General features: G+C 46.1%; 3 protein-coding genes across 6 annotated transcripts in view; 1 reads left to right on the forward strand and 2 right to left on the reverse strand.

The window, feature by feature from the left end:
- Window positions 1-1,165: 1,165 nt before the first annotated feature.
- Window positions 1,166-35,443, reverse strand: LRRC74A (leucine rich repeat containing 74A). The gene is made up of 14 exons (XM_074997516.1): window positions 35,433-35,443; window positions 35,121-35,272; window positions 33,687-33,862; window positions 30,444-30,551; window positions 29,371-29,467; window positions 28,887-28,936; window positions 26,836-26,917; window positions 22,882-22,967; window positions 21,545-21,739; window positions 21,089-21,184; window positions 15,912-16,055; window positions 8,070-8,177; window positions 6,796-6,881; window positions 1,166-1,778 (listed from the first exon to the last, which is right to left on the reverse strand). The coding sequence occupies exons 1-14, from the start codon at window positions 35,441-35,443 to the stop codon at window positions 1,166-1,168; spliced, it is 2,004 nt and encodes a 667-aa protein (XP_074853617.1).
- Window positions 35,444-42,607: 7,164 nt separating this feature from the next.
- ANGEL1 (angel homolog 1) lies at window positions 42,608-57,566 on the forward strand. Of its 4 annotated transcripts, none has more exons than XM_074996732.1 (10): window positions 42,608-42,839; window positions 45,456-46,055; window positions 46,890-47,116; window positions 47,412-47,481; window positions 48,053-48,486; window positions 49,268-49,394; window positions 50,174-50,284; window positions 51,294-51,363; window positions 51,885-52,048; window positions 53,370-57,566. In XM_074996732.1, exons 1-10 carry the CDS (start codon window positions 42,776-42,778, stop codon window positions 53,528-53,530), a joined length of 2,028 nt encoding a protein of 675 aa, XP_074852833.1. In that variant the 5' UTR covers window positions 42,608-42,775; the 3' UTR covers window positions 53,531-57,566. The 4 variants fall into 4 exon arrangements, with proteins under 4 accessions (XP_074852833.1, XP_074852834.1, XP_074852832.1 ...); XM_074996733.1 differs by having other exon boundaries at window positions 42,645-42,839; window positions 45,456-45,599; XM_074996734.1 differs by lacking the exon at window positions 42,608-42,839 and having other exon boundaries at window positions 46,040-46,156.
- A 4,149-nt stretch (window positions 57,567-61,715) lies between these two features.
- The window catches only part of VASH1 (vasohibin 1), a 21,179-nt gene continuing 12,188 nt past the window's right edge, over window positions 61,716-70,706 (reverse strand). The window contains exons 6-7 of the mRNA XM_074996735.1: window positions 70,286-70,398; window positions 61,716-69,655 (exon numbers count right to left, since the gene is read on the reverse strand). Coding sequence (XP_074852836.1) covers window positions 69,583-69,655; window positions 70,286-70,398 — 186 coding nt within the window. The 3' untranslated portion in view covers window positions 61,716-69,582. The remainder of the gene's footprint in view (window positions 69,656-70,285; window positions 70,399-70,706) is intronic.

Genomic DNA, 70,706 nt, shown 5'->3' on the forward strand with positions numbered 1-70,706 from the left:
CTCTCTGAAGCATCTGGCAAAAGCTGCCGCTTAAAGACAGGATACTGGGCTTGATGGACCATTGGTCTGACTCAGCATAGCCTTTCTTATGGTCTTTGCAACTGCAAAGGCTACAGAACAGTTTTCTAACGCCAGTTTATATTTTGCTGACAGTTTTGTGACTCCCTGTACAATGAAAGCACTTTTGGGCACCAGCTTTAGGTCTCAGTCCCAGTGCTGAGAACCACTAGTAGATTTGACTGTCAGGAAGTTTGTCTTATTATGTAACTTACATTTTCTTTTTCAGGACTGCATGCCATTACTCATTGTTACATCCAGTAGGAGTGATTTGAAAAATCCCTTCTCCTAATCAGGGAGCACATCCCAGGTACCCTCATTTGCACCAAATGAGCACATGCAGGGTAACCACATCCCTATCAACAATCATATCCACTTGACATACCCCAGATCACCTAGTATTTGAGGGGAGCACACCCAAGACACTCCTACCTGTCTATCACTCTGACTCACCTGATTCACCTTTGTTTTGTTATCACTGAAGCTTCCAAGTGAGTGCGACCAAGAATGTGGAGTCCCACTGTCCCTTATGGTGGTAGGTATTATTTGCCCTAACCAGAGCATGTGAATGGTGTACATTTTAGTGGCTTGCATTAGGCCAGGTAGGGCATTTCCATAGTGCAGACCAATTGTAGTGAGAAGGGACAGAAGACAGGGAGTGGGTTTGTTACTGGAAATAAACCACACACATCGCTGTCAAAACAAAAAGGCAGTCCAGTAGCACTTTAAAGACTAACCAAATAATTTATTAGGTGAGCTTTTGTGGGACAGACCCACTTCTTCAGACCATAGCCAGACCAGAACAGACTCAATATTTAAGGCACAAAGAACCAAAAATTGTTATCAAGGTTGCCTTAAATATTGAGTCTGTTCTGGTATGGCTATGGTGTGAAGAAGTGGGTCTGTCCCATGAAAGCTCACCACCTAATTATTTTGTTAGTCTTCAAGGTATTACTGGACTGCTTTTTTCTTTTGATAGAATATAGACTAACATGGCTATCTCTCTGGTACTACACACACATCTCTATCTACTATAACCCTCTGAGAACCCCATCAACACTTCTTTGACCCCGTTTTGGGCTGGTCATTTCCCACGTCCTCAGTCATGTCATTTGGGTGACTTAGCTCTGTGTCCATACTTCTGTGGTGATGAGGCAGCAGGGCAATTCCTGGCTAAGTAGTGGGACTTTTGAGCAGAACTTCTGGTCCTCAATGGCATCACCTTGTAAGAAGTGGCTGTGTCAAAAGACTGGGCCTTGGAGTACATTTCCAGGTCAGAGGTTGCCATGCTGTGCTGGTAGTGGGTTTGAGCTTCTGAGATGCTGAGGTTGGGCTGGGAGTAGTATTTCACTTCCAGATCAGAGACTGATATGCCCTGTGAGGCTGAATGTGGTTCACTCTGGGACAGCTGATTGTTGGAGGGGTTCTTTTGCTTACTGAATGATGGCTCAGCAGAATTCTGACTGCTTGTGGTGGCTGGCTGGCACCAAGAGTTGAGTGAAGTGGTTGAGAAGTGGGCAGGTTTAGACTTGGGCAGGACCAGTGGCTTTTGGCCAGAGGACATCACCAGGGAACTGCGTGGTCTGACCATTTCCACAGCATTCTTGAAAGTCTGCAGCGCTCGTTCACTCTTGTATTTTTCCTTCTTCTGCCGTGACTCTTCCCTCCTCAGCTGCCACCGTTGGTCTCGCACCATCTGCTTCTGTGTGTCCACCAGGCCCCTATGAAGCAAGACATAATGAAGAAGGCAGGGGATAGAGAAAAGGAGACATAAATTGAAGGCTACTCTGGTTGTAGGCTCTCTGAGGAACCTGGCTCCCTCAGGAAGCAGCACTCTACAATTAATCACGGCCCCTTGCTGCTCCCTATTGCCTGGGTCCCTTGTCTTTGCTGGCCACTGGCAGGAGGTTCTAGATACTGATGAGACCAAAACACTTCCCTGGATTCTTCTCACACTTTGGCTGCCTTTGATTTATGCCCTGTCAAGATCTTGAGGAAGACCTACTACCTCCACACTTGGAGAGGGTCAGTATACTGCAGCATCTGCTCTCACAGTGCGATGGAGAGGTTCAGGTGACAGCTGCGAGATTCTGTCTGGACTAAAGGTGGGTGAAACTTTCTATATGAAACTTTTTTCACCAAACACAGGCAGGCTCTGAGTTAACAAAACATTTTGTGAATTTGTGTTGAACTGTTTTGTTTCAGTTAAAAATCCCCAAAAAGTCAAAAAATGGTACTTTTTGTTTTGAATCAATGTTTTGTTTATCAAAGATGTGTAAAAAGTCAAAATACCTTGAAAATAAAGCCTTTTATTTTGGATCTAATTGAACATTCCTTTCAACCCCCAAAAAGTCTTTTTTTTTGTTTTAGGTCAATTAAAAGTGATTTTTTTTCTGGTTTACTCACCAAAATGACAAATCAGTTATTCACACAGGTCTACTATGGATGTTCTCTGCTGCTGTAAGTGAATTTACACACAAGCAGTGTGATGATACTAGAGCAGTGATGTCAGTCCACTCCAACTACACATACTTCACACTCAGACATTTTCTGGGGAAGTTTTTGTACCTTGGAGAAAATTGTAATGTGGAGCTCAATATTTAGTTTAATACTGCAAAGCCAGAAGAAAATGAAAGTGGTAAAACTGTTCTAAAGACTCGGTCCCCGAAGTGGGCAGGGGAAGGCCACAAAGGCAAGAAATTAACAGGGATTGTGGCAAATGCCCTTCCCACTTCCTGTGTTTCATTCTGCCCACAAATATTGCCTCATCACAGTCCTGAGGATCATCTTTTCTGAAAGAAGTTAGAGATGAAAATGATATATTGTGTTCCATCTAGCCTGTCCAGGTAGGAGCAGAGTCAGATTCTTCTCCCAAGACTATTCTGTTATAGATCTTAATTCAGATCTTATTTCTAAATAACCTTCGTCTTCCCTTGGCAAGGAGACTGCCATAATATGAAATCTTACTCTTAGGAAAGGTTTCTTACTAATGATCATGTACTTTCCTTTTCAGAAGAAACATCATTATTTTTAAAAATAGAAATAAAAGCCTTACTTTTTCTCTGAAACAGTTGTACCTAGTTTTATTACAAGCAGGCCTGTGGTCCTCATGCTAGCTTGCACTAGGCCTGGCAGGAAGTGCTTGGAGGATCTGCTTCTTAGTTTGTCAGTTTGCCTTATCATTTGTGTGGATCTTTCACCCAGCAACAGAGGAGAGAAAAACATTTTCCAAAAGAGAGAAAAAGTATTATAAAACTACAAACAAGAGGAGGAGGTCCCAGGGGCTGATGTAGTTTCAGGTACTACATCTAAGTCTGGTTTTTTTTTTGTTTTTTTTTTTAATTACTAGGTGGCAAGGTGGTTGATGTAAAAACTAGGCTACCATGGTTGGGATGAACGTGAGACTATTTTTCGTTTATAAAACTGCTCATTATATGCCCCGTGTTGCCTTCTCTGAATGGAAGTTATAGCCTTTGACATCTAAAAATATTATGCTGTTTCTTTATCTTTATCTCAAAATTCCAAGTTATGCCCCTGCAGAGCACCCTACATAATTCTTTTCTTTCGATGTTTGTACTCTGCAATTAACTTTTACACTGTCATTGTATCTACCTTAGTCAGATCTCAGCCTAGCTACCCATTTAGCTTTTAAACTTTCTCCTCCATCAATTTCTCCAGCACCTAATCATAATTATTTCTGATTTCCCTCAAGTTTCTCATTATTATTACTATTATTATTATTATTATTATTACTATTATGATTTAGTTTGTAAGTATCCACCATGTGGCTTTCCACATACAGAGGAAGTCTCTGTCCCTGTCCTGAAAAATATGTGGTCTTGCCAATCAAAGACGAAGGTTGGGAGCATAGGATACCAAATATCAGGAGAGACGTCTGGTCAGAAGAGGCTTTCAATTCATTAGCTACAAGCTTCTTGGTGTAACACAAGAACCAGGGGTCATCCAATGAAATTAACAGGCAGCAGGTTAAAAACAAACAAGGGGAAGTATTTCTTCATACAACACACAGTCAGCTTGTGGAACTCATTGTCAGAGGATGTTGTGAGGGTCAAAACTGTAACCAGATTGAAAAAAGAGAGTTAATGGAATCCACTAATGGGTATTAGCCAAGATGATCGTGGATGCAACACTCTGGGTATCCCGTACCTCTGAGTGCAGGAAGCTGGGAGTGGACAAGAGGATATGGATAACTCGATAATTGCCCTGCTATGTTCATTCCCTCTGAAGCACCTGGCATTGGCCACTGTAAGAAAGCACAGTGCTAGGCAGATGGACCATTGGTCTGATCCAATATGGCCATTCTTATTTTATTTTAAATTAAACATTGATTTCCTTCCTCTCCCTCTCATCATCCTTCCACTGTTCTACCTACTCAGTGTCTACAAAGAGACATCCCTAGTTTCAATTCCAGTGTCCCTACTTCTCACTTTCCCAGCATTTAAACAATTACCTCCACATAACAAGATTTGAGAGGATTGTTTAAACTTGGATGTAGGGGAGACAAAGGCCTCTGCTGGGGATAAAGGTACCAGTAAGAGGAAGGACAAAACTCACTGGAGGAAAAAGAGATTGAGAACACAGAGGTAAAATCTGGAAAAGTAATCCAGGTACGAAGATAATGATCTAATAGTTGGAGATTGGTCTTGTGTTGAGTGTAACTGTTGCCACAGTTTCTGGCTTCTTTGCTTGTAAGAGTTTGGATTATTGTGAGGAAATACACTTGAACAATCTTAACTTTAAGTCAGTGGATTTTTGGGATGGGAATTTTGCTAGGGGCAAAAGTTAAGACTTACCAGATAGTAACTGCCATGATTTTCTTTCTTTCTTTCTTTTTGGAGGGGGGGCATGTGATTCCCCCCCCAACAGTTGTCCAACATTTGTTAGCAGCACAGTTATTTTTAGCAATTCAACAAACATCCTAATGTTCATTTAATCTGATCTGCTAATTTATACATATTAATATTTTATCATATTTACAAGGTCTCCATTATTTCTTAGTAATTGTCAACCCTTTATTTTTCTTATTAAAGACAGAGTTTTAAAAGCAGTTCAGTATCTCTGTAATTTTAGGTCCATCCTGGATTTCATCCCACTCCTGCCTTTCTAGTATCCCTTTCCCCTGGATATTTGTTAAAATCTTTATTACTCTTAATCCCTTTGGCAGAACTGAGTGTGGCTGCTTCCCTCTTTAATTCTCCTTTTTCTTTCAGGGTCCTTATATTAAGGCTGCTTAGATCTGTCTGGCGGTAGTGCCTAAAAAGGACTTCATTTAGACCTTGATCACAGTGTTCCAGAAAGAGGGCATTAGTAGCATAAAACTCCATGCAACTCATCCATCACAGCCCTCCTTCTCCTTCTCTCTCTTTCTAAAAATAAGTGCAACACTTACAGATTGTGCAGCAAGGTGCACTGGTACCTGGCCTCTCATTTAGCCTTCTGCTGTCCCTCTAGCCAACAGGACTATACTACAACCTTCACAGACCTATCCCAGACATGTAGGGGAATGCAAGCTTTATTTTCTGGATTCAATAGCCTTGTCTATCCCCCACTCTTCTACTTTCCCAATCCATAGATCACTTTCTTTAGCTTCTTTCCAGCACTTATCCTTCCAACTTTCACCAGCTGACCTCCCTCTTGGCTTCTCTCCTAAGGTTCCTTCTCCTTCTCTTCCTCTTCTTTAGGCTTCTCTGTTGGCTGCTTCTCTTTTAAGTGACTAATTTAAAACGTGAAAGAAGAGAAATCAGGATTTAAATTTAATGACTCTCATCCATCCTCCCAAATTTCATGGGGAGAAGGCCATGAAAAAATTGCCTGAGGTATGAGCGACCTGGACATCAGTTAGACCTGTCCCATCACTTTGATAAATGTGTGACAGTAACACTGTGGCACATGCGATAGCATTAAAATAGACCCAGTTGGATAGAGATAGATTAACATTGCAAAAGTACCCCAACCGCTTCAGACCTTAAATCTAGGCTACGGTATGAAATATTAAAGACCCAGGGAGGTGTTTGAATAGTGAGGATAGATAATCAAAATGATCAGAACTTTGAGATCATCAGTTGCATGTAAGACCTGACTGAGTATCTAGGGACAATTTCCATTCCTAGGTCAAGTAGCTTGGCCTGCAGCTCTCAACCACTCTGATCCTCAGAACTTTCGTACTGCTGCTCCTATAGACTAACCGTTACTCCAAATTATGGAAGTTCTCTGTGATTGGAAATTCTCAGTGATTGGAAAGCAGGTTTGTGCAGAAGACCAGGACCCCTAAGAAGAAGGCTCATAGAAGGAAGGAAAGAAATGGAGGCCTCAGGATGGGATCAAGGGATTTGGAATCTCCTCGTGGGTACCAGAGTGACGGTGATACTGAAATGATACCTGCAGAATTCATAACTGTCACACTACAGCATGTGCCACTCAGCCATGTGATTCATGCCATCTCACAACAGGCTCAGGAAACATGAGGAATTTTGTTGCAGAAAAATATAGACCTTCTGGACTGAATCAAAAGGGTTGCTGTTCATACAGCTGGTAAGCTTACCTCTAGGCTACCAAAAAGGCATTCTGTAAGCATGTCACAAAGTGAGGTGGATACCTGTATGACCAATGCCATGTGCCTCAGCTCTGTCCTCTCCTCTGGAGTGAACTAGGTTCATTTAATGTCAATCAGAATGGAGAGAAATGAAGAAAAGAAAGTGAGAGAGATGCTTTGCTCACCTGTAATCCACCACTCCTGTCTGGTGCCGGTCCAATTTGTGCACCAGTTCTGCAATCTGAGCTCGATCCAGTGGGATTCTTGATTGCTGGTGGGTGAAGGGACATGGGAGACTTGTGACTATTTACCCTCTTGTGGCTCCCAGGGGCTGAAGTAAAAGTGGTATCATACAGGCTGGCTTCTTTGCACAAAGAACTCTTTTTACTAACATGGGAAGCACTTATTATTTAATCACTAGGGCTATGTCTACGCTACAGTAATCTTTTGAAATAAGTCTTTTTGGAACATCTCCTCCAAACATTTTTTTTTTCAAAAAAGTGCATCCACACACAAAAAAGCGGATCAAAAAATTGATCTGCTCTTTTGAAAAAGACCATCCACACAGCCCCTGCTCTTTTGAAAGAACGGGCCAGGGATAGAAAAATCAGGTGCCATGAGAACTGTTCTTTTGAAAAAAGAGCCCCTGAGGCATCTACATGTTTTTTTCTGAAAGACTCTTTTGGAAAAAGGTGCTCTTTCTCATCTGGGAGAGGAAGAGGGCTGCCAGGAAAGTGCTGTGTTCTTTTGATTTCAGATTGAAAGAGTGCATTTTTTGTGTGGACGTTCCACAGGTTCTTTCGGAAAAGGCCCATTTTTTTCAAAAGAACTTGCTAGTGTAGACACAGCCTAGATGAGTAGCCTGAAGCAGTTAAAAAGGGATGGGAGAATTTTACCAGATGTCCGAATCAATTTTACTGAGGATTCAAGAAAAAATATAACCCCGTTGTTTGTCAGATGTAAAGGGGATTAAACATTGAACTGTGAAGGCTTTCTCATTGGCACAGAGTTGAACCAGTCACCAGAGTTAGGGCCAGGGAGGAATATTTTTTTGTCCTTAGGATGTGTTGGCATGAACTAAAGTGGCTTTCCTTTTTCCTACAGCACTGAGCAGAGATCATCCATAAAGATCCAATAGACATATTTCACACAGTCAGGCCAGGTCTACATTAGCAAATAAATTCAAATTATGTTACATAACTCAGGCTAAATTAATTGTGTACCTGGAGTCAATGTACCTTGATTTGAACTTTGGCACTGTCCCCATAGCAGGAAGTTGATGCAAGAAACACTACACACACACTAAATCAAACCCCAGAAGATCAACCTCTGGAGTTTGAAAACTCCATGGGTAAGTACGGACAGTACCACAGTCTCCTTTTATCATCCATGTAGCATGAGCTTTCTCATAACAATACCTGCCCTGAAAAAATTAGAGGACGCTGTGCCTGAATCATACCTGCATCATAGCTTTCCGGAACTCTGCCACAGGGATTTTCATACTTCCATCTTTGTCCATGTTCCTAAAGAAATCCCAAAGTCTCAACTTGCGCTCATTCAAGTAGTTCTAGGAGATGCAGAGAAACAAAGATAAAACAGAATTAATGTTCAGTAACTGCCTCCATCACTTTCCTGGGAAGCCTATTCCACAGTCTAGTATCTTTCTCAGTATTTATACTGTGGCAATTATTGTGATATTGCTGTAGAAAAACCCCATTTTAGGTTATGTGTGTGTTACAATAAAGAATAATGTTGTATTAGTTTAAGTATTAAATGTATTAATGTGACTTATGATTATAATAATGTTTCATACCCTGTTTTCAATGAGAAACCATTAGGTAAAGATGCATCAGGCAAACTGCTCGTAACATTTTTCTGATGTCAAGACAGGAACAGATCATTATGGTCACCATTCTGTTTTACAAACAATTATGAAATAAGTAAAATAATGTAATTGTTATTTTTCTTGAAATTGTAACTTAATATTCTTATTCAAATGTGCAGTTGCTTTTGTATACAAAGAAATCAGCCCTGTTTGCTGTGAATGAGGAATGTCTGTGTTTTAGGAAGTAAGTGTGAAGGCCATCACCAGATGTTCTAAGGGAGGGACCAGGACAGAGGAGCAGGTGCAAGGTTGGTTGTATATACTCATCAAAACATGAGAAGGGGCATATTGATGACTCTGGAGAAGGAAGGCAGGTGGTTATCAGTCAGGACAATATAGCAGTGATTGAAACCAGCATGATGGAACAATAGATAAGGGATGAGGAGAACAACTTAAGAAAACATGTGCTTGTTAAACTGCGATTGTTTACAGCATGATGGTGGGAAATGCACAGATCCCAATGCAAGAAAAATGACTTGATTTCTCCTCTCTTGATTTTTACAACTTCACATTAACTGCCTATAATGGGCCACATCCAGCCTGACTGAATAGATCTTGTCAGCTCTGGCCCTTCCCTTTTACTGAGACCCCCTGCTTTAAATACTCCGCTGAACTCACCTGTCCCCCACTCATGCATCTGATGAAGCGGGTCTTTGCTCACGAAAGTTTATGCTCCAAAATATGTTAGTCTATAAGGTGCCACAGGATTTCTTGTTGTTTTAGTTCTTTGGACCTATCCTCCTAGTCAGTCCCTTCCTCCAGGTACCTGATCATTTTTGTTGCCCTTCTCTGCACTCCCACCAATCTGACAATGTGACAATCTGACCAGTCCCAGTGGGTATGGACATGAATGCTCTATTTCAGGAGAAGTGAGCTAGAGTGCCACTGAGAAGTGAAATCAGGAAAGTAACTGAAATACTTCTCTGATAGATTGTATTTACTGAGGGACACCCTATCCTATATTCTCAGTTACTAAGGGACATTCAAATATTTGAGTACATCACTCATGAAAACATACTAAAAGCAGCTTGTGGAGAGTAAATATAGTAAAGAATGTAGCTTGTCCCTTGCTCACATAGGCTATGTCTACACGTGAACGCTACATCGAAATAGCTTATTTCGATGTAGCGACATTGAAATAAGCTATTTCGATGAATAACATCTATACGTCCTCCAGGGCTGGTGCCGTTGACGTTCAACGTCGACGTTGGGCAGCACCACATCGAAATAGGCCCTGCGAGGGAACGTCTATACGCCAAAGTAGCACACATCGAAATAAGGGTTCCAGGAACAGCTGCAGACAGGGTCACAGGGCAGACTAGCGCTTCCGGGGCAACAGCTAGCCGCTCCCTTAAAGGGCCCCTCCCAGACACACGCAGCCTGCACAGCACGCGGTCTGCCCAGCCATAGGCATGCACACCTCGGGCGACGCAGTCATGGACCCCCAGCAGCAGCAGCAGCAGCAGCAGCAGCAGCCAGAGGTCCACCCAGCCGCCCCTGTAGGAGCAGTGCTCGCCCTGCTCCATGCCATGCAGGAGGCAGCTGAGCACCTCCTTGCCACAGAGGAGGAGCTGCCCACAGGGGAGGAGGATGCAGCCCCCAACCCTGCAGCACTCTGCGCCCCCCACCGCCTCATACGCCGCAGGCTGTGGAGCTACCCCACCAGCACCGACTGGTGGAAGCGGCTGGTGCTCGGAGAGTGGGACGATGACCGCTGGCTCCAGAACTTTCGCATGAGCCGGCAGACATTTCTGGAGCTATGCCAGTGGCTCACCCCCACACTGAGGCACCAGGACACTGCCATGTGGCGTGCCCTCAGTGTGGAGATGTGATGGGGTTCAGGGGTCCCCCTGCACTGCACCCCGCCCGCTGGCAGGAGAGACTCTCACTCAGCAGGCACAACAGCAGGTTTATTAGGCAACAGATGTCCAGTTTCTCACAGAAGCAACAGCATAGCCGCCAGAGACAGTCCTTCCAACCTGTCCTGGGGGAAAGACCCCGAGGGGTGCCCCTCTGGGGTGTAGCTTTCCCCCTCCTCAGGCTGGCTGCCTTCCAGCTCTCCCTTTTCCTCACCTCTAACTGCCGCCCCCGATTCAAAACCCCAGCTCAGCTCCTCCCTGCTCTTTGTTTAGGCAGAGGTGTTATCTGCCAGTTGTAGCCCCAGGGTCATCCTTAGCCACTGGGAGCTGCTGCTTGCCTCGGACATCCAGCCTGACTCACACATGCACCCCCCCCACTCCATCACAGGAGAAACGGGTCAGCATCGCTGTCTGGAAGCTGGCCACTCCAGACAGCTACCGATCCGTGGGCCAGCAGTTTGGCGTCGGCAAGGCCACCGTCGGGGCTGTCCTCATGGAGGTAAGAGGACCCACGGGGGGAGGGGGAGGCAGCCCTGGCAGGGTAGGGGAGGGGAGGGGAGGGGGGCCCTGGCAGGGGAGGGCCACACACACCCTGCACACCCCTCATTGGTGCTCTCCCATGTGCTTCCCCTGCAGGTCGTCCGCGCCATCAACGCCCTGCTCCTCCACAGGCTCATGAGGCTTGGGGACCCAGATGCCGCCATCACGGGGTTTGCCAGCCTGGGCTTCCCCATTTGCTTCGGGGCTCTGGATGGGACCCACATCCCCATCCGTGCCCCGGAGCACAGTGGACGACGCTACCTAAACAGGAAGGGCTACCATTCTGTGATCCTCCAGGCCTTGGTGGACAGCCGGGGCCGTTTCTTGGACATTTATGTGGGTTGGCCTGGCAGCACCCACGACGCCCGGGTATTCCAGAACTCAGGCCTGTGCTGCCGGCTGGAGGCGGGGACCTACATCCCCCAGTGGGAGATCCCTGTGGGGGACACCACCATGCCCCTCTGTGTCATCGCAGATGCGGCATACCCCCTCCAGCCCTGGCTCATGCACCCGTACACGGGCCACCTGTCAGCCAGCCAGGAGCGCTTCAGCATGCACCTGAACCACGCGCGCCAGGTGGTGGAGCGCACATTTGGCCGCCTCAAGGGGCGCTGGAGGTGTCTCCTCACCCGCCTTCATGCGGGCCCCACCAACATCCCCCAGATTGTGGGAGCGTGCAGCGCCCTCCACAACCTGGTGGAGAGCAAGGGGGAGGCCTTCTTTCAGGGCTGGGCTGTGGAGGCCGGCAGGACCGATGTGCAGCCACCCGCTGCCCCCAGTCGCCAGGTGGACCCCGAAGGGACCCGGGTCCGGGAGGCCCTGCGGGCCCAGTTCGACGAGGCCGCGGGGTGACCGCTGGCAGACCCCCCACTGCATCCCCCCATCCTCCACAACACTCCCTGCCCCTATGCCCACACCACAGAACACCCAAGAGCACCACCCCCACACTTTTCTTGTAAATAAAAGCAGACATTTGTTCGTCAAATCAAATATCTGTTGAACTCTTATTATTATTATCGTGACTAACTATTTACAGGCAAAATCAAAATTATATGTATGTATTATAAATAAGATAAGATGAAAGGGGAAGACAAGGAAGGGGAGAACTATGTACATGGGGGGGCAGGGATCAGCATAACAACATAACAACAGGGGTCTAATAGAAACTATTTACAAAAGAAGATTAAACTGAAGGGGATATATACAAAGGGGGAGGGGGGGGCCACGTCCTGGGCCCCACACCCCCTAATGTCCAGTGCTGGGGGTGGGCGGCCGCGACCCACGCCTCGGCCTCAGCCCTGGCTGGGGCTGGCTGGGGGCCGGGCGGACTGGGAGATAAGGCCGGCGGGTGTCAGCTGGCCCCAGGTCCCCCTCGGCGGAAGGGCCCTCGGTGGCGGGTGGTGGTGCGACAGCGGATGGCGCAGAGGATGGAGCAGCGGGTGGAGCAGGCAGGGCGGCGGCCAGCGCGGCATGGGGGGCCAGGTAGTCCGCGATAAGGTTGAATGTCCGCATAAAGGCCCCCCATGCCTCCTGGCGCCAGGCCAGCACCCGCTCCTGGAGTTGCAGGCACCGCTCCTCCACCCGCAGGCGCTGCTTGGCGACCTTCAGCTGCCGACGGTGGATCTCCAGCAGCTGGGGGTCCGTCGCCGTCTAGGAGTGGGGCTGGCTCCGCCGTCGTCCCCACTGTGGGGCCGGTCAGTGCTCCGCCGAGGGGCTGGCCTGGAGTGATGGCCCCGGTGGGCTCTCCGGGACCACTGACACCTTGCCGGCGCTCTCCGGTCCTTCCAATGGTGCAGCTGCAGAACACGGGGGGATGAAGAGTGGAGACAGCCGTTAGTGTGGGCCCCGAGCCGTGGCCCTTGTCTCCCCACCCCTTTGCGGCAGGTTCCCCATCCCCATCCCCGGGAGATGCTGCTGCTGCTGCTGATGGTGTCCCACCCCCTCCCCCCCAGGGGACCCTAGGTTCCGCTCCCCCCATCCCCAGGGATGGGGCATGGCACTGTCCTGCTGCGGGGGGCAGGGGCTGATGCACTCCTGTGAGGGACATGCCACTGCTGTCCTTGGGGCCATGGTCATCTGGGTATGTGGAGGGCCCTGGTCATATGTATTACCCCCGCCCCTCAACCCCGGGGGGGTACATACCTGATGGTCCACTCCCACGGTCGGGGGACACCCGGTGGGCGGACGCCCTGCTGGAGCTCCGGGACAGGATGTGGATCCGGAGCCCTGCGTCGCTGGAGGAGGACTCCCCCTCCTCCTCCTCCTCCTCCTCCGGTGCCCAAAGGGTGGGCTCCTTCGGGGGCCCCCAGGGTGCGGGGCTTGCCTCCGGGGCAGACTCCACCTCCGGGGCCTGCTGAGGCTTGTCGGCCGAGGTATCAAGAGTGGCCGGAGGGGAGGAGGTGTGCTGGGGGCCCAGGATGGCCCTGAGTTCCCTGTAAAAGGGGCAAGTGATGGGGGCGGCCCCAGATTGGCCGGCCGCATCCTGGGCCCGGGCATAACCCTGCCACAGCTCCTTCACTTTACTGCGGACATGATCCGGAGTGCGGGCAGGGTGACCCCGGGTGGCCAGGCCCTCAGCCAGCCGAACGAATGCATCCGCGTTCCGCCTCTTGCTCCCCATTACCTGGAGCACCTCCTCCTCACTCCAGAGCCCCAGCAGGTCCCGAAGCTCGGCCTCCGTCCAGGAGGGGCCCCGCTGCCGCTTCCCAGCCTGGCTACCGGTCTGGGAGCCCTGGCTCCCCTTGGGGGGGGTGCCCTGGGGACGCTTATGGGGCTGGGGGGCAGCCATAGCAGCGCTGGGGGGTTGTTGTGGCTGAAGAGGAGCGTGCAGGCTGGCCGCATGGCTGGGCTGCCGCCTGCACGCTCTCTCAACTTCCTGCACAGGAAGCCAGGGGGCGGCGAGCTTTAAGGGGCCGCTGCATGCGGCGACCATTGAGCTCAGGAGCTGGAGAGAGTGTCTCTCAACCCCTCAGCTGATGGCCGCCATGGCGGACCCCGCTATTTCGATGTTGCGGGATGCGCAACGACTACACGTTCCCTACTTCGTTGAACGTCGAAGTAGGGCGCTATTCCCATCTCCTGATGGGGGTAGCGACTCGACGTCTCGCTGCCTTACGTCGATGTCAACTTCGAAATAGCACCCGCCACGTGTAGCCGTGGCGGGCGCTATTTCGAATTTGGCGCCGCTACTTCAAAGTAGCCGGCACGTGTAGACGCAGCCATAGTTAGTTATCAGAAGATTACTAGGAGATTGTCCCCTCCCCAACTTGGTCAACATATGACCTGCTCATTTTTGCTTGATTTCTGCAGAACAGAAAGAATATTAAACCCATCATCTAAAATTAAAAAGGATGTGGATTTGCTAGAGAGGTTCAGCGAACCGCAACAAACATGATTAAGGGTCTGGAGCACAAGACCTATGAGGATAGGCTGAGGGATTTGGGCTTGTTTAGTTTACAGAAGAGAAGACTTAGAGGTGATTTAATAGCAGTCTTCAACTTCCTGAAGGGGAGCTCTAAAGACGAGGGTGAGAAATTGTTCTCAGTGGTGTCCGATGGCAGAACAAGGAGTAATGGTCAGAAGTTGAAGATGGAGAGGTGTAGGTTAGATATTAGGAAAAACTACTTCACCAGGCGGGTGGTGAAGCATTGGAATGCGTTACCTAGAGAGGTGGTGGATTCTCCATCCCTTGAGGTTTTTAAGTCCCGGCTGGACAAGGTCCTGGCTGGGATGACTTAGTGGGGGTTGATCCTGCTTGAAGCAGGGGGCTGGACTAGATGACCTCCTGAGGTCCCTTCCAGCCCTGTGATTCTGTGATTCTGTGATGTTATCTTTGCTATTCACCCTCATCACAGGGTCTGTGTCAGCCACCAAGATCTGTCCACACTGTGAATGGTTCTCTGTGAGTCTCACCACCTCTCCCACCACCAGCGCAACCAGCTGTTCCAAATGCACCCAGACTGTATACTTAGTGCTCTGTGCACAGATCCCAACATCTCTATAAGAAGCCACATATAGAGTGTTGCAGTGGTTAACAGGCTAATATTCTGCTTAGTCGCTAAGGAATGCAGCCGTATTGAAACAAAAAGCAGTCAAGTAGCACTTTAAAGACTAGCAAAATAGTTTATTAGTAATAGCAGTCTGGTCATGAAAAAAGTTTTATTCAGATCACCAAGGCTTATATTTTATGATTCTTCTGTCCTAGCAAAGGGAATCAGTGCCACCTGCTGTCATTTGTAGAAATTACCGGCTCTTGAAAACAGCCAGTTATATTGTTTCTGGCAATATTTGTTAATAATTAATACAGTAACGTCTTTATATAGCTTAATCTTGAAGGCTCCAAAAGTACTTTAGATAGATAGATAGATAGATAGATGGGGTAGTGAGTTTTGTGATGATCTGAACTGCGATCCAACAGCATGTTTAACACAGCTCTTCTGACACCTCTTTCTTGGAAAAAGGGAACACTATTGTTAGGTAATTATGGAACTGAGCAGGCAATCAGAAGAGCTGGGTTATGTTTTCAGCTCTGTCACTGACTTGCTGTGTGAAATTGGGAAGCCATTTAGCTTCCTCATGCCTCAGTTTCCTCATCTGTAAAACAGAGATAATACTAATCCATTTCTGTAAAGTGCTTTGAAATCTTTGGATTAAAGCCATCATACGAAGTCACTGAATTATTATTATTAATAATGATTTTTAGTTATTACAGGTAGGAAATTCAAACCATCAGACTAGGGGTTAAATAAGTTTGCATTCTTTTCAGCTCCCTGTGAGACATCCAATCCCCAGCTGTTTGTTTCCTCTAAAACCCAGAAATATTAAATTAAATAATTGTATATAGAATCAAAAGGGTAAATGTTCCATTTCACCAAACTAGAGGAGATTGCATGGCCTTTTCCAGAGGTTCCTCATTGGCTAAATGTTCTGCTGAGAAGAAAGCTCATCCCTCTCTGCAGTAGCTTGGACATTGTGCACTGGGTCTGCAGAAATTATGGAACCAGTCTGGACTGCTCACCTGAATCAGCTTCATTGGGTCTGGATGCTGTTCAGGCTTCTTGGAGATGAAGCCTTGAACCCCACCATAAATGACGTCTAACTCTGGGTGCACCTGACATGCCGCATCTAGCAGTTTGAGGAAACTTCCGTTCACAAGCACATTCTGTGTAAAGGGAAAGAGAGCATTATTTTATACTCAGCACAGGAAGCCCAGCGGTACTGTCCAGCCTGCCTGATGCTTTAATGAAAGTAAGAAGCCACCTGTATTAATGAATTCCATTTTGTGTCAATATTAACTACACTTCATGCTTCAGACCTTCTCTCCACCTCACACTTCACTTCACTTTAGTGGATCCCACTGGGAGCTCAAGACTCTTCAGTGCTTCAGCCTCTGAATATGTGTTTCCTTTCTTTATCTTCACCAACTGTCACCACTTCTGCTACACAACATTTATTTCAGTTTGATACAGGACAAATGCCTGTCATGTTGAAACACGTCTGCTCCCTTGCTCACATAGTTATCAGAAGATTACTAGGAGATTGTCTCCTCCCCACTTGGTCAACATATGACCTGCTCATTTTTGCTTGATTTCTGCAGAACAGAAAGAATATTAAACCTGTCATGTAAAATCAAAGGGGTGAGTTTCTCCAATGATGCCTCTTTATGACCTACCCTACAGGAACAGGGGAATCTGGAAGTTTGTGGGGTGGAGAAATAAGTTTCACCTAACTACTAGAATTTTCATCAGTTTTTGTCAAACTGTCTTTCATTATGGAGTGCTGGTGTAAGGTTACAAATCAGCAGTATCTGGAGACTAAGAGTTTGGCTTTCAGAGATGTTGAGCACCTGCAGCACTCGTTGATTTTGACACAGTAGTGGGGGCTCAGCATTTCTGAAAAACAAACCCAAGTCAGCTATCCACAGGGCATGTATAGCAAGGACAGCTGTAATATAATATTCTGTCTTTAGGGTAACCCTTTAGACTGATGCAAAAATAGTTTATAGTTGATTTTCATTATGGTAAGTTATTCCAAACTTTTTTTTGGCTTTACTTGAAATTTTTAAGAGGCACTCATATACATAATGGTTGTAGAATATGGGTTGCTCAGATGTTTGTTAATGGCTTATTTAATTACATAAGACATAAAGAGAGTTAGGAGATTCCTGGAGGCCTCTGCTTTTTGTCAGTATGACAGGCTTCCAATGCTCAGGTGACCGTATCTCCCTATTCCAAATATGGGACAGTGAGGTATCTGGGGGGAGGGGAAGCTCCCTCACTGCGGCTACCAAGGGCTGCCACCCCAGCTGACTTCCCCAGCTGCCCCACGCCAAGGTGCAGGGAGCCAAGAACCGAGCAGCACCCACATGGGTGGGCTCCTGGCTTCCCTGCACCTCGGGGATCTGGGAAGGAGTAGGCAGACACCTGCTGCTCTCCACCATACTTCCGCCTCACCAGGGCCCCCTGCTGGCTTCCTCTGGTGTGGCTGGAGAGCATTTGAGCACGTGCTCTCCACATGCTCTCTGCCCAGCAGCTGCACCTGCTGGGGGCTGAATACCAGGCAATTAGCCCCTTTGTTAAACTAAGTCACAACAGCTTGCTGGTGCCAGAAATATGGGGCTGTCCCACCAAAAATGGGACAGATGGTCACTTTGTCCAAAGCTCAAGGCAGATAACACCATGTCTATCATTTTTAATGAAGTTACCAAAACCATGAAATTCAGCTTGATACCTATTATTTTGCTTAAGCATTGTGTTCAATTTTCTTTTATTGTACATTATAGTGTTAGTTATTGCAGTTCATGCTTTGCATAGAATATTTAATAGGAGTCCTTAATTGCCAGTTGTAAATGCTGTAAGTGGTAGACGGTGTAAAAGAATGTAAGGAGGAGTAATGCTTAGGATGTGTTATCCACTGATAAAGTAAGAGCATGCCTTCACTATGGGCTGGATTGAAGGGCAGCAGTTGATCCAGCAGAGGTTGATTTATCATGCTAATATAGATGCGATAAATGCCAAATGCTCTCCTAGCAACTCCAGTACTCTACCTAAACAAGAGTAGATGAAATCAGCAGGAGAACACCGGCGGTCGACTTACTGCAGTGAAGATACTGCAGTAAGTAGACCTAAATACATTGATTTCAGCTACGCTAGTCATGTAGCTAAAGTTGTATAACTGAAGTTCCTGGCTCACAGTTGTATAAACAAGGGCTAATGTCATAAAAATTCTTTTTTCTGGAATGTGTTCTTTCTTCAGGTGATAAGGAGAACACTAATGAATGGGAAATGCTTTGTAGAAGACTTGGTTATGTTTCACTCCATGTTTCTATTTAAAGGTGAAAATATTCATTTATTTCTTGAATAGTCAAGATGGTATAAGAGTTCTTTTTAGGTGTATATTTGCAAATATATTTATCAAAATGCAAACTTCATATAATAACTTTCTGATGTGATTAATTAAATGTTTTATGTACAAATAAAGCAAGTTCAGCTGATGCTATAACTGATGCTATAACGAATGTAGGGAGACATTAAAGTATAAAAACAATGATGTTAATGGAAGGATTAATTAATCAAGAAGAGACAATGTCTTTTTGATTACTACTTGAATTTAAAGACTTTGTTTGAGAAGTTTAAAGGAACAGTTTGGAGGACTGAAAAACCCTTATATAAGAAACGGGTCTTTGTACTCATTTACTAGGAGATGAAACTCTAAAATTTAAATATGCTCCGAAAAGCTCTCTTCCCCCCAGTACAAAGCCATTGTACCATCTGCTGCACACACAGTCACAGATTGCATATTCACCAGCTGAAGATACGACAAAGATTTTTTATGAAGGTGTTAAAGCAATGAAAGGGTGACAACAGCTGCTATTTTAGTCCAGCCAAGTATTGAATGAAGGATGCCATCCTCCTCCAGTGATACTACTATGGAAGGAAAAGAATATAAATCTCTCTGGGCCCAGTAGCCTAATGGATAAAACATAAGCCTCTGGAGATTGTGGGTTCAAGTCCCATCTGGGTTGATCGTGCTCCATATTGGGGGAGGCTCAGTGGTTAGAGCATGGGCCTTGTAAAACCCAGCACTGTGAGCTCAGTGCTTGAGAGGGCCTTTCAAGGGTCTGAAGCAGGTTAGATTTAAAAAAAAAAAAATCTGCGAAGGATGGTGATAGGTCCTGCTGGGAGGGCAGGAGACTGGACTTGACAGTCTCTCGAGGTCCCTTCCAGTTCTAGTGTTCTATGATTCTCTCCAACCTGAGTACACCAGTATAATAACACTCTGCTCCCATCTTTCAGCTTCAACAACTCACTCACCACAGCACCTCCATCTAAGCTCGGCTATTCAGCACACCTCTGTAAGAAAGCAGCAGCTGTAATAGACAGCCAGAAAAACTAAAGCTGAATGTTAAGACAAAGCAACATTTCAGGTTAGTACTATTTCTACAACATGACAGAGCAGAGTCTACAGCAGTGGCATTCAGCCTTTCCAGGCTACTGTACCTGTTTCAGGAATCTGTACCCACAAGTTTCACCTCACTTTAAAACTACTTGCTTATAAAAATCAGACATAAAATTCAGAAGTGTCATAGTACTGAAATATTGCTTATTTTCTCATAGAGCACTCTAAACACATCATTGTCTGTAGAAATTCGGTACTGACTTTACTCATGCCTTTCTGTAGCCTGTTGTAAAATGAGGGAAATATCTAGATGAGTTAATGTATCTCCTGAAAGACGAGAACCACTAATCTACAGCAGGAGGCCCATACACAGGGAGAGAAGGGTGGACAAACAGGCCATTGCTCTAAGCCTGGCAATTCAGAATGTCCTTGGGCTCTCAGCCACCGCTACTGGAGTGTGCTCTGAGCAGAGATAAGGGCTGGCTGTAGGGAAGGCAGCAGAGCGCATTCCCACAGCACCACGGGCAGACTCTCTCAGCCACACCCCTTCCCCCCAAGTCCCCATACCATCTGGGAGCACAGAGCCACCACCTCCACTTTTCCCAGGGGCCCAGCAAAACTGTCAGCCCCCTGTACAGCAGCATTGGTGAGATGAAGTTTGCCAACACTGCCAAGTGACTAAATTTACATTTTTCTTGTAATGATTTTAATGAGATATGGGAAACCTTTTGTAATGTAAGGTATTGACTGCTTCTTCTCTGGAAAAGACAGCATTCTTGGAGAAGAGATCTCAGCTAACTCTGGTAAATAAAGAGAAAATGTGTGATTGTCTACATCGCTCTTGTTGAATGGCATCTTTTCAATAGCTCACTTAAGTGTCTTTGGTTTCCTAGGACTTAATTAAGATTACTCACTTTTGTCTACTTATAATGTGGTTATGTTAGTGGTGATAAAACAAATAGGAGTCGCCTATCCTTAAATGAATTTCTTTTGTTCATCCCTAAATTGTTTTAGTTACTGGTGATATACTTAGACAGGACCCAGTGCTGATTTGGGGAATAATTTTGTTTGATCTTAGCTCACCTAAAGAAGAATAACTCCATTAGAAGAGGACTTACCCCTGAGGTAAAAAAGCTCTCCACAGAGAGGCACACAGAAGAGATTGTAACTACAGTAACCAATGTTTATAATTTGTTGTTTTATTTTTTTCAGTTTTAATAGTAAACTATTCATAGTGATTATTTTGCTTCTGTTTAATTGTGGTGTCTCCTAAGATCTGGCAAAAAAACCTCGTGTCACTAAAATAGTGAATGCCGTGTCCCTGAATCAGCATTGAAAAAGACAATAATTAAAACTGGTCCTACCATTTCTTGGTGTGCCATAGTATGATAGTAATTTTTGGAATAAAAAAGTTACTGAGAAACTTGAAGCACCCTTTTCTACACAGCAATCACCATAGCATCTGAGCACGTACTCTACTACCCTTCTCTGGTGAACTCATGCTTTCTCTCCTCTTCTGAGTTTGCAATTAAGATGGCCAATTACTGCTAATTGTAGTGGCAATATGGATAACTATCTATCAGGGACTAGATTGAGACTTCACAACTTCCACTCACACCACTGAAGATCTATTAAATGGTAACTTTTTGTCATCTGTGGCTGGAGTTGAACTGATACCAATAATCCTGAAGACAGATTTCAAAGAGTTCGGAAAGTGTTCAGCTCTACAATTCAGGTAGCTCCAAAAGGTTCTAATGTATATATTTTGGAACTCTACCAGAGGTAACACTGTCTTACTGAAATGTTGATCTCTTCCATCCTGGATTTTGGATTCTTCCTGATGGACGTGACAAGCACAACAGCACCTTCTACAGTTAAAGGATTGTGAGACATCTGTGGTGGAAAATAAATGGGAACCAATTAGGAGGAGAATTTCACTTCCTGGCAATGAGTGTAGGTGTATCTCTTTCCCCCTCAGTCTAGATTTTAGGCGAGTCAACTGTGCCCTTTCAACATGTTTATTTTAGTTATCTGTCCATCTTGCCACCTTCCCATTAAACTCGGCAAAGCCAACTACAGGAATACATTCTGGTCACCTCCTTCTTCTCCTATTTTGTCTGCCCCTGGCTTAGCACAAAACCAGTTGTACTCCATTTCATCTTAGTTCAGATCAGAGTTCCCCCAGCACCACCACAGCTAAAGGTTTTCTACTCCCTTCCTTCCAGCCTAGTCCAGTTCTGGCTCTGTCTTTACCTTCAGGATGTTGAGGTTTCCATTGACCTCCAGCCCCCTGGCCAGGTTTCCGGCCCCTTCATTGTTGATATGATTACTGCTGATGTCCAGTTGTACCAGAGTGTTGTTCTGTTTGAGAGCTTCTCCAAGGGCCAGAGCCCCGTCATTCCCAAAACCATTCCATGAGAGGTCAAGTATCTTCAGTGTTCCATTGACCTCCAGAGAGAGAAGAGAGAGCACCACTGGTATCACAGCCATTGCAAATCCAGCTACTGCATCAAGCTATTCTTCCTATGAAGCTCCCTTTCATGACTGAGGCAGTAAGCTCTGCTTGCTTCTTCACTGTTGTCTTTGCCAGATAGAATTCCACCTATGTCAGTGGTCTCACAGTACCTAGCAAATGCTCGCTGGGGCTCCCACAGTGTGAGTTGTCTCAGAGATGAGAACCTACCAGTGCCAGCCCTGAGCAAAGTGAGACAAAATTGTGCCCAGCAGTGCCAACTCGTATTGTCGCTATGGGAGCTAACCACTGCCAACCCAGAGTCCACAGGTGTGAACTTTCTCCTAGAACTGACTGTCAGTGCCCTTTAGGACTATATTTGTGTGAGCTACGTAGTCCAGCCCAGACCTCAGTGATGTGAGCTTCCTCTCCGCACTGCCCATTATTACCAGTTTACACTCCCCACTATGTCAGTGGCGGACATTTTGCAGCCTGCAGACTGTGCGTGGCTTGTTACGGTAAACTGTTGGGAGGGTGCCAGCCAAGTTGTTTTACCTTGTGCCTACAGGCATGGCACAGCAGCTCCCATTGGCCACTGTCTGCTGTTCCTAGCCAATGGGAGCAGAGGACTGCCACACCTGCAGATGCAGTGTAATCAATCTGTCTGGTGGCTTGCCAGTGTCTTACCCTGATGAGCTGTGAGCCACACATTGCCCACCGCTGCACTGCATCATAATTAGACATACTGTGGGTCAGGGATGGGTGATGTTAGAGAGTGTGCCAATCTGTGCCTCTACTCATAGAAGAGAGATCTCCGATGCAGATATTTGAAGTGATCTGAAGCTTGACAGTAAGCAGCTTAGATGAGGGTTCATTAGGAGAAGACCCCTTTATCACAGAAGTGTATGGATGGGTGTATCTGTCATTTCCCTGTTGCATGGCTGAAGTCTTGCCTAAAGTTGACCCTTTGTAAAATTACAGGTGTATAGGGCATAGTGGCACAAATACAGAAAGTTGAAAGGCTAGTGATGATATGAAAGAATGATTAGCAGAGTAAAAACAAACCAGTGCTTCAGCCAGGCCAAGCCAACCTCCCAAGTTCAGCTAGCAGTCAGGCTTATTCAGGAGGGGGACTTACCCGGAGACCAGCACCCAATGCCACAGCCCCCTTCATCCGCAAGTGGTTCCAGCTGAGCTTCAGAAACTCCAGTGCTTCATTGTTGGCTGAGGAAGAGGAGAGAGGTTAGCTGAAGAAGAGGGAGAAGGAATAGAAATGCATTTTCCAAGGCAAAAGAGACTCATGTTATTGAAGAAGTGAGGCAACATGAGGTAATCCCAGCCACACACCATACAATACATATACTGTCTGTCTGTGCTCACTGGACCACCAGGCAGTGATCGATCCAGAAAGTTTTGATTTAGAATATCTAGTATAGATGAGATAAATCGACCGCTGAGCACATTCCCATTGACCCCCGGGATGCATCCTGGGGGATTAGCAGGGGCTGGGCCTGCCCTCACTCACTGGCAGAAGTAGGATCCAGCCTCAGCCCTCTTCACTGGCTCCCAGCCTTGTCACTCCACATCCGGCCGCTGGTGAGAGCAGGGGCAGTTCCACCTCTTCCCTCAACTCCCCTCCCCTGAGCAACGCAGCTGGGAGATGGGGGAGTGGAGTAGGCTGGTGCTGGGTTGTTTCACTTCCTCCCACAGCTGTTGTGTGCAGGAGTGGGCACAACTCCCACCCCACCCGGCTCCTGCCCCACATCCCCTGGTGCTGTGGCCCAGCAGCCACTGAGTGCAGACCCCTCACACCCAGTGGGGCCACCACCTGCTCCCACTGAGTGCAGCCCACCATTGGGGACTGTGTAGGGCAACAGAACAGCTAAGGATGGCGCTGAGTAAATACGTTAGTAAGTACGTTATTCATTTAGCTGATGTTGCATAACCTAAATCGACTGCCTGCAGTAGTGTAGACCAGCCCATAGATAAGTAATGTAGCTAGACACGCACGGTAAGCCTGCTCATAGACTGACCTACATAATCTCTTTCTCACTCCCCCACACATACACACATAGTTGCAGATACTGCACACAGTGCTGCATCCAGGCACATGAACAAATACGTTCAGCAGGACTGACAGTGACCACAGGCCCTGGGTCAAGGTGGGAGGGAGGCCCAGCTTCTCGCCGCAGAAGGAGTGGAAGGGACAGGGCTTAGGGCAGTGAGTCCTTACTGGTGCAGCTGGCCCATCTCCCCACAGCCTCCCTTCGGAGCTGCACAGGGAGCAGTATTGCTGCAGCACTTCAAAGGGGCCCAGGACAACTGCTCTCTTTACCCCTCTGTTTGCAAATCTGAACATGTGCAAATACATTCATACAATAGACTCTCTATCTCCCAAGACACTAGACACACATGGCAGAAACAGGCCACAGACACTACTATGGATCTTAAAGAAATAATAGCACACCATGCATTAGAGACACAGCCTGGTGCTGCTGCCCTCGGTACTGGTTCCACACTACACTACTGCTGCCATCCCCACTAATAAACAACTCCTCCACTGACACATGCCAGTCTCCACTGTCCTTTTTCCACTGGGAATCTGGTGGAGGTCTGAGCACCAAGTATTCCGTTGGCAAGGCACGTGTGACAGCCTGACAATTTCCTGCAATGCCAGGAATAAACTTTACTGATTTAAGTTAAACATTGTTATATTAGGTTCAGTACCTTTGGGGTCCATTGTGTTAAATATGCAGGTGCGTATATGTTTGTGGGGAAGTGGCTGTATCTTCTCCAAGACTGACTAATGCTGTCTCTGGAAGGAATTAGGAATTTCAAAGGGCTTTTTTTTCCATAATATGGGTAGAGTGGATTTCCTAGGAAGTACCTAGGGCTGGGGAGAATGCAAATGACCTTTGTGGAATCCATCCTGTTGAACCCTGTCTGGGATGGAAAACTCATTGTCTACTAAATACCACTAGAAATTCCAGCTTAAAGATCCCTGCATTTTGTAAAAGGTGGACTAAACATGTTCTGAGCATGCATGTGCTGAGTTGACTCTGTGATGAATTTGAAACCACGGGTGGGGATTGAAGGATGGCCTCTACTACAGCACATTTAGCATATGTGCAGGAAGTGGAGGTGGGGATGCTGTCCTGGGTTCTGACACAGGCCTTGGACTCTGCAATCACCTCCATCTATGGCTAAGTTGCCAATTCTCCTGAACCAGTGGGACAGGACACTGTTTCCTGCAATGGCATACAGTCTGGAGAGTTGGCAACTCTAGTGTGACCGTCCTAGGGAGGTGAGCGGCATGAATAGGGTTGGAGGGGTGCAACTCAGTACCCCAGCCTAAAAATAGTTCCAGCTCCACTGGGATTGGTGTGATCCTTGATACGGTTATTACTGTGCATGTGTAGGTTCTTGTATTGGTTTTAATACTTTCTTTGTAATGCTTTGACTCTGAATCAAATAGGTTTGCTCAGAAAGAACTGTGTGGGAACTTATAACTGAGAGCAGTCATACCCTTAGCTGTCTCTGAAGAGAAAGCAAGTAAGTGTACTTGGGTGGCCCACCTCTGCCTGGAAGTACCTCAGTCCAAACAGTGAGATGCAGGAAAGGCAACAGCTGGGGAACTGGAAGCCTGGGAGAGGATGCCCTGGTTGGAAGGGGAAATACATGTGCAATTGCCCTGAACTGTGACAGTGTGTAGTGAAGCTCTCTGAGTTGGTAGCTGGTCCTGTGAGTCCCAGAGGTGCTCTGTACGAGGGGAGAGCCTGAAATAGCCTATAGTGCAAATGCTTCATGGAGCAGGGTAGCCCTACCAACATTCTGAGGGCTATCAACCAACAAAGGGTTGCTGCAGATCCATCAACAACATGAACTGACTTGCATCAGGGGAATACTGCCTCTCATTTTAACTCTAGCAGAATCTCCTTGCTTCCCAGAATCTCCTATTCTCCCCAGGGCAGAGAATATCTTGGTGATGCCTCCCCTGGGAGCTGCAGGTGTAATTTTCAGCTCAAGGAGGCAGAACAGTTTCTCAGGTTTATGCAAAGAGCATATTACATTGGAGGGTCAAGGAAGGGAGACAGTTAATACTATTGGATACTCACTTTCTGTAACAGATGGGTGGGATTCTCCCTCCCACACACACACAAAACCAAGACTCACTCTGCCTGCATCTGATTAGCAAGCAAATAGAAATTCAAGCCTTTGTGCCACGTGTATACAGCTGTATGTGTACATGTGCCAATCCAGTTACAAAGCATGCTGTCTGGTAGCAAGTTTACTCAGGGTAGGATGGATATGAATCCATTAGTGAGAGAGAAGACCCAAAATAGTGCTGGGAAATGAGCTGTGACTGGGGCAAGGGGCTGGCTGCCAACATGTTCTAATCTGAGTTTATGATGGTTCCCTATGGACAGCAACAATTTGGATCCTAGCAGGTTTGTCACATTTTAAAAATCAATTAAAATGGTTTTGCAAAGATATTTCCTTTTTGTTCCTCAGTGGAACTGAAAGGAAGGAAATTTATTTCCACTGGAAAGTGTGGCTCAGACACAGCCTCTGCTTGCTCTGTGAGGGTCCCTGTTTATCTTCAGACCTCGTTTTCCCATTGGATTATTTGAGGCACAAATATAGACCCTTGTCACTCATCACAGTATTGCATTTATCTGTCTTCTAAAGACACAGGTTGATTTCAACAGTAAATCTGTGATGGTAGAAACACTGAGTCAGGAAAATGAAAGTGTCATTTGGACTAAAAAAGGGATTTCAGTACAATTTGAGGGAGCACAGTGTGGTTTAAAAGCACATGCTTGCTGCCAAGGAGCCACTGCGATAGGCAGGCCAGAAATGCTAAGAGAAAGAGAGAGATTTGTAATGTGTGTTCTGTGACACTATTAGCACCTGAGATTTGGGTTTTGACAGACTGGAAAGTCTCAGCCCCAAGGAAGGTGACATGCAGTTAAAATGTAAGAAGAGTGGTGGATCCCCTTCTCAGACAAGGCTAGCCTTCAGAGGTCTTTAAGGGAAAAGATGCCTGCATTGACTACCCAGCTGGCTCTGTGAAAGTAGTAAGTGATGTTACCCAACATCTGTCCCAGAAGTTCTCCTCCCTTCTCAGAAAACTCATTGTGGCTCAGGTCCAGCTCCTTCACTCGGTAATTGCCCTATGGAGAGAAATGGTGCAGAGAAAATCAGATATTCCATCCAGCTGCAGCCACCTGCCATCCTAGGACCCCAGAAGGGAATGAAAAATAAATTATCAGCTACTTTAGAGCACAGCAGTTTGTCAGCATGGAAATAGGGGCTTATGATTCCCAGAACAGAGCAAGTCTTTCAACATTGTATTTTTGTCTTCATGAAACAGAGGAGTCAAAAAGGTTTTATGCAGCTAGGCACAGTACAGACAAATACTGTGAAAATGTCACTCACGGCTCTGTTCATGGATCTGATTTGGCAGCATAGCCTGCTCAGGGCCATCCCTAGGCATGTGTGAAATACACAGCTGCATCGGGTACCTGAACATTTGGGGCACCAAATTTTTGGATGCCCCATTGCAGCTGCATATGCTTGTATGCCTAAGGCTGGCCCTGTATCACATCTGCTGCCTGGTTCCTCTCTGGCCCCTCCTCTCCTGCTGCTTTCTCTTGCTGGTGGCAGGGCATCTCCCTGCCCCCTCTTTCCTACCCATGTGCTGCTCTTAGTCAGCAGCTGAGAGCTCCCTCCTGATATACAGGGGAGTAGTGTGTGCAGGGAGAGAGGAGTCCTCAATCTCTGTGGCTCTGCTCTGGCCCCAGGGAAAACCTGAACTCTGGTAGAAGACGTGGGGGGCAGAGGCAGAGAGGGAAAACCCAGGCCCCCAGCAGAAGCCATGTGGGGGCTGACCTCAATTGTGTAGGACCCCATAAATTGTAAGGATGGCTCTGATCCTGCTGTTCCAGTTCAGTCCCCAAATCCCACCTGTACCAATGCGTATTCTACCTCTACCTCATTCCTGACCTACAGCACTTCATGTTACAGATGCAGCTTCTGGGCTTCACTAAAGCAAAAAAAGCCCAAATAAATATTAAATGATGTAATGGTATTTGTGATAGGACTAAACTGAGAAAGACATTGTATTTTTGTTCGTAGTTTCTTTTCACTTGTGACTTTCATAATGCTTTAAATGAGACCACTTATGTTTCTTGAAATCTTTGCATCCCCAATTCCCCTTCTGTACACCTGTTACCCTCACATGCCATCTCCTAACCAGACCCCAAAAGCTGTCCTGAGAAAACTTTGATCTGGTCACACTTCCCAACATACCCTGTCTCCTTTCAAAAGTGAGTGACAAGCACTCATCAGAATTATTTCAGGAAATCATGTGGGCATTAGTAGGTGGGAATCAAACCCAATAAGTAAGCGCATTAAAATGGGAAGCCCTTACTTAAGGCTACAATTTAGTCACAGGTATTATTAGTAAAAGTTGTGGATAGGTCACAGGCTGTGACTTTTTCGCTATTGCCTGTGATCTATCCAGGACTTTACTAAAAATATGTCTAAATAAATCTTAGGTGCTGGGGGAGGCCTCCTGCAGGCCCTGCTGCTCTGGGACAAGGCACTGCAGGGTGCTGAGGATGAGGGTGCTCCAGGGCCTGCTGCTGTTGGTGGGGGTTTGGCCCAGGGTCCTACCACCAGAGCTGCTGGGGAGGTAGCCTGGGATCCCCTAGCTGCTGCTGCATTAGGTCCCTGGGTCCTACCACTACCACTGCTCTGGGTGGGTGGTGGCACCCTGGAGCTCCACTGCTGCTGCTGCTGCTGGTGGAAGAGTGACCTGAGGTGCTGCCACTGCTGAAGCTCCAGGTGGAGGTGGTCCAGGACTCTGTCATGGCTCTTGGGGGCTAGGGGGAGCCCTGGGCACCATTGCTGTTCCCAGATGGCTGCCCCAGGACAGCATCCAGGGCAGCTGCCTGGGACCACCTGAGCAGTGACGGAACTCCCAGAAAGTCACAGCATTCATGATTCCTGTGGCGTCTGTGAAAGACTCACACTTTTACCCTTATTACACAGAGAATTGACAATGGCTCTGTGAAGAAACCTGCTTCCTGCCAGTCCCACTCTCCCCTCCACCTCCTCCCTGCCTGGCAAGTTACTCACCACTAGTGCCTCAGCAAAGTACTGTGCAGTTTCCTCCCTAAAGTTGTTTCCTGCAGAGGAGAAGCATGTATTAACAGAGCCCAAAGGTCTCCTTTGTGACATCACACTGTCTCCTGGGGTGGCTGGAATGGCATCCCGTGAGGATGAATTAAAAACAGTGTTTAAGGAGGTTACCTCACCACTTTCTCTTCTTTTGATCTTGTCTTAGGACCACTGCTTCACTGAGAGCAATACCTAAAGTGCTCAGAGGTGGCTGTATTCTAGAGGTGCTATACGTATACAGGACCAGATCCTTATCTTTGTACACATACATAAGTATACGGCTATAAGTATAAATCTGTACTTCAAAGCAGTTACTCTGGATATGTGAGAGCAAAAACTGGCCCATCATTTATAATGGGCTTTCAAGATGAGAAGAACTATAGAAGTGTAAAATGTTATCATTATCATATGCCCCCTCCTCTCCCAGAGTCCATGGACCCACCTGAGAGTTGAACAGCCCGGAGACTAGAAATATTATCTAGGAATATCCTGGCGATGGCTTCTGCTCCTTCTGTGTCTAGATGGTTACTGGAAATGTTCTGAAAAGGAAGTATCAAGCTTATGAAAGGAGGCCCCTCCCGGCACCCCTGAATGAAGTTGCTCGTACTGTTGTTTGTGGCTGAATGTGCAACAAAGGCCAAGAAAATACAAGATCAGCAGGACAGAGTTAGGATCACTCTTGGACAGTAATTAAAACCAGAGGACTGCTTCTTTCTTGATTGCTTGCTTTCTTCTTGCATGTGCAACTTCACGTATACATCCTTCACAAAAGGAGCAAAACCCTCGAGCCAACAAATTCAGTGAGGTCTTAGTCTTCCATGAACCAGCAGTTACTTTGTCAAAGATCTTCTTTGACTCAGCACAAAGCCCAAACCTTACAAAATCCATTCCCTATGCTCCTGGTTTTGGATACAGGAAACATTACTCAGGGTATATATACAAACATGTTTTTTTTAATTCCTCTCTTAATTTGTTCAGGAGGGTTTCTACATGCCACAGCAGAGCATGAAACTCTCCAGCGCAGGACACTTTCTCTATTGACTGACTGTATGGTAGAAGGATTTCTTTATGAAAAGCAAGGTAATAATCTTGTTTGTCTCTGTTAACTAACTAAACATCATCATCTAGAGAGCCCATGATGTTCTCAATAGTTTGTTTTTCTGCAGCTTGTGGTTTTTAAACCAGAAGGGCAAAAATTATTACTTTCAGGAAGTAATATTTTTGTAAGGAGACAATTTAGAGCTTGGAAACCAATTCAGTGATTTTGGTGAAATTCAGAATATTCAAAAATTCTCAACTGTTTTGTGCAGAAAATGTGAGGCAGATACTCTACATATTTCATATAACACAATTATACAATTCGATGTAGCACACGATGGGGATATGCAACCTGAAAGATCAATGGTGTGACCAGTTAGGACGGATACTGGATGAGATGACTAACGTGAGAGCTTGTAGGTTGCATCCTATATTGCCATGTTGTAACTTATTAGAACTAGGAAGAAAATTGGATACCAGCTCTTGAATGTAGCAGTTCTCTCGCAGCATCTGCGCCAGACATGTGACTCCTTCCGACAGGATCCAGTTATCTGCCAGCTCCAGATGAGTGATGGTTGTGTTGGACTAAAACAGCCCGAGAAAGAGAGAGAATTACTAGAATGTTTAGTGAATTTCCGCAGTATAATTTACACAGTTCCTGTGTACCTCCCATGTAAGGTACTGCAGGAATTGTGCATAACATAATTGTGGCCAGTGAAAAAAGTTAACAAGTGACTTGGTTAAGTGATGCAGCTGCCAGGCAACTAATGTTCTGCACTGCTCTTATGGAAGAACCTGGTCCAATTCCCAGCTTCAGTCTTGGGGGCTCTGGGTACTAATTGTGTTCTCTTATTCCTTGGACTTGTAAGGGTAGGGGAGCTGGAAAATCAGGCCCTGTGGGGGCCTGTAACACTCTATTTTTTTTTTTTTTGGTTGGAAGGTTTACAAATTAAATTGGTAAATTAAACAGTAATAAGTCACTGTGGCCAGTTGGTATTCACCGAAGTGTTCTGAAGAAACTCAGATATGAAATTAAAGAAATTACAGATCATCATGATCTGTAACCTATAATTTAAATCATGTTCTGTACCAGATGACTGGAGGATAGCTAATGTGACACAATTAAAAAAAAAAAAAACTCCAGAGGTGATCCTGGCAATTACAGGCCAATAAACCTACCTTCAGTAGTAGGTAGTTGGAAGGTGCCCAGGGGAGATACAGATGCCACCCAGCTGATCTAGCAGAGTACCCACAGGCTCCCACAGATGGCAGCATGTGTTTCTATTTGTGGTGCACATCTGCACATGCATTGGTGCACATAACAAAATGTATTCCATCCACAGATGGAAAAAATTAGAGGGAACACTGGTAGTAGGTAAACTGGTTGAAACTATAGTAAAGAACAGACTGATCAGACACATAGATGAACATGATTTATTGGAACGACAAACAGTCATGTAACACTTTAAAGACGAACAAAGTAATTTATGAGGGTGGTGAGCTGTACAGCACTATCTCTAGCTCTGAAGAAGTGGGTCTGCCCCATTAAAGCTCATCACCTAATAAATTATTTTGTTAGTCTTTAAAGTGCTACATGACTGCTTTTTTGTTTCATTAAGATACAGACTAACATGGCTACTTCTCTGTTACTATTCATGATTTATTGGGGAAGAGTTAACATGGCTTTTGTAAACAGAAATCATGCTTCACCAATCTATTAGAAATCTTTGAGGGGTCAGCAAACTTATGGCTAAGGATACCGTGTACTTAAATAATAAGGCTAATGGATACAGTGTACTTAAATAATAAGGAATCCAGTGGCACCTTAAATACTAACAATGTTATTATCACTTATGTTAATCTTTACGAGTAGTTCTACACAGCAACTTATTTCAAAGTAACAGCTGCTATTTCAAAATAACTGTCCTAGCACCTACACAACACAACTGTTATTTTGAAATAAATTCGAAATACAAGTTGACTTATTTCAAAATACGTAGACCTAATTTCTGAGGAATAGCTATTTTGAAATAGGTGCTGTTCAGATGGAGAATAGCACCAATTTTGAAATGAGGCTTAGTGCACCCAATGACTATTTTGAAATAGGCTCTGTGTGTTTAGACAATGTATTTCAAAATAGCTAAGTGCTATTTCAAAATGCATTTTTGAATGTAGCTATTCTGGAATAGCTGATTTTGGAACAAGGCTGCTGTATAGACATACTCTAAGGTGCCACTGGACTCCTTGTTTCTACTGAAACAGACTAACGTGGCTACCGCTAAAACTTGTCATAGTGTACTTAGACTTTCAGAAAGTTTTTGACAAGGTCCATCACCAAAGGCTCTTCAGTACAGAAAGCAGTCTTAAGAGGAAAGTTCCTTTCATAAACCAGTAACTGGTTAAAAGATAGGAAACAAATGATATGTATAGTTGGTCTGTTTTCAGAATGGAGAGAGGTAAATAGTGATGTCCACCAGGGGTCTATGCAGGAACCAGTACTGTTTATTCTATTCAGAAATGATATGGAAAAAAGGTAAACTATGAGGTGGAAAATTAGAAGATGGTACACAATTACTTAAGCTAGTTAAGTCTAATGCAGACTACAAAGAGAGATCCCATTAAGGGATCTCACAAAACTGGCAGACTGGGCAACAAAAAGGCAAATGAAATTCAATGCTGATAAATGCAAAGTAATGCACATTGGAAAATGTAACAATACATATAAGGCGATGGTCTCTAAATTAGCAGTTATCTCTCAGGAATGAGATCTTGGTGTCATTGTGGCTAGTTCTTTTGAAAACATCTGCTCAAAATGCAGTGGCAGTCACAAAACTAGCAGAATGTTAGGAACCATAAAGAAAGAGATAGATAAGACAAAAAACATCATAATGCCATTATACAAATCCATGGTAAGTCCACATCTTGAATACCGCATGCCGATCTGAATGCCACATCTCAAAAAAGATTTGCTGGAATTGGAAAAGATACAGAAAAAGAGCCGACAAAAAGTATATGGGAAAAGATTAAAAAGACTAGGACTTTTCAGGTTGGACAAGAGATGAGTAAGAAGGGATGTGATTCAGATCCATAAAATCTTTACTGGTTTAAAGAATGTGAATAGAGAAATCTTATTTATTCCTTCACATCAAGCAAAAAATTTCAGGAATCAATGAAATTTATAGGCAGCAAGTTTAAAACAAACAAAAAAAGTACTTTTTTACACACTGCAAAATCAATCTGTGGAGCTCATTGCCAGTGGATTTTGTAAATGCCAAAACTATAAAGGGTTCAAAAGTACCTAGGTAAGTTCATGGAGGATAGCTCCATCAGTAGCTATCAGTGAGGATGATCAGAGTTTCAACACTGTCCTCTGAGTGTCCCAAGCCTCTGATTGCCAGAAACATGGAGTGGACAACAGGAGATGTATCACAGAATGTTTGCCTGTCCTGTTCTTTTTCTTTGACACATCTGCCATTGGCCACTGTGGGAAGTTAGGATGCTGGACTAGATGGATCATTGGTCTGACCAATTATGGACATTTTTATGTTCTTATGTTTAGAGGGTTAGAAATGGTGGGATTTCTCAGCGCTCCTACAAGGATAATGTAGATTAATGCACCCCTCCCCCGACTAAATATTAACCTCTAAAATTGAGAGCAGCCCAGTATGCCTGTTGATTTTGGGTTGATACCATTAGCTCCACCATTGACCGGGTACTCACCACCAGTGCAATAGCAATAGCTTTGGTGCCTTTGGGTCCTAGACCATGATGGTTCAGGTTCATGTAAGGCTCCTCCATGTTCCGAAGGAAGTAAGAGACAGGCACCACCCCCACAATTTTGCAAGCCTCCAAATATATCTCCTCACCCTTCATGGTTGCAAAGGACCTCTCAATATCTACAGAAACAAAGGGGGCTTGTGAGCAGTGTACTGAGTGTCCCGTCTCTCTTCCCACTCTCCCTGAAGCTACTTCTTCATCTGTAGAGAGACCTGGTTGACTCCTTTCAGGGGTTTGCAGGTTACCTGAGCAGGAAAGCCTGGAAGGCACGAGCCTAACAACCCCACCCCCCCAAGGGAGTCAAGCTAGTAAGAATCTCTATACATTTCTCCCTTTGGCATTTCTCCCCTTTCTCTCCCCCTCAACTGTGAAGATGGGTAAGACCAGGGCATCCCAGGAGTTGCCAGGCTTGCAGGGAGCCAAAAAGCCACATGTGCTTTTTGTGCTCATGAGACTTCACTCCACATACTTTCAGATTCATAAGTCAAATTCAATCTTTCAGTCAACAAGTCAAGCCAGATTCATGGGCTAGGATTTTTGTGGCTGGCCTATGTCTAATTTGGCATTGTTGAATTAAGCTGAGGGCAAATGGAATGCCACAGGACAAGAATAACACTTCTGCTTTTATAGACATCCGCTCTCTGGAAGAACTTATCGTGTACCTATTCCTTCTATGTTTGACTGTCAAAAACATGCTTTGGTTTCTCACATCAAACATCAGAAACCCGGAGTGCGCCTAAATCATTCCTGGTCTAAACAAGCACCTCTGACATCAGCCAAAGAAACTCTGTTTTATTAATCTTAACTGAAGCCTGTGGCAGATAGTGCCAGAAGAGGCTGGTCAGCCCACAAAACTTTTGTTTGCAAACGGCAGAAAGAAGCTCTGCATTGTCATTATTTTGGCCACCGGAAGTTGCTGACACAGCTGCAGTAGAACAGACCGGATAGTTGATGGCTTCGTTTCCATTAAACCCTGTTATTTGGACTTTCTTCATCAAAGCCAGTGGTTAGAAATTGTATTCTCATATCGCAATGGTTTTCCCTTAGCGCAAACTCTACTGTAGTTAAAGTGCTTTTGCCAGTTATATTTGAGGCTCTCTCAAACAGCTCATTTTACTTACATTCTTCTGGTTTTTAATTTTCTTTCTTTCTCCTCTCAACTTACAGAACATTAACAAAGTGCCGATCCTAGGCTTTGTCATTTATAAAAAATGTGAGCAGGGCTTGATTAACCACCCCTTTACTAGTTACCTCCTTAGGTAGTGTCCTTGGTCCCTGTGCATGGACTCCACATCTTATATTAATCTCTTATTAATAGGTGCTGCACTGATAGTGAATGAAAAGGCTTCATTGAAAGGTTAGCCAGCAAATGCTCACCTTCAATTTCCAGGTCTGTGTCAGAGTTATCTGGCCTCGTCTTTTCCTCCACTGGGCTGCTGGATTGGTCACCAAGCAACTGGGATTCCACAGACAGGCTGCCCTCAGACATCTTTTCATTCTGGTCTGGAATGAAACTGAACAGCTTTATTCTGCAAATGCAAACTTAGAGCATCTGCAACAGCACAGAACAGACTGCAGACAGAAGTTTTCTCTCTCTTCACTGAATCTCATGGTCCCCTTAAAAACGTTCCTGGTACTTTCTTCCCCAGCCCCAACTCTAAGTGCATACCCCCACTGCACTATACTCACTTGGAAGCCATTACTGGTGTGTGGATGTTCTCACTTGAGCTGGAGGTACCTGGACACCCAATGGTTTGGTATCTTTTGGAGCAAACTTTCCAGTAAGCTGTTAGCCCCAGTTTATGGAGGGCTACTTGTTCCTTCAGGCTAGTCATTTACTGATTCTGGTGACCTGCTTTTTCCCTCTCTCTTACTTTTGAAACACCCAGTCACTGGCAATCAGATCCTCCCACCCTCTGCATCCCAGCCCTTCTGTTAACCCTTAAGACAAAACTATACCAATTACTTTCAACTTTTCCTTCCACGGGCTTTCTTTCAGCCTGCATGCTGCCTTTGCTATCGGTCAGAGAATGCTTCGTTGTGTACTTCAAGTAAGGCAAATGAGAAATGGTTTGAATGCCACTGTACATGAGGATGGAGCTGTCACTCAGGAGCAAGACTGGTTACCAGATCACAGTGGATGTGATACAGTCTCTTTCACCTCCGATTCATAATTTATTTTACAATTAGGAAGAGAGATTGGAAAGGGAAAGAAATGCTATAAAAGCCAAGGAGAGTAACGTCACCACGCTGAGTTCTGGACAACAAGTGGCACAAAAATCGTTGCAATTTATCTTTGGCTTTTTTGTATGTTACCTCTTTGCTGCTTTTTTCTCTGATTTCTTACTTCCCTTTACTGACTGGGTTATTGACCTGTAATTTTATCCCCCTTCTCAGGAGTTATTCAATATTAAAGCCTGGCATGGAATCCACAGTTCAGCTGTCCAGCCGCAGAGGATGACTGCAAGTAGTGGCAGTTGACAGAGTATCTCACTCACTCCATTCAGTGAAAACCAAACTCCAGTCCAAACCTCCCCTTCTCCCACAAACCAGGCCCTTGGCCAGACTGCTTGTTCAAAAGAGTTGTTTGCTAACTGTGTTTCTGCAAAGGAGCAAAGAAAGAAAAGAGTATTTCTAAAGTTTGCATAAACAACTCCAAAGACAAACCAAACAGAAGTGACTAGGTGGGGCCATACAATACTTTCTCTTATGGTTTTTCATTGTTATTATTTATTTGTATTGTGGCAATGCCCAAAGGTCCTCTCAAGAGAAAGGAGGACATAATGATAAAATGCCTGATCTGAACACCGACTCTTCACTTTCACGAGACTCTCACTGTTCTGTGACATCCCTTGTGTCTAACCTAGCAACCAGTCTGGTGCCACCTGAGTAATTCCTGTGAAGTAAAGTCTCCAGATTTGGCTCCTTGGGGCACAGAACTGCCTGTGAAAAGCCACGTACACCTATGGCTCTGTAGAAGTTACAGTACATCTACAGTGTTGGTCAAGAAAAGAGAAGGGAAGAGTTTTCATTTTATAAAACTCTTCGTTATGAAATAGTAACAGAGAGATAGCTGTGTTAGTCTATATCCTATCAGAACAAAAAGGCAGTCCAGGAGCACTCTAAAGACTAACAGAATAATTTATTAGGTGGTGAGCTTTTGTGGGACAGACCCACTTCTTCAGACCATAGCCAGACCAGAACAGAGCATCCAATGAAGTGGGTCTTTGCCCACAAAAGCTTATGCTCCAAAATATCTGTTAGTCTATAAGGAGCCACAGGACTTCTTGTTGTTCTTGAAGATACAGACTAACATGGCTACCTCTCTGATACATTGTATTATTATTAATTATATTAATATTATATCCATATGTACAATTAATAATAATAATATAGTGAAAGATGCCAGATTGACAGTTCTGGAGACTCATGTCCTTTATCTAGCCAGATTACCAGTATTGCCAGGGTAGCATTATGGTAAACTTCCCCCGAGACACAAATTCTCTTGATCAGTGTATTTTAAACATGTTTGTGAAAGAGGATTTGGAGTGAGATGGAGTTAAAGTTGTCAACTGATGCCAGAAAACTGAACACCCAATACTCTTATCCTTTGCTGTCATCCCACCTCTACCCCACCTTAACTTGCACCATCCCACCCCCATCACTTGGTCTCCCCATCCTTGCTCATGTGCTCGTTTTCACTGCAAGGCCCAAACAGGCATGTTTATTGTTGGGCAAATGTATTATGCTAAATTCAAGTTTTATTTGTTACTGGACACTAAAACTGGCAGCAAATTAGTAAATAGGGGTCGTAAAACATGAAATCTCATGAAGGTTTTCATGATTCTTTCCCTCCCCTCTTCCTATTTTTGTAACCAACTCTATGATTTTTCTTCATTGTATTGTAATTTTATTAGTGGAATTAGGATCACACATTATCACAGCTGCAGTGGGTCTACAAAAGGCCCACTCCTGAAGCCCATATGCAAATCCATGGAGCACAACCACAGAAATGCACTTGTCCAAATACCTAGACAATTAAATCTTGTGACAAAGCTGCCCCTCAATCATGGCAGGTGCCACACTTACTGCTTGTCTCAGAAGCTCACAGCAGCATTCTGTTTACATCTGTATGGAAAGCTTATGTGTGTATGAATGCTTGGCACTTCCATAACTATTCAGTCTTGGCTTGTATTAACAATGGCTCAATTTCGTGTACATTTTAAAAAAAATTAAGTGAATTTTTTAAGTAATTAAGGTATAAAGCCAAAACTTGATTGTACTGTGGCCAAAAATCATCCAAGGGTGAGTCTTACTGAAGAAATAAATAAGAGCAACTGTACTCCACTAGGATTTGGGTCATAATAGTATAAAGGGATATGGACCTTTCTGCTGCAGAGTATAAGTATGATGGTCAACAGAAGGATCACAGAAAAGTATTCTGTCCCTCCTTTCCTTCAGAGATAATGACTTCACTACCTATCAAAAGAGCTTTGTATTCTCATCTGACAGAGATCCCACACTTGATGGGCCATCAGTTTGCTCTCATGTGGTAGCTCCTACATTTATAGCTTAGTGTATAGGTACTCTAAATCCCAGTTAATTTCAGCAGATTTCTGATTTTTCACCAGCATCTACTTAACTGCCCAGTCTGAGTGGGGAATAGAAGTTTTACACGTACATGGAGGCCTCTGACACCAGCGGTAACACCTGTGGGGATTCAGATGGTTTTCCTTATTTTAAAAACAGTTTATTAATAATTAAATATTGCACCTTCATCCTCCTCAGAGTCAGAAAACTCATGATCCATGGTGCATGTTCTTGTCACCACACTGAGATTGCTGCTTGTTACTTTGCTTTTTCTCCTCTGCAAGTCAGTCGTTTAGTCATCTCTGTCTGACACCCTATGACCTCCTCATACAAAACCCCTTCTACAACCTTCTGACTCTAATTCTCAATCTCTGAAAACCTCCAGAAGTAAGCATCTACAAGATTTGTCGCCTTGATTTGTACTGTTTCTGAATAGAAAGGTCACATTTACTAGGCTCTGGGGCTGCCTGGATCTTGTGGGAAGTTTTTACAAGGCCCCTCTTTCATTTCTTCCCAAGCATTCCATGACCTCATCTAGACATTGTGACTCAATATAGATGAAACTTACCACAAGATATCCTGCAGCCATGTTTCATCAGTCTTTCCATGCATCAGATCTCACTTAGTAGGATCACGGCTGGTCAGCATTTGGGTAAGTTTTTCAGAGAGTGGTGTTAGTAAGATGGCATTGGGTACTCACCCCTCAGAGTCACTAGTGAATCAATGTCTGCACCTGGTACATTTTCAGATGAGAAACTCAGTCCTGACCATTTGTTGTCTTTAAAGAACTCACAGTCCTTTTTTTTTTTTTTTTGGCAAAAGTTGGTTTATTAGTCCCCATGTTCTGAACAGATTGAATAATTTGTTTAGTGTATACAATACTATATATATTACTTGCTTACTGTACATAGATATATAAGCACCTAGAAGTGCCTCAAACCCGAGTATTTATTATTTATGTAAGCAAACCTTAATTGATACTAAAGTTGAGGGTCCAGTGTATTGTCGGAGGAATTGGATCAGTGCTTTTCATTTATTTATTTACAGTGGTAGGTGACCACTCAAAAAGACTGGCAAAATCATTTTCTTAACGAAGGAGACTTTTGGATAAAAGTAGGGGAAAACTATACTCACTACATTTAGGAGCAGTCCTTCACTACAACAGTTAGCCCAGTGCTCTATAAAGTCCCTGTCCCAAAAAAACTAGGTACTTTAGAAACGTTGGTGATTTTGTTTACCCATGGTTTACATAAATCTCTCAAACATTCCATTTGTCAGAGTTCAAAGAGGGTTATACTTTGGTGTAGAATTGTAAAGTGTGACATAATCCAATGGAAGTCTTGACCTTAAAATGTAAGGTCGTTGTTTTGGTTTTGTGAATAATTTTCAGTGTGAGCATTATAATTTTGGTTGCTCAGACATTTGCTTGTTTGTGATACTATGCTTGTTTGTGATACTCATGTTTTAGTGCAGTGTTTCTCAAATGTAAAACATTTGTGTACCCCTTTTGGGACTTCAGCCTTATCAGCATATCCTCTATCCCAGTGCCCTCTCAGTGCATATCTCCTGATTTTTAGTAATTTATTTTCTGCTGTGTACCCCTTGAAATCCTTTCATGTACCATTGGTGGTATGCATACCACACTTTGGGAAACACTTTTAGTGTGATTGTGCCACTGTTGGTTGGTTCTTGGATTCTATACCTCTTCTCTCAAAGATATACTTTGTTTAAAAAATGCCCAATTATCATTTGCTCTTTCAGTAGCCTGTTGCTGCTGGCTTATCAGCTTCCTCTTCTGTAGAATGAGGGATAATCCAGTAGTTAGGATGCTGGCCTAAGAGTTATAAGAGCTGAGTTTAGTTACCTGCTCTGCCACAGTTTTCCTGTATGCCCTTAAACATGTCACTTAGTCTGTCCGTGCCTTAGCTGTAAAATGGGGACAATAGTAATGGCTCTGCCTCACAGCAGTTGTTGTGTTAAAGATTGTGAGATGGTATTGGAAGTCCTTTCACTAGCAGCAGCCTCTGCCAGCAGGGAGATCTGTGTGATTATGCAAATAGTAGATTTGGTGGATTCATGCCTGGATAAAGATTTGTCTGTGGCTTTAAAACAAAACTATTATTTTGAAAATAATATACAGCTCAGTAATGATTTTATCATATTCAGTGTTTTGATGCAGTCAGTACAGATTCTGTTAACAATGTGTCAGCAATATCCTAAAAGGCTACAGGTTTCAGAGTTGTTTTGATGAAGATCTGATGAATGTGCTAATCAGCAGGTGATGGGGTTGTTTTTTAGGGATGTTTGCAGATACAGTCAGCAGATTTAGTCTTTCCAGTTCTTTGTATTACTACAAAACATCAAGGCACATCTACACAGAGTCCTTCTTCGGTGCTGGTGCCAGCAGTACTATGCTCAGCAAGGTTCTCAGAAATGCAAATCGCTTTCATTTGCATAATCACATGGCTAATTAGCATAGCCACATGAGATCACCCTGCCCACAGAGGCTGCTACTGGCAGTAAATGGGCCATGTAGTAAATGGGCCAAAAACTCCCTCTGTCACCAGCCCCTTATCTCTGAAAAAAATCAGGGATAAGGGGCTGGGCGACAGTGGGGGATTTTGCTGGCAGAGGCACATCTACACGGCCTGTTTATTGCTGGCAGCAGCCTCTGCCAGCAGGAAGATCTGTGTGATTATGGAAATGAGAAGCTATTTGCATTTTTGAGAATCCTGCTTGGCATAGCACTACCACAACAGTGCTGAAGACAGTCTCTGTGTAGACATGGCCCAAGAGTAAACTTGCAGTAATAAGGCATGTTGGTACTTAATTTTATCTGATTGTGTCACCTAGAAAGAGAGGGTTTCAACATTTTGCTACATTCATCATTCTTACCATATTAAAAATCTGAAACCTATCTGGTTTCAATATGTGACGGACTTCAACCTTCATGGGCATCAATGTTATTGTGATCAGCTGAGTCTGAGTTTAGAGAGCTTCAGTCAGTCTTTCATTAAAGGAAAGGTGGAGGGACATGTTTGTAGGTTCATCAAGGCTATATATGATGACATCACCTGCCTCAGACTACTTTAGTCTATTCAGATTTTGTACAGTATTTCATAAGGACCTGAAGAGGAACAATTACATTTGCAAACTTAGGAAGGCATCATGGTCAATGGTACATGCCTAAAATGACCTGATAGCTGCAAAATTGCTTCATAAGACTATTTGTTTTATTGTTTTGAGTTTCAAAGGATATGGGATAACTTGTTTGAAAATACATGTGCAAACACTTTTAAGTGTGTTTAAAAATTATCTTATCCCTATTTAATATGGGAGCATTCTAGGGTGTTCTTCAGTGAATTATCATGTTCTGGTTCTGCACATGCCTTACATGACAGATTAGATGCCATTAGAGAATGCCACCAGACATGACAATCTTTTGTGAGTGAAAAAGACAGTTAGGGTTGTGAATTCAGAACCTGTATGGAGTTGATGGAATTCTTGTTTCTATAAGCACCCAGCATTATTACATCAATGTACTAATCAGCCCAGAGAGGTGTACTACTCCGTGCTGCTCTTGCCTGATCTTCTCCACCAAATACCATGCACAGCTCTAAGCAGATAGGAGTAGGGCTACTGTACATCCAAGTTGTCCAGGATATGACCTCTTTGTGGTACATGGTTCTCTACCTGGACAGTTTTTTTCACGTAAGAGGAAACGTCTGTGAAAGCGCCATCTCCATGGCCCAAGTGGCCCCTTCCCAGCATCATTAGCTATTGGAGCCCACCAACCTAGGTCTCGCCTGCCAGATAAGCAGAGCTGTCAACGCTTGTCCACTGGGCAAGCCTGCTCCACAAGGGGCACTCAGAGCCTGGCCAGCAGGGGTGACAGGGCCATGTCCCGGCTTCCCGACTTAAGGAGGGGGAAGAGACATGAGGTGCCAAATGACAAGCTGGTGCTGGGCCTAAGGTTGTGATAGGGAACACCGCATTGCCCACCACTCGAGGGGCCACAGGTACCCCCCGAATGCGCCCCCAGCTCTCTCTAATGCCCCTCCGTGCATACACACCCACTCTTCCAGCCCCTGCCAAGACCCGTCCAAGCACCCTCACGCGCGCAGGCCCCCAACTCGCCCCGCAGCGCCGCGCTCTATTCAGCCCAAACGGGGCGAGCCCCAGCCAGCGGCACGCGCAGGCTCCTGCACGCGGGGGTGGGGACGGGGCCTGCGAGCGGCGGGGGCGGGGCTGGACTGGCGATCAGAGCCGGGGAGCCCAGGTCTCAGCTAACCCCCCGCTCGGCCTCCGGGAACGTCTCCCTGCTACACCAGGCCGCGCTGTGCCGAGGCCGGGCTGGGCCGCCCGCGCTTCACGCTGCAGTTGTTGTGGCGGAGCCGGGCCGGGAAGCAGGCAAAAGCCGGGAGAGGATCGGGCCGGGCGGCATGATCGGCACCGTGCTCTGCTATCTGCTGCTGCCCGCGGCGCGGCTCTTCCGGGCCCTGCGAGGTAATAACCCGCCCCCAGCCCTCACCGCGCCGCCCCTGGCCCGCCCTGCACAGAGACCGCGGCGGGCTGCTGGTGCTGCCCGAGCTCGGCTTGCAGCCCGCGGAACAGGCCCTGCTCCCGCAGAGCTCCCTAACCAGCGGCTTGTGGAGAAGCTAAATACCCCGTGCGACAGCCCCTCCCCCGAGCCCGCCCTCCGCTAGCCTTCCCCGGGGTGGCCCCCGCGGCTCCCGGGCCGGGGGTTAGTGGCCTCCCCGTTCCCCAGGGTGACCCCCCCCCAGCTCCTGGGCCGGGGTTTACTGGCCTCCCTATTTCCCAGGATGACCACCCCCCCAGGTCCCAGGCCAGGGAGGGGTTAGTAGCCTGCCCGCTTTCCAGGGTGACCCCCTCAGCTCCCAGGCTTTCTTGGGACACTCAGCTCTCATCCCAGAGAGACCAGCTCTCCCAGGACCTCTCAGGTCCCCTCTAACTTCCCCCAGGCTGCTGTGGATAGTGCCAGGTATGATTGTTTATATAGATCTAGCAGCAGTGCTAAAATTATGGCAGGGGAGGAAGGTGGGCTTGAGTAGCAGGTATCTGGCTTTAAGCAGTAGTGAAATGAAAGGGGGGCATTGAAGAGAAGTGAGGTAGCTTCTGAAACTAACAAGGGGCCCACTGCCTAGCTCTTCACTTGATCACTGCTGAACATCTTAAGATGCTTTCCCATTTGGAACCAGAGTTCTGGGAAGATGGAGGCATTGTTGAGAAGCCTCTGAAACTGCTCTAAAGCTGGCAGAAGTAACAATTGCTCAATTTCTCTCACTTGCTCTCTGCGTTTTAAAGAAGTAAAGATTCCCATTCATCTAATTTGATACCTCTTCAGAGGAGGGTTTAAAAGAGAGACTGGAGGTTTGGTGGAGTGGTTAATTGACCATCTCCTATAGGTCCTTGGTCCAACCCTGACCACTGTTTACGGGGGAGAGCAGCTCCTTCAGGCCTCCTCAGGAAACGCCAATTCTGATCATGCAAAAAATAGGCAGCAGCAGCGCTGCTGGGGAGACAGGCTGCTCTTGGCTAGTACTGACTACCAGCAATAGAGCAGAGGTCCCCAGTTGCAGGGCATGGAGGACCATCTGCAAGGTACAATCAAGGAAATGAATGATTTGCAGACAACACAAACTGCTAATCAGTAATGGAAATATGAATACACAGAGATATTAGCAAAGACCTAAATGCTTTCATCATCTGTGTGCCGTGTACGGTGTGCCGTTGTAGCCAAGAAAGCTTATGGCATGTTAGGTTGCATCAAGAGGAGCGTTGCCAGTAGATCCAGACAAGTGATTATTCTTCTTTGTTCGGCTCTGGTAAGGCCACATCTGGAGTACTGTGTCCAGTTCTGGGCCCCCAATTATAGGAAGGATGTGGATACGCTGGAGAGGGTCCAGTGGAAGGCGACCAAAATTGTTAGAGGGCTGGAGCATATGACTTATGAAGAAAGGCTGAGGGAATTGGGACTGTTTAGTCTGCAGAAGAGAAGACTGAGGGGGAACTTGGTAACAGTCTTCAGCTTACTGAAGGGAGGCTGGAGAGAGGCTGTTCACAGTGGTCATGGATGGCAGAACACGGAACAATGGTCTCAAGTTGCGGTTGGAAAGGTCCAGGTTGAACATTAGGAAAAACTTTTTCACTAGGAGGGTGGTGAAGCATTGGAATGATCTCCCTAGGGAAGCAGTGGAGTATCCATCCCTGGAGGTGTTTAAGTCTCGCCTCGACAAAGCCCTGGTGGGGCTGATCTGATGTGTTTGGTCCTGCTTAGAGGAGGGGGCTGGACTCAATGCCTTTTTTAGGTCTCTTCCAGCTCTATTGTTCTATGATTCAATGATCTGGAAGTGTGTTTAGGGGAGATACTAGTGAAATTAGTATATTATTTGTTAGGTGTGCACAGAAGATTTTTGGCCCACTCCAGAGGTCATGCACTCCCATTGGGTGAGTTTTTGTCATAGTCTTCCTAGTTTCAGACCATGGTTTCGTTCATGATAGAATTTTCCCTGCGGGGGCTTTTCCATCTTTAGCTTCCATGTTTGTGCTTTCTCTGTTGGTCTTTCCACTCTCTTTCTTAAAGACAATTCAGTGCAAAATGGTTCTTTTATATTGGGTCTCTGCAGTTATGCAAATTCCTGAGAACTAAACATCCTGTCAGCTGAAGATCCCTTGTTCGTTTCCTGAAAAATCATCCATTCCAAAAGTCAGCTGCTAGAACTTCCCTCCTGATGTCTTTGCCCCATGTGACTAAATGTGGCTGCATTTGGATGGAAGATGTCAAAGAAGAGCGAGTAACTTACATACTGTTTAGCTGACCACCTACTGCATTGTGTAAATAATTACTATAAAAGCAGCCTAAAGCTTTCCTGTCTCTTAAATCAGCATCCCTTCACAGAAGTCAAGGGGTCATACTGGCTCAGCTAAAGGTCCAAGAGACAGCCTTGGTTACTCAAAACTATAACAGTGAATCCTTTCTGATCAGCCATTCAGTGCTGTTGATGCATTGAAATGGTTCTTTTACGTCTCTAGTTTAAATGAGCTAATTTGCAAATAAAGCCATGGATTTTAAACCATTGTCTTGTATTGACTTTTTGACAGATGCTTTCTTTACATGTCGAAAGAATGTGCTTCAGGCAAAGAGCCCAACCACCCCGGTAGGGGGCACCTCTTCTGTTCTGAGTAGGAGGCAAGTCCCAGAAGAACAGGAAGCTCTGCTACAGCAGCTGCCAGAGGAGGAAGCTGGTAGGCTACACAGCAGTGAGAGCACACCAACTGTGGGGAGGGTGTCAGTCACACTGCCCAGTGACTGGCGGGAAGACTCAGATTTATTAATGACCAGCCTCAGCAACCTGAATGTGGCTTCAGAGGTCACGTGGTGCAGTGATCAGCAGATTGATGAGCTACGTACCTTAATGCCTGTAGAACCAAAGGAACATGCTGCAATCACACTGGCAAAATTACCGGAAGAGGAAAGTGTGGCTGTGGTGGGCAGTGCAGCATGGGCAGCTGTAAGGACACAGACCGATCACCAGATTAGCGGCTGTGCCCCTTCAGCCCTGGAAAGGAAGGAAGAAAATACTACTGTACTGGGCTGGAGCTTAGTGCATGACACAGAGATAGTGCCCATGGAAACCACAGCCTGGTCCTTTTATGACACAGCACATTTCCAGTCTTTCCCGGCAGAGACACCTTACCATGGTCAGTAGTAAAGCAGCCCTATTTGATTCTGAACCCGTGGTGCTAAATTGGAACTATGTAGAGCAGTGTTTCTTAAACTGTGTTCCAGGAACAACTTGCAGGTGTGCTGCGGGTGTTAAAAATACAGTAATGGTATATATTTTCTGTTGTTAAAACCGGATATTATGTTACTACTTCATTGCTGTGATACCTGATTAATTTACTTTATTTTGGTTTTGATGTATATGTAGCTGTGTGGTAGGTTTTTTTTTTTCTTTTAAGAAATTTTTGATAGGTGTTCTGCATTTTTTTGTTTTGTTTTGGTGTTTTGTGGTCTCAAAAAGTTTAAGAAACACTGATTTAGGGTAGGAAAACTTTCTGATCTCCCTGCATAGGGATACTAAATCCTGGGTGACCTGGGTATAGCTGCTCTTGCAGTCCATTAGGCATAGGTTGTTTCTCTCCATATCAAGCTGATTGCATCTGGTAATGAAAATGGTAAAAGTGATCTTTCTTCAATGTGAGGGCTTCAGACATTATTTGGGTTGTCTAGGGTTGCTAATCACAATTCCAGTGAAATTAACATAGGTTGCCTACTTCATTTTGGAGATGGCCTCTAGAAAATGGTTAAACTTTTTCAAAGTATTTTCTCCTCACTAGGACCTTGCCATCCCATCCCTGTTGACAGCTATTGAGATTAATTCAAGGGCACATTTAGAGTTCAAAATGCCCAGATTCAGGGGACAAGAGAAAAGCCAATCCTTATGTTCCAATCAGCAGAAGTATTCCAGGAAATGGGACAGGAAAGGATACCCAGCATAGATCTGACCCTGTCTTCTTCTCTCTTGTGTATAGAGATTTTATGGAGGGACTGGGAGGATCTTTCTTCACAGCTTGTTGTTCCAGAGCTGGGCTCAGACAATGGGCCTCTATTTGAATTCCGAGTCATGTCTTACAACATTCTGGCCCAGGACCTGGTAGAGCAGAGTCCTGATCTCTACCAGCACTGCCATCCAGATATCCTGGACTGGAGCTATCGTCTCCCAAACCTACTGCAGGAGATCCAGCATTGGGACCCTGATGTGAGTAGTACCTAAGTCCTTCCATGTCACACATCACCAGAGTTTTTGGGGTGTGAAGCCAGTGCCTCTGAGATTATTGGGATCTCTGGTTATGTGCTTATATAATCTTGCTCAGATCCATTCTTTGATTGAAGGGGCTCAGCTTTATCTAGCAGAAGTGGGAGCAGGACAGCCTACTGCAGTCCTTGGGAGGAGGGAAAGCCTGTATGGTGCAATCTGGAAGAAGCCTAGAAATGAGGCCTATATGGGGGTAGACTTCCTGGTGCAATTATCTAGCTCTGTACCTTCCTTCCAGGTTCTGTGTCTCCAGGAAGTGCAGGAGAACCACTACTGGGAGCAGCTGGAGCCAACATTCAGAATGATGGGTATGTCCCCTTTTTTTTTCTTTGGTAGAGACTTTCTGAGAACACTCCATGTTGATGTCTCCAGAGCTATCCTGTCTATTTACAGAAGTAACCATTACCCTAGATTTGGATGGCCACATGTCTGAAGATATATGCTTCCATTCAATTGTTGTCCCTTTTCTGCTGTAATTGATTCCCACCCCAGACTGGGAGATGAGAGCAACAAAACTCATCACGGGTCTGGCTTATACAGAGAATAACAAAGACTTGATGGTAAATGATGGCTAAGAGGACGGTATTGCCTACAAGAATATGGATGAGCCAGAGGAAGAGAGAGTGATTAAGGCATCCCTGGGGGCATAACTAGAAGAATGGGCTGAAAATTCAAACCCAGTGTAAGGGACGTCTTCCTGCCAGTGAGGTATGCAGGGCTGCAGGACACCCCCGCCCCCAGGGGAATAGTGGGAGCTGTTTAAACCCTGCTGTTTAAACCCTGCAAAACAGATTTCCTGTACTTTGCTACACCTAACTAAAAAGGACCCCATGTTCCTGGCCATTTGGGCCCTTCTGATGGGTGGTGGTTTCTTTTCAGGCTTTGTGAGCGTATACAAACGGAGAACAGGAAAAAAGACAGATGGCTGCGCAGTTTGCTACAAACACAGCAGGTTTCAGCTGATCAGTGCCAGCCCTGTAGAATACTTCCGTCCTGGCTTGGACATCCTAAACAGAGACAATGTGGGTCTAGTGCTGTTGCTGCAGCCTTTACTCCCAGAGGGTATAGGACAGAAGGCAACGAGACCCCTGTGTGTGGCTAATACTCATGTGCTGTATAATCCCCGCCGAGGAGATATCAAACTTGCACAGATGGCCTTGCTCCTAGCAGAGATTGACAAGGTTGCAAAAACTGTTGAGGGCAATTACTGTCCTGTCATCTTGTGTGGGGACTTGAATGCTGTGCCTGACTCCCCATTGTACAAGTTCATCCGGAATGGCCAGCTCTTCTACCATGGGATGCCAGCTTGGAAGGTAGGAGTAGATAGGAAATGGCATGGAACAGCTCTTTGGATTGCTGTGAGTGGAGTATTTATGCAGTCATGTCTCTGATTGCTATTATAAGGCTCCTTCCTCTTCTAAAGAATGAGCCCTATTTAGCATCAAATGCAAAGACATACAATAAATTGTATTCTTTGCTCCTAGCAACAGTGGAGATTACCAAAGCAAAGAGAATTTTTAACGTCTTATTTCTTTTTGACTACTGTTTCCTCTTTGGTTTTTTTGGGAGGGGGGTTGTTCACTCAGATGGTGAAACTGGACTGGTCAGTTCATCATTCTGCTTCACTCATCCATCACTGTTGTACTTGAGTGATAGTCACTGTAGGGGAGGCACAAATTCATGTCCATGGAAGTATTATCTAAATGTTGGGCCTAAAGCTAGCTCTGTTCTTTAAATATATACCGATGCAAGTACAGCTCCTTTACAGGTTCTCTGTGGCTGTGTACCTAAGCCCATGTACCCTGCTTGCTCTCAAGCACTAGCTTTCAAAAGGGTTTGAGCAAAATATTTCAAACAGAATTATTTTTCCCCTTCCCGGCCCCCCCCCCCCACTTTCCTTTTTACTACCTGTTCACAGCTTGTAGGTGCACCACATATTTATATGATATTTATTCTATGCAAGTGGGGTTTGGCTCTGTATGAGTGCTGTGCCTGTTTCATGAGGGTCCTGCTTTGAGCATGTTGCTGGCCTTGCTTTAACCATTTCCTCCTGCTGCTTTGTTCCCCTTACCTCTCCCCGATGCCTTTTTGCAGGTTTCTGGACAAGAAGATTTCTCCCACCAGCAGCACCAGCGGAAACTGCCGACTCCACTCTGGCACAGCTGTCTGGGTATAACAGATAACTGTCAATATGTCACTCTTTGCCAGCCAAAGAAATCAGGTGAGCTGTGGTGTGAATGGGGGATCAACAAAGATGATTGCTTCGTGGCTCTTGCTCCTGTTCATTCATCTGTCCTCTCCACTCTTGGCAGGACCTTTGCATAACCTCCAGGGGAGGGCTGGGGAATGTGCTACACCAGGTAGTGTCCTTGCCAAGGACTCTCTCTCCTCAGAATACCAACTGTATCACTTATATGCCTCACAACTTATCTCAGCCTGAGGTTTTACCATCTCCCAGGACATGCTGACCACTGAATATCCCACAGTACTTTACATATCATAGTCATATTTGGAGTAAACTTGGAGGGCCTTGTCTTTTTCTTCAAAGCACTGGGTGGTGTAGAGCCCCCTTAGCCACTCACTCTGCTCTCCAGAGATACTTCAATATATGGAGCCCAGGCCAGGGTGTTCTTGGTGAAAGTTGGGTGGATATGAACCTATATCTTATTTTCCTTGTTCAATCAGGAGTTCCTTCAAACTTCTGTGCCATTAACACCTCAAATTCCTTGCTTAGAATTTGAATGGTATCTTGCCATTTTTTGGGAAGGGGAAATGTGAAGCATACATATACCACAGTGATGTGTGCATCAGCAGTAGGTAACTGGGGCTGCAGTCTAGACTGTGTTTTCCCCTTCAGTCTTCATGTCTGTTCTATATTCTGGTACCTGTATTATACCAATCACTGTGGCATTCACGTGTTCTGGTACTGGTTTTGTCATGGAAAGCTAAACAGCTGATTTCTTGTTTAATTTCTTCCTTTGAACTGGCTGTGCTCTGCAGACAGACGCAAGTACAGCCGGGACTTCCTGATGCAGTTCCGTTTCTGTGATGCTGCCTGTGAACGACCGGCACATCTGATTCTGCTGGAGGGTGTGACAGATGTTAAACCAGGTACTGTAACAAGTTCTTTCCACTTCAGCATCTTTTCTGCAGACATAAGATGAGCAAGACTTGAAGCCAACAAGTGGAGACCAGCCTTGGCTTGTTGTTGGGTGGATGAGTCCCGAAAAAGGCATGCCAGCCTACTCCCAGGGTCACAGGTGAATTCCGTAAGGGCTCAGCAGCAGCTCTCAGCTACTGATCTGCTCCTTCTATTGCAAGTCTTGATTTGTTGATTTATGTGCTTTAACCCTGTGTAGAGGAATGCCACAGGGTCCAGTCTGTTTTCTGTCCTCCTTTTGTTTTGGAGAAGGGCAAATATTTTTCCATTCCTTCTGTGCTTCCAAGTCTATTGGAAGAAATCCGTGGTGACGCCTGAGCAGTCTCCGTGTTAATATGGCTCTTCACCATCTGCACCACAAGCTGCCGTTAGATCTGCTGTTAAAGAAGCAGATCATCTTCTCATCTCTGGACCATTTGACTTGCTTGGTTCTGTTCTTGTTCCTCATCTCTGGGCCGGCAAGCCATTTCATGATCCCAATTCTGTGACTGAGTTTGTCTGACAGCAGAGGTAATACAAGCCCACAAGGATAAGCCTCAGAGCAATGGTGATGTCTGCAGCTGTAGGCACAGGAGCTGATTGACTTGGATAAGTTGGTTCCACTAATTTGGTTTTGGATTGTCCTATTGACCTTTTCAGAGTTAGAGGTGTAGGGCTTTGACTTGGTTTTTGGCCTGGTATCAACTTGTTACACTTTCAGGATCACTGTACTCAGAGCCGCCTGTCTGTGACCAGGATGGTTTGCATTCAGCTCTGGAACTTTGCCCTGACTTCCCTGCATGTACTATCATTCCTGAGGTGCCTAGCCATGAGGCCATGTTTAGGATAAGAAGGAACTGTTGAGACAGGAATAAGAGACCTTTTTGGGTTGCGGGAGGAGCTTTTAAACTCAAAATGGACAGAGCAGTTTGCTCCAGGCTCAGTGGCATGTCTGGCTGGAATTTCTCTGTTCCTTTTCAGACCGACCTGCACATTGGCCTAAGCATCTTGCTGTGGTGAATAATCCTGATCCAGAGCTCTTCTTCCCAAGGTAACCTGGAAGGAGGGAGGTTTCCGCTGGCTCCTGTGAAGCTAGTGGCATCCCTCCTTGGAGTGGCCATAGTGGGGTGCTTGAATAACGGGCACAGGAAGCTAAATTAACATAAAGGTTAAAATAATTCCCTGGTCCCTTTTCCAAGCTAGAAGAAGAATGGGCAAGGAATGGGCAAGAATTCTTGCAAGGAATGGGCAAGAATCTGAAAAAATTGTCTGCAGCTGGTCAGATACATGCCAGGCTGCTGTAGTAGCTGCGAGGTGCTATGTCACTGGGTTGGTGTTATGGGTCAGGAATGCAGTGCCTTGTCAGAACTATCTTGGTGGTGAGGGAGCCCCTGTCTACTCAGTGTCTTAGTAGAATTGGCATTAATAGTCCCTCAGTGGTACTGAAAAATGTGTAGAAATCGTCTATAAATAGCTGCATCAAGAAGGTGATTTAGTTTGCTTAGATTCCAGCATTGAGTTTTGCATCCTCTCTCCCATGTGGCACACAGGAGATCTGTTTATTCTCTGCAGGTCTCCAGGTGTTATCCAGCATGGGCTGAATCTGACCTCGGCCTATAGCCATTTCTTGCCCCAGAAGGGTCGCCCTGAGGTCACAACCATGCCCATGGGCCTTGGTGCTACAGTTGATTATATCTTCTATTCAGCAGAGCCCATTGAGAATGGAAACAAAGGGGGTAAGTGTGGCAACAAGGGGCCTCCTGAGTGCTTATCCTTAGCATGCTAGGAGAAAGCTGTGTGATGTAGCAAAATAGAGCTCAACATGGTGTGCAGTATGTCTCCACCAGGACAGGAGTTGCTCATTAGATGTGGAAGCGTGCACTGTCAGGTGTGCGTGTCCAGTTGGGGCTGAGTGATGTACCGTGAAGACATGCTGTCCTCCCAGGCAGCATCTCTATGGCAGACTAAATGAGATACAGGTTGCACCTCCTTAGTCTGGCACCCTTGGGACCTGAGTGGTCCCAAAGGGGGTATTTTGCTAGATCAGGGGAGTTAATCCCTCCCTGGTTCTGCTCCCTGGCCTGCTGCAGCTAGTTCTCTGGCTGTGGCACCAAGCTGCTGGCTCCCCAGCCCTCCAATTGCATTTTGCTGTGGCTGTCAGCTCCCCAGCTCTTGTCCCAGACCCAACCGGTTGCCGGCACCTGGCTCTGGTTTGCTCTTCTGCCCAGCTCCCTGGTCCAGGAATTTCCAGTCCTGCTAGGCCAGGGATGTTACCAGACCAGGGAGTGCCAGTTTTAGGAGGTACAACCTGTACAGTAGTGCTGCCTGGCCTGGCCATAGTCTTTCAGGGCAAGTCAAAGTAGAATGGAATGTTACTTTCTTGTTGCCCAATACTTTGCCTTGAGTTCACAAGCAGATAGCTCTGGCCCAGCCCCACAGGTGGCTGGCATTGAGATCTGGGCTTCCCTGGTAGCCCTGGTGTGCCCTTTGAGGAAGCATAGTCGCATAGGAGGCACCTCACTTCACCTCTTAGTGATACCCCCTGCAAGCTTCACACTGAAGGAGTTGATGAGGTTCTGCAAGTAACTTCATAAAGTTCCAGATCGGAGTCACTGTGGCATGGGAACAAAGCGTGAAGAGTCTCATCAAGTCAAATTTTGTTTCTCCTGAGCCAATGGCTCATTGGACTGACATGGTTAAGGGACGTTTCATAGCCAGTGTTACACACGTCTCATCAAGTTGAGACCTAAATTCACCTCTGGGAATTTGAGTGCAACTAGCAAGAGCTTCCCTGTGAGCAGCTGCATGATGACTGCAGTGTTTGTTGCAGTTTCTTTGTGTGCCAGTGCATAAATCCATCTGTCAGTAGCTGTCTAGGTGTCTATTGCCATCGCACCAACCATGAAGGGAACATGTTGTTTTGTATAGGCTGTTTGAGTGGACATGCCCTTGTATCCCTGGCAGCGTAGCATATTCTCACCGCCCTGTGTTTGTGCAAGGAATTTGAACATGAAGCTGCAGTTTCCATCTGATGTGTCCTTCCTGTTCCTCTCTCAGGTCGCAGGTTCTATAAAGATGGAACCCTGAAGTTGCTTGGACGCCTATCCCTGCTTTCTGAAGATGTCCTGTGGTTGGCAAATGGCTTGCCAAATCCCTTTTGCTCATCTGATCACCTTTGTCTGCTGGCTAGCTTTGGCTTGGAGATATCCAGTGCTTGAGAGAATGGGATTACACAAACTGGACTGGATGCAGAATACAGAAATTGTGCATTCAGAGCCTTGATTGGCTCAAAGGAAACTTCCTTTCCACTTCCCCTTGCAGCTTCATGTAACAGGAGCCTGAGGGGGCCAGGAATGTTGAGCATTTCCTTGAATTGCTACACCATGGAACTCCATTGCTGGCTGATACCCAGTTCTTCTCTGGCTGCACTATTTCTGAAAGAGTCCCTGACAATTAACGTCCTTGTCTGTTTGATCCTGCTGCTTCTTGCAGATGTTCTAGCTGTGATGCTCTTACACTGCAAGAGTCCACATGACGACCTCCACTGGTTTACTTGGCTGTGTGCTGCTCCTGGGAAAGATTAGATGCAGTTTTGAGGCTAATGACTTTTTTTCTTTTCAGTTTGGCTACTTACTGCGAAGAAGAGGGGGGTGCTCCCAATCATCTTTTGCAACACCAAAATGGCAATTCTTTTTGATTTCCCAGCAACAGTGTATGGAATGTAATCCCCTTGGATTCACTCAAGCATCCCTTGTGCCACCCGTAACGTAAACAGGACGGGGCTTGATGATGCCTTGAAAATGGAATTGAAATAACCTTTGCCTAGGGACACCTAATGAGAATTTCCATCAAGTTCACCCACGTCTACACCCAGCACACACATCAGCAGAGTGGGAGGTTGAAGTTTCCATAATTTTCTGTGGGGAGCTTTTTATTATTATGAGACCCCTGTATCATTAAGGTCCGAAAAAAGGATCGGTGTGATATGGAGGTGCTGGTTCTCCAGAACCATAATAGAAAGCCCTGGAGTTGCCACCGCAGAAATCTGAGATCCTTCAGTAGGCTCCCTCATCATCTTCCTGACCATTTCAGAACAGTTCCTAGTACCTCTCTTGACACCTATAAGGATGGAGAAGGGTTTGCCAAGTCCCTTACCAGAGGTTTCACGCAGGAGGAACAATGGACTGATAAGAATGAGTGCTGAGGGGCTGTGGTCACAGGTGCTCCCAGAATAATGTTAGAGAAGAGGTGCCAGAGGAAGTAGACCCATAGGTAGGAATAGCCGCTTCCTTTCTGTTTTAGTGGACGCTTCGTCTGCTCTGCCCTGAGCCTTGATTGACTACATTTTGCAGACCAGTGGTCTATAATCTGTACTGCAGTGTCCTCCTGGCCAAAAATGTTTTATGTGCATATCATTGCTCCGTTCCAGAGTCTAGCCTATAAAGAGACATAAGGTGATTGGGGCTGTTCTGCGTGGGATTTGGAGCCCTGTGGACTTGGAACCAAAGCTTCAATACTTGTATCCTACTGTGGCCTTATTGTCACATGTGATATAATCACCAATCAGCCGTGGCTTGTTGCTAGTAGCATTGTGGGGGTTTTGGTGCTGGATTCTGCAGGTCAGATTCATCAGCATGGCTTGACTGTTGGTGTTCAATATTTATGAATGAGAAGAAGGTTAGTACAAGAGTTCTCCACCCTTAAACTTCACTTCTGGGGCTGAGAAATCTCCTGACCCCATCTTAGCCAGATTTTTTTGGATGGGGGAGGGGGAAGAAGCTTTCAGTAACTTTAACTGGGTTGTTTTGAATAATGGTTGGAGAGGTTTCAGCGTTTTAAGTGTTACTTTCTTAAACATCTTAGTTGAAAAATAAATTTTTATAATTTCAGAAAAAGTGCACAGTAAGAGTGGCTGCTGGGCAATGTTCCCTCTATTTTTTTCCATCCATGTGAAGAATACATTTTATGTGCACTGAGGCATGTACAGATGTGCACCACCAGTAGAAATATATGCTACTGGCTCTGGACACTGTGCTAACCAGCTGGGCAGCATTTGAATCTCTCCTCAGTGGCTGCCCAAGCACTCATCTTACAGGGAACTCTGTGCTGGTGCTCCTGAGGGCAGAGCCTCATCCTCCCAGAGCCTGGTTCTATTCTGATTGGATCAAAAGGCTTTGTTAGCTAGCTGTGTGGAAGAATGATAGGGTAGGATGTTAGCTGTGCAAGGGTAGTGGGGAGAGGTTGGGCTTTGATGATAATCTTTCTAAACAAGGCATTCACATCAAAAGCCGCAATGCCTGGTGCCATGCTGGCACAGCTCATTTGGGTGATTCTACAATAGCTTCTAAACTAAAGTGAGTTCAACCCACCAGTCTGTCTTCTGAAAATGGGAGAAGCTGTTGCTGGTTCCTAGAGCTTATGTCCAAACTTCGTGTTGTCTTAGTATCTCAACCAGATCTTTGTTATTGGGATCCCAAGTTCTCTTTACTGTGGGGTAACAAAGAACTGTACTTGTATGTCCTTTTCCTCTCAACCCCATGCTGCTGGGGTTGATGTCTGCCTGCCTGGCCCATTTTTACCCTGCTGAGGAGGGTGGGTGAGTAGGATTCTGTTGTCCATTTGTTTGCATGCACTGTTCAAAAATCTGTTGTGGTAGAGTGGAATTGGAGGGGCAGATTCACCAAGGGACTTAGGCACCTGAGTCCTAGTTTTATGCACTACTCAATCTCTAATGTCCACCTCAGCTGCTGCCTATACAGTGTGCTTAAACTTCCATTGAAGAAATTCTCCCAGTGCCTATTACCCCCAGTGGGTATGTGAACTGCTGCCTCACTGTCTCACTTCTAAATCCAAAGCAGTCCAGACTGGAGAAGTGTGTTCTAACCCCTGAGCTGTGAGAATGACTCACATCAGGCTGTCCCAATCTCTCTGATTGAACCAGGTCTTCTTTAATTAAATATTAATTGGACCAGAGAGAGTCAGAATCTCTCCATAGTTCTGAAGCTCTGGCACTGTCTGAGACATGGAAAATGTATGTTCAGATCCTTTCCTACAAGACATAGGAGGGAATTGAACCCGGCCTTGGGTCTAAAAGTTTTGAAGGAGGCTGGGGCTTCCAGCTCTTTCCTCTTTCCCTGGTACACAATTCATTCTCACAAGAAACACTTAGGCACCTAAGCTGCATGATTACAGGTGAGGGGTTCCCAGCTGTGGATCACAGATAAAGCTAGGTGCCTCCTGGCAGCCCAGACTTAAGTGCCAAACTCTGTGAGAGGGTAAGTGCTTAGACCGCACCCTGCTTATCAACATCATCTGATTTAGGCAGCTCTTTGCAGTAGCCTGGCTTTTATGGAGCAGTTCTTAGGTGCCTGTCATTCCCAGTTAATTGTATAGGGTGTCTAACTCAAGGTTTTTTGGATCCCATTTTGTTCCCATGATTGTTTAGGTGTCTAAAAGTTAAGTGTTGCAACAGTCCAGATCCCTTTGTGGGTTTAGCCATAGTTGCAGTTGTTCTTGTGTATTTATAAAATTACTTTTTCCCCAACTTGTATTGATTTTGGGGTGGCCTGGTTTGGTGGGGTACATTTAATTGTGCACAAGTTCACATAGCTGGTTGATCTAACAATTGCATTAATTGCTGTAATACTTTTAACTTTTTTATCATGCGGGGTTCTTCATTCACAAACAAACAAATCCATATAATGCTTTGCGTGTGAACGTCTATTTCTATGCCTGATTGGTTCAAGGTCCTAGGTAAGCAAGTCTGAGACTGAAAATGGCCCACTCTGTACTAATATATTCACAACCTGGAAACACACAGAAGAAGAAAGAATGAAAAGTGATGCTTAGGAAGAAACACACTGGAAAAATTAAGGCATTCAAAACTAATGCAACAAATTGTACTGCATTGGATAATCCCAGGTAAAGATAAGGTTGCAGAGCTTAACTGCAAAGACATTGGCTTTGATTCTAAAAGGTAAGTTATACAAATATATATCTAGAGTAGTTCCACTACCTTCAATTAAATGTGAAAGTCCAGATTTTAACCAGTGTAACCTATACGAGAATCTGACCAACTATTTAAATAGCTTAATATTTTTTAAAAAGTTACAGTCTCACTAAAATGTATCTAAAGCTGGCGATAACCCAAGGAAGACTAGACTCTCTTTAAATTTTGAGGCATAGAGTTTGTGTTCTTGTGCAACCTTTTTTGGATGGCTCTGCTGCTGAAATAGCTGGAAGTAAAAATTTGACGTGGAAATAGCCCTCCTTGAGAAGTGCTTTTGTGTGTTTTGTTGAAAATATCGCTTATTGTGACTGCAGTGCAAATGAACTTTTAAAAAAAAATACACCAATGCTTGGAAAGAAGATAGGATGCCTGGTACACTAAATGAGGAAAGATGAGGCCTGCCTCTCCCTTGCGCATGTGGTGCAGGGCCGCCAGTCACTTTGAGCAGCATGGGATTGTGGCAGGCAGCGAGCCTGCCAGGGGTCTTGCTGTACTGCTGGCTGGGAGCCACCTAGGTAAGTGCCTCCCAGCCAGAGCCTGCCTCTGGCACCCCACCCCAACATACACCCCAACTCCCTGCCCAAATGCTATGCATCCCTGTATCCCCCTGACCTTGTACTTCATCCTATACCTGTCCCCTAGTACAGAATCCTCCCAGAACCTGCACCCCTAATCCCCTTCCCAAAATTCCTTTCTGCACCCAAACTCCATCCCACACCCACTCCATAGAAGTGTCCTTGACCACCTACCAAATCTTGGCATGGCTGCCCATCAGAAGATTTTGCTCAGCCCTAGTTTAAAGTCAAGTTTCAGAGTTTGACTGAGACATTAAAAACAACATTTCCATTGTTCTGGCAGCTTGCTGTGTGCAACATAATAGGGGTGAGAGCAAGGGGAAAAATTTCATGCCAGGGTGGAGGGTCGAGGCAGATTGCCTGGCCGCTAATTATGAGCAAACAGACACTAGACTAATAAAGAGAACCCACTGGGGGGCACTGCTAATCAGAGAGGCTTTGTAAAACAGCTTTGTGAATGACCAGGCAGCAAAATGACAGTCATGTCTGTTGCTCTTAATGAGGTGTCCCCTGTATCAGGTGCTGGCCTATGAACTCCCTCCATCTGCAGTGTAACACAAACAATAAAGAGTCAGGTTAGATCTCCCATGTCCAGCACTCTCAGGACCTGATTGGTCCCGAATGAGGATTTGCCAGACCAGGGGAAGACCCCTACCACCGGCTCCCAGTGCACCTCCACTCCAGTTCCAGCCCCCCATCTTCAGCCACCATCTCCAGCTGCACTGCTGCCATCTGCAGGCTCTGGCTCTAGCTGTGGCTGTGCTGCTGAGGGCTCTGGCCCAGCCGTGGCTCCTGTGACCTGCTGAGGGCTCCATCCTCGGCTGCAGCCCCCTTGGCCCCACTAAGGGTTCCATCCTTGGTTGCAGCTCCCACATCTCCATTGAAGGTTCCAGCCCCTGCTGCCTCTGTCACTGCTGAGGACTTCAGGCTCCCCTCCCCCTGCAGTCCCACTGCCACAGACTCCAGGCCTGGGTTTTCTGGACCTGCTAGCCCATCTGGTCTGATGTTGCCAGACCAGAGAATCATGGTTTTTAGAGATGTAACCTGTACCTTTTGAAAAATTATTCATTTGTTATATAGGGAACACAAGGAAGCAGGGACAGAAAAGGAATTCAGGGCCAGAGCTTCAGGTGGAGGTTGGGAGGATGAGCAAAGGCAAGGGCCATTTTGCAATCTGCCTATTCAGAAATCACAGGAGTAGGAATGTGAGCCTCCTATTCTGGGAGACATCCCTGGGGATTTAGTGGAAGGATGGTCTTGACTTTCTCTGCCCTCCTCCCTGTATTATAGGGTGCCTGGGAGAGGAGACTATGGAACATGGTAAGGAGGACTTGTGGTTCAGCATGGGCTGGAGGGGTGCTGTGTGCCCCATCTGCCTCTCCTGTGCCACTACCAGGTGTGTCAGCAGATCTGTTTGCTGCATTTCCAGACAGCCCTACCTGTTCCCTTTCCAGGGAGTGGCCAAGTCTCTCAAAGCAATCACAATGCACTGAGACCCTAGGGATTACTTTGACTTGGGCTATAGAAACAAGTGATTTCATGGTAAGAGAATGCAGGTAAAAGGTAGCCTGGGACTCATCAAATAGGTTTTATTTCTTTTGGGTTATTTTCTCTTATAGCGTGTGCAGAAACTACAAGAGCAGAACTGAGCCTGGCTGCCTTACAGCTTAATAGGCTGGTTCATGGCACCTTCAGCTGTTGGCAACACTGATCACTGTATCTGCTCTAGAGCCAGAAGTGGGTGCTGGCACCATAGGTTTTTCAGGAGCAGCCATTACTCAGAGCGACCCTCTCAAGCAGATCTATTGGGATGGGACAACAATGATTTCATTAAATTTACTTAGAAAATCTCGTGTAGGAACCTCCTCACCAAGGTGAAAACATTTTAAAGAAGTCCAGAGGAGGTGACTGACTACTGGCTTTGGCAGTGGCCCTTTAAAATGTTTTTACTTACCAAGGTAGGGAGGAAAGGGTTGGCAGCTTGTAGCTTATCTGATGTGAGATCTGCTGTTCTTTTGGTCTGAATTGTATCAGCTCTTCGTTTGACTGGCTTACATTTTTTTCTTTTGCTGTAACCCAGGAAGAGAACCCTAATACTGCAGGAATGAAGCTGGGAACGAGTAGTGGCACCTTGTGAAGTGGGAGAGGCTCATTTTATGGACTGGGATCTCACATGTTTTAATCCCAGTTGCATAGCCTTGAGCACGCTGCTGCTGCTGCTTCTTCTCTAAGGAAACATTCAGTCTGGCCTATCCTGCTTGTGGTATATGGGTTAACTGATGTCCAAGCATCATTAATTACCTCTGCACAGAGCGTGGGGAAAAGGCCATTTCCAATGAGAGGACCAGTTACTGGTAGGGGGAGGTGAAAGGGTGCTGCAGGTGGCATTTACAGCAGCTTGCAGTTCTGCTTTTGAAAGGCCTTTTCTCCCAATACCCTGTGAATCTTAATTTAAGTAGTGGTGAGGCTAGGGAGTATTGTAGTTCCATTCAGCACTAGAGACAAGTGATCTTTGCCCACTGAGTTTGCTATAAACAGAGCCCTGCAAATCCACGGCCGTTGATATCCGCAGACCATGTTTGCAGATCCACATTTTGTGTCCACCCCAGGCTCTAGATATAAATCTCTTCTATGCTAAAAGCAGAGGCCTAAAGATGGATGGTGAGGTCACCCTAGGGATGTGGGGGACATTTATTGCTCAACAGGGGGCTTGTTACCATTATTTTTAATACTGTAATAAGACTGGTTGATGCAGAGCTCATTTCAGCTCAGAGGAGTGGTTACAAGTTCCATCTTGCCTTGCTGGGCACATAGAAGGAGGACCTCATGTGGCATCCTCAGTGGCACCCACAAGAGGGGAGGGGGCAAGGCCAAGAGCAGAAGGTATGAGACAAAGGGCCTTCAGCACCAACTGGACTGTAGCATTAGGCTGTCCGCCCCACACTCCTTTACAGCTGCAGGCAGCCTGGAGCAGCACTGACCCTGCCTTTCAAAGGGGCCCAGAGCTGCCAAAGTAGCAGCAGCTGGGCCTGGGGGCAGTTAACACCTTTACCCTCTTGTCAGTAGGCCTGGGTATCTTCCCCTTCTTTCCCCCGGGGGCCAGCACTAGGCCTTCTTACCAACATCTCCATATGCTCCTGTTACTCAGGTGTCTCCAGCTGAGCAGCAGGCTTTCTATGAAACACTCAAGGTTGGAACCTCCTTTACGGAGAAGTAACAGTTTTGCAGCTTCCTTTTCTTATTAGGCTACACTGTGCTCTAAGAAACAATCACCAGCGGGTCTGGGGTGGTGAGGACACATGCTTCAGAGCACCTTGGACTGTTAAACTCGAAGTTTGGTGAGGATTTGTTGTTCTTGTGAGGATGGCTGGATCATCTGTTGAAGGCAGGACTGTCTAACCGCAGGAGAAGTCTGCTTCCAGACTTTTGGCCTACCACACCATCCTGAAGTTGCCTCAGCTTAATTAGCAGCAGTATGAAAGAGCTGTCTGCTCCTTTCCTTTGGTGCTAGGAAACCCTGTATTTCATTCCTGCTGTGAGTAGCTCTGGATAGAGTGGGCATATTGATCAACGCAGAAGAAGAAAGAGAGATGACCTTGCATTCCTTCCCCTCCCCTCTGAAAGCCACATGTATTTATTCCCTTGTGGTATTAGATTAGAATGCAGCATTTCTTTTCCAGAGCGCTGCCCTAACCATTTAGCCAGACCAGAAAGTTAAACAGCACCCAGGCTCTGGTTTTACTGATCAGCAACAATGAAGGAAAAAAAAAGGCACTTGTTTTTTTTCTCTGCACAGAACAAGAGCTGTGCAGACAGGAACTTTATTTTCTAATGTAAAAGGAGGAAGAAATACTGATATGATACATAGGTGCAGTGAAACTAAATCTAGAGACAGTTTGTGTTTACAGGAAAACCTATACCTACTTAATTACAAAAAAGACACTTGAAACAGTCCATAATGAAAGAAACCCTTCATTTCTAAGTTAGTTCTGAACTGGATTGTTGTTAAAATGTGAATGGGTCTGTTGCACCAGATAGTAACAGAAAAGGATAAATACTGATGTGCATGGAAGGGACTATGCAAGTCCCACTAGCACCATCTCAGCCCTGACTTGGAGGCTGGAGGACAAACTCTGCTCTGCAGAGGTATAAGAGATGCAACTGCCTCCTTGGCCTAAGCTGGTTTGCTCCTGAGCCTATGAGCCACCCTAAGGGAGAGTGGCTGTGATATTCATAAGTATCTGCAGAGGAGACCAGCAAGTATTTAAACTCCCTGAGGAGCACAACATGGCTGCATACAGAGATTCCACCTTGCTTTGGCAGAGCAGGAGCCACGCAAGAACAACTACTGCCTTAAGTTGGATCAGAGGCTCCCTCCTATGCAGATTCTTAAAGTTAGAGATGGCAACAGTGCAAAGACTAGAGAGCATATGGGGCTGTTTCACAGAAGCAGACTCACACGTAAGGCAGCGAGGGAAAGCATGCCCTGTTTACAACAGTCTGCTGGAACAAGTGCCTACAAACAGGCCCAAGTCAGTAGCAAGAGCTCATTCAAGACTTCTACCTCCTATCTTGTCCAGACTTTTCTGCCCCTTAGCAATGTAGGATTCTTTTTTACGCAGTGGTTTTTCGGCCTTTATAAAGTGACTAATTTAGGGAGACGTTTCCAGTTTATACCATGTGTGAACCAGCTTTTCAGGTGACTCATGGGGTCAGACTCTGGGTTTTACCTGCAATACCATGACAACATTCTAAAGCAACTCTGGTGATAGCATCACAGCAAATAACTTTTTTCTGCTACTGTGTAAATAACTCCTGCTAAACAAACTACATCCCAGACAAGGTTCTGGAGTCATCTACTCTAAGTGGCAAGTTACAGAGTACACTATAGATGTGCAGTACATACAGAATGGGTGTCACAAGGGGTAGGATAAGCACACCTGAATACAAAGCATTACACATCCCACAGCTGTGGCATACCATGAAATACAGAAAACCATTGCAGAGTGGTTTCAGAGCAACACTGGAGTCTCACAGGACTACACTATTGCACAGATCCTGATAGAGACCCGAGTGCACTTTTCAGCTGTCTGGTATATTTATACTATGCCAGAGAAGCCCAGGGATGGAATCCCTTGGTCTCTGCTTGCTGCTTCATTCATTTAAAGAGTCGTAGAATTACGTTGTTGAAGAGTGTGGAACAAGAGGTCCTGTCTACATCAGCAACACAGAAGCATTAGGAAGAACTGTGTTTTGAACCCAGCATTTGTATTTAAAAATAATCTTGCTTACAGGAATTCGGTCAAGGCCCTCTCTCTCTAGTCCTGGTTGATCACATAAACCAGGGGTGGGCAAGCCACATAAGATAGTCTTCATAAGTTTGAGAGCTGCAAGATGCACAACCTGGCCCCCAGAGCCATACCTGCTGGGCAGTCGTCTTAGGCCCTGACACTTGCCTGCAAGGGTGAAGCCCCATTCCTCCCTCCCCCAGCAAGTGGAGAATGGGGGTGAGGGCTTCATGAGCTGCACTTTAACAGTCAAAGAGCTGCATGTGGTTAACGAACCACAGTTTGTCCAGGTCTGACATGTCCAATGCCAGGTATGGTCTGGAGCAGGTATGGAGATGCTTCCTCCTCACAAGGTTCAAACCTTCGTGGACTGGGGAATACATGAGGAGGAGCTGAAGAGGTGTGATGTAAACTTAGGATACGTCTATACTACAGCGATCTTTTGAAAGTTCTTCCAGACGATCTCTTCTGAAAAACCTTTTAGAAAGAGTGTGTCCACACACAAAAAAAGCAGATCAAAAGATCAATTTACTCTTTGGATATCGAGTGTGCACACAGCCCCTGGTCTTTATAAAGAACAGGCCAGGGATTGAAAAACCCAGCGCTACGAGGATTCCTCTTTCAACAGAGATGCTCCACAGGCGACACATGCTTTTTTTTTTTTGGGAAAGACTTTTGGAAAAAGGCACACTTCCTCATCAGGGAGGGGAAGAGGTATGCTGGAAAAAGTGCTGTGTTCTTTCAATTTCAGACTGAAGGAGCACAGTGCATGTGTAGATGCTCTGCAGGTTCTTGAGAGAAGACCTGTTTTTTTTTTTCCCCCCAAAAGAACTTGCCAGCGTAGACGTAGCCATAATAAGAACTCCCATTGGTTAAGTTCCCGCTAAGCTGTACTGCCTTGCAACAAGCTATCCAGGACCTGGAGAACAGAGAGGGCACAGTTCATTGAGAAGAAGTTGGGGTGTGTAGGGCTGCAGCTGGAGAGAAGTCCCTCTCCTGAAGCCCTGTCCCTGCTGGAGCTGCTGTGGTGGAGGAGAAGCAGGGGAAGAGATTCTGCCAGTCCTGGCACTGCTGTGGGGAAAAGTCCTTTCCCCCCCTTACAGCCTGCATCCCAAATTCTCATCCTCTTCTCCACCCCAGCACTCCACCTAGAACTCTCAGCACCTCACACACTCCAACCCATTGCCCTACATCACCTCTGTATTTGTGAACCCAGCAAAACTGATTCCACATCCAGATAAGAAAAATTAGAGGCAACATTGCTCATTGGTGATGTCTTTGTGAGACCTAATTAAAAGGACTGCGAGCCAGTCTTGCAAAAAACCCTCTGCCCTGGACTTCACATTGTTCACGTTTTGCTCTGAAAATATTAAGGATTATGGACGGACCTTGGCTCATTGCCTTCATTCATTTCTAATAGCTTTAAACTAATATTCTTACAGAGGTTTGGGACACACTGAAAGGACCAACTTCAGTCTTAAGCTAGAACCCAGTCCTGTCTTTGGGTCTAACAGTCCGGCTACTATGCTCGTGGCTGCAGGAAACAGACCAGGATGAGCAGAGGAGGGGGGGGGGGGGGAGAAAAAAAAAAAACACAGCGCAGCTACTTCACTAGTAAATTAAAGTTATTGAACTCTGTACCCAGGGTTCTCCTGACAGCAACTGGTCTTCAATACTTTTTGTCCCAGGACAGCACTCTTACCCGCTGCTACAGTAGACTCTGAGCTGGCAGAGAAGGTGGGATTTACACTGAACTAGCTCCTGTTGTGCTATATTCGCCATTAGTAAATGAGAGAAAGTGCAAGAGCACAGAAGTGGAGAAAAACAATGACCAGGTCATTCCAATTTCCCTGCACCATCCCAGAAGACGGATACAGGAGTGCTGAAATGGCGCTTCCAAATCCAGCATGAAGGCTGCAGCGGAACAGCGCAAGAGGCTTCAGGTAGTCCTCAACTAGTGTTACTCCACTGAAGGGACCCGTGGATGATACAGCTAATCTGATGAAATCCCTCACCCTTTTTCGAGGAAGGGGCTTGACCTTTCCTGTGATCGACTCTGCTCTGCAGTAGGATTCCTGATTCTGTGTTTGGACTGTTCATGAGACCATCAGATTGTTACACTGCTGCACCTGTTAAAGGAATCGCTCTCCTGGAGAACAGTTCCTTGGGGAGCAAGTGTAGATTTTCTTGTCTCTCTTCTCCTTTCACTGGTCCAGTGGAGGACTTGGGGTGCAAAATTCAACACAGGATTTCTGCAGTGTGCATAGGAGAGCTGCCTCCCATGGCACAGCCTATGAACAGCAGCTACTGCCCCATACACAAAGGTGCTGATGGAGCCCATCACTTACTAGTGAAGCAAGGAATGCAGGCTGTTACTGCTGAGCTACAAGTAGCACAGTATGTAGACCACATGCACTCTGGATCTGCATCGGAACAGATCAATGCAACATCTACTCTTACCAGTCTTGAAACTGTCAGCAACAGATGCTTCAGCAGAATTTAAATCCTCCTCCGAATGCATCGAGTCATGCACTGCACCTGGAAAGGATATTCTGTCTGGCCCCAGCTGGTGAATGCATTGAAGGATGAGGCGTAAGAGCTTGAAAAAACCCTTACCTGCCGCTCATTTAAAGTGTATATTTAATTTTCTGTACTACTATTCACCTCAGTTACATTCTGCATAAACAAACCCCACAGCTTGAGTTACTGGGTGGAACAAAGCATTTTGTTTCATCCATTCTATACTGATGATCTTTTAATGTCACAGCTTGTCCTTGCCCTGCTTCTGCTAAAGACTCACCAGCATGCAGCTGACTCTTCTCAGTTGCCCTCTTCCATCCATCTAGAGAGAATCCATGAAGAGACTTCCTACTCAGCGTCTCAGTGCCCAACCTTCAGGCACCTAAAACAGTATCAGCCGTACCACTGTGATGCACAAAGCAAAGTTAGGCACCCAGGCTCCCTTACAATCAATGAGGAGAAAGAGAGGTTTACAGTGAAATCCACAAGAGCCAACATGATAGCCTGGGAGATGCTACAGAAATTGGTAACTAGCTCTGCTTAATGATCCACAAATGGGAACCTGCTGCCTGGATTCTCTTAGTTAAGGCCTTGAAGGCATTTCTTGAGGAATGATTTAAGCACCTGGCCGGAACTGGAGTTGCCCCTGGTTAGAGGGCTCACCTGAGATGTGGGAGACTCAGGTTCAGTTCTATCTCCTCCTCTACCTTGGGGGAAGAAAAAGGATTTGAATCCTTCCTCTTCTGGCATATGCACAAATCACTGCACTAGGGGATGTTCTGATGTGGTGCCCCCTCTTCTCTTGAAGCTGTTCCACTGTGACTAAATAGTTAACAGTCATTAGGGCAAAGTGAGAGAGGGAATTTAATCCACTGGTTAGGGCACAGAGCTGGGGGACTCCAGTTCCGGTCCTCCAACTCCCATCACTATTTCATTGAGTTCTGGAGACTGGCACCTGTGACATGCTCGTTCAAAAAGTCTTCAGGATTACTCATATAATTCTAGGTAAGGAGCAAATTACACTACTTCCTATTCACACACCATGCTGCAGAAAGGACAGACAGCTAAAAAGGAGCCTGGGCTGGAACTGCAGAGATAAACACAGAATAACCGGTGGTGCAAGATGATGATTAGGTACCTGTTAACAGGCCTGCCAATGGTGGGGGTGGGGGCAGCAGGGGCAGAGGGAATGGGCAGTTGCCCTAGGCCCAACACTTCAAAGGGGTCTGGAGCTCTGGCTGCCAGAGCTCTGAGCCCCTTTGAAGTGTCGCAATAGCACTGCCCCACCGCTACGTGCTGCTTGTGGCAGGGGACAGTGCCAGGGCCCCAGCAGTGCTAAGAGCTGACTGCCATAAGCCCCACCCCTTCCAGGGACATGGAGCTGGGCCCCTGCCCACCTTGTGCCAGGGCTCACAGTGGCTGCTGGTCCCACTGCCTGCAAGGGGTCAATTAAAACACTCTGGAGCAGTGCTTTAAGGGTCAATACTGCTTTAACTGACAGAAGAGCATTGCATACTAACTACTTGACGTAAGGGCCCATTTAACACTACTGAAATGAGCTGTGGCCCACCTGTGTCCTGCCAGGATGCTCAGTCACCTACCATAGTTACAGTCTGAACCATGCTTCCAACATGTACTCAGGCAAGAAAGAATACAAAATGTTCTACCACCATTTGCATACAGAGTTCACGTATGTTTAGACCCTTCATGTATTGTAGCAGGACCTAATGTTAAACATTTCACCAGCACTGTGCTATGCCAACATTGCCCCCCTCCCACATCCTTCTGACTCTGCCATGAGCTACAGCACCCCTAACATGCCAGGTCCTGGGCCCCAAACACGCAGCTGCCAATGCCGCTGAGTTCTGACCTGCGGCATGCGGACTGCTTAGCTGTGCCGCCCCTTCAAATCAGTATTTTGAGAGCTGCCAAGGCTTTAGCCAGGCGGAAGGGCCAGCCTCTTTTTCTGGAGCAGAGTACTCATTGTCCAACACCCTGTAAGAACAAACTGGAGGATAGGCCCACGGCTGTGCTCCCTGCTCCTATGACTAGGACAGGCCGCTGCAGTCAAATAAGCCAAACTGATCAGTTAGAAGAAAGGAGGTACCCAGGAGCAGACATTCCAGTCTTGGTTGGGTTGGTACCCTACGTTTAACTTGAGCATGAACCTCTGGGTTGGACTCCTGCATGTGTGGCAGTGCGTCTCATTATTTCTGCCCCTCTTACCCAACCACAGCATGCTTTGCTCCAAAACTTCTGAAGTGGAAGGGAACTGGGGAGCACGGAGTAGTGGAACAGTGCCTGAAAGGATTGGGAATTAATACGCTTCAGCAAACATTTCACCCACTCTATCCCCACTAGCATTTCTTTCCCCAATATCATCCTGACAGAGAACCACATAGCATTTGCTGTGGCAGTGCCCTGTGTGTTCCTAAAGCCAGTATGCCTCGCTTTTAGCGACAGTAACAGGCACCAGCCAGCTACTGATGTAGACAAGGACCAACACGACCACAAAATGTGACCTTATTTTGTGTAAAGATTCACCATCACACGGGCCCTTTGAGCAGAGCTCTGCACTGGGCCTGCACCCTTCTATTTTAATGCTGGGTTGAAAAATTCCACTGTGACTGAGTATCCAGGAAAGGGAGCCCTTCCTCAAAGGATGAAGCCAGATTCTATAAGCGCAAAGTATCACAAAAAGTAGCTTCAAAAGCACAAGAGTTAAAAGGAATTTGAGATGGCTGTGCCTTGAATATTCCAGTTGAGCAAAGGGCCAGGATGGGAAGGAAGCCTTGTCCCCTGCCCCCGCCCCACCAGACTAACAGTACAACCCAACAAAGACAAAAGGAAGATCATTCCTTGCTGGACAAAAAGATGTTTTTGAAGCCTGCTCATGTGCATCAGAATCACTTGCTTCCTCATAGAGTTTGCACTTCAGTGGCCAAACCTTCCCTGCAATTTCCAGTCACTATGACTGAGAAGAGAGCGGGGGGAGGTACAGTTTCCAGCCATCTTACCTGCTAAACATCCATCATCACAGACAGAGCTGTCCAGCAGCCTATTTTCTGAACATACTGCCATGAAGGGCAGCCTCCAGAGCACTTCACAGGAAGCGGGAGACACACTCATCCCCCACAGCTTTGACAACACAGAGGGATACACTGCAGACCAGTTGTAATGTTACAGTGGTGAGTTCACTGCATGAGGCACTCAACACCACTGACAGCTTGCATTTTCACTAGCACTGCAAGTGTTAATTATTCCAGGGCTTATTTGTCCTCCCAGCAGGCACAGGTGATGTGGAAGGTGATCGTGTATTTCATTCCCTCCTTCCCCAACGAGAATGACAGTGGCAAAAAATGCAGAAGTTACAAACCCAAAAATCCGTCCTCTACCAGAGATAGGGGCCTTTCCTTTCAACTCCAATACCCTCCCCTCTTGCAAGGCTGGGGCACTGTGCTGGCTTGAGCCCTTCAGCTTGGAAGAGGAAGAGGCACTGGGGATGAAGTGCCCCAGTTGTCTGTTAGCCCCCAGGCATCCATGCAAAGCCTGAGCTCTGCTGGCTTCACTCATGCCATCTCTCACCACATCTCAACAGGTGCCCTCTCAAACACCCTGTGGCACCTTCCATCAACTGGCAGTTCTGGCCTCTTAAAAACTTGTTTTGTTGAATTAAAAAGTGTTCTTCCCGAGAAGGCAGGCAGGCACATGACCCTTCTGACCCCCAGGATACAGCTCTGGGATAGGCTGGATAGAAGTATCTTGGAAGACCATCCCTCCACTCCCATTTCCCCTTCCCCACATCAAGCTTGCTACATGTGGATCCTGTTCTCAGGTGTGGCCAGCGGGGTGCCCATGGAGCCAGGCACACCTTCTCTTCACACCCGGATTTGATATCCATTGAGGTCTGGCATGGCTTTGGATTCAGCAGGCTTCTTCTCACCTGACAGCCTGTGAAGAAAAAAGGAAGTGGATATTCAGCAGCATTCTCAACTTCTCCTCTGACAGGGTAGCTCTCTCAGAGCAAGAGGTGCCAGCATGGGAAGAGGTGTTTCATCCCCTTCACCAGATCCCATACTGCTAGAGTAGCAGAGGTGGCTCTTCTTCACCTGGCCAACACCCCCCAGAAGAGGCAATACAGAGTGGGAAACCCAGCACCTCCATTTGAGATGCTTTTCTGAGAAGATGGATTTGGGATTAGACCTTAAAGCAGCCTCAAAGGCACATCAGTTCTCACTGACCAACAATGTAGGTTCAGATATCTCTTTGAGGACTGAGAGACCCAAATCACATTAGCTGTTTGAGCGGGGGACCCTCCACTACCTGCACCCTCCCCCCCCCAGCAAATTCCAGCTACAGTTTGAAAGTGGGAAGGCAGCAATTCACAGAAGAGAAAGCAGGGACAGAGCCTGTTGGGGGACAGGGGAACACCAACACAGCTGAGATACATCTCCCCAGTTGTGAGCTGTAACCAGAGAGCTCTCAGAAATATACTTTATCCAAGGGTGTGAAGGGATAGAAAGAAATACTATAGCATGACTGAAGATCCTCCAAAAAAAGCCACCCACCAACCCCACTCACCGCCTCTCCCCACGGCTGTTGCGGCGGTGTGGACTGGATTGGCCCCGTTGTGGGGAGGACACATCTTTCTTCCTGTCCTTGGTGGGAGATGGTGGCCCTGTTCCTTTGCCAATCTGCAGGAGAAAAACAAGCAAGAAGGAAGAGGATGTAGGGCTATCAGTGGCTGGAGAACACTAGGCCCAAGGTACTTCATTCTCTGGGAAGCTGCAACAGTGAGATGAACAAAATTAACATCAAGAAAAGAGAAGTCAGGGATGGGCATTAAGTGGCTCTACTGTACTGTACCCTGCCTTTAGAGAGTCTCAAACATCTCTCCACCCACAACTTCTTAGCAAGTACATACCTTGGCTCATCTGCCCAGTGCCCAGCAGACATACCCAAAGGCACAGGATTCATCTGGGCAAAAGCTATACCCTGATAC

This window comes from Carettochelys insculpta, chromosome 6, assembly GCF_033958435.1.
Source record: "Carettochelys insculpta isolate YL-2023 chromosome 6, ASM3395843v1, whole genome shotgun sequence".
NCBI classification, from domain to species: Eukaryota; Metazoa; Chordata; order Testudines; family Carettochelyidae; genus Carettochelys; species Carettochelys insculpta.

What these genes read in the sequence shown, in the direction of transcription:
- LRRC74A (XM_074997516.1), bottom strand. An exon ending in CCGGGCTGTTCAACTCTCAG is followed by an intron (nt 28,937 to 29,370) that starts GTGGGTCCATGG and finishes TCTCCTCTGCAG; the next exon opens with GAAACAACTTTAGGGAGGAA. An exon ending in ACCCAATGAAGCTGATTCAG is followed by an intron (nt 8,178 to 15,911) that starts GTGAGCAGTCCA and finishes TGCATCTCCTAG; the next exon opens with AACTACTTGAATGAGCGCAA.
- ANGEL1 (XM_074996732.1), top strand. Translation starts at nt 42,776, where the DNA reads ATGATCGGCACCGTGCTCTGCTATCTGCTGCTGCCCGCGGCGCGGCTC. An exon ending in GCTCTTCCGGGCCCTGCGAG is followed by an intron (nt 42,840 to 45,455) that starts GTAATAACCCGC and finishes ACTTTTTGACAG; the next exon opens with ATGCTTTCTTTACATGTCGA. An exon ending in ATGGGATGCCAGCTTGGAAG is followed by an intron (nt 48,487 to 49,267) that starts GTAGGAGTAGAT and finishes GCCTTTTTGCAG; the next exon opens with GTTTCTGGACAAGAAGATTT.